The 72,089-nt window shown below is 42.4% G+C and overlaps 1 protein-coding gene across 1 annotated transcript; it reads right to left on the bottom strand.

Moving 5' to 3' along the window:
- Window positions 1–36,063: 36,063 nt before the first annotated feature.
- Window positions 36,064–65,871, bottom strand: cd9a (CD9 molecule a). The gene is made up of 8 exons (XM_052034011.1): window positions 65,492–65,871; window positions 50,443–50,545; window positions 44,000–44,097; window positions 42,489–42,563; window positions 38,455–38,556; window positions 37,530–37,619; window positions 36,753–36,836; window positions 36,064–36,659 (listed from the first exon to the last, which is right to left on the bottom strand). The coding sequence occupies exons 1-8, from the start codon at window positions 65,552–65,554 to the stop codon at window positions 36,594–36,596; spliced, it is 681 nt and encodes a 226-aa protein (XP_051889971.1). The 5' UTR covers window positions 65,555–65,871; the 3' UTR covers window positions 36,064–36,593.
- Window positions 65,872–72,089: the final 6,218 nt, after the last annotated feature.

Here is a 72,089-nt window from a genome sequence, read left to right as displayed (position 1 = left end):
CCAATTTTACCCTTACTCACAACTATCTTAAAACATAATGAGTTGTGATCATTATTCCCAAAATGTTCACCCACTATCAGGTCTGCAACCTGGCCTGGCTCATTTCCCAAAACTAGGTCCAGTATGTTTGATGAAGGGTCTCAACCCAAACCGTTGACTGTTCATTTCCCTCCATGGATGCTGACTGACCTGCTGAGTTCCTCCAGCATTTTGTGTGTATTGCTTCAGATTCCAGCATCTCCAGAAACTCTTGTGTCTCCAGCATGTTCTCTCTTCTAGCTGGACTCTCCACATACCGTTTCAAGAACCTCTCTTGGATGCACTGAAGAAATCCTGCCCGATTTCACTGAAGAAATCCCGTCAACAGTGTCTGGGAGACTCCTCATTATGGGGAAGGTCATTTGCTTTTATTCCATCTAAAAACAACAATGCAACCCTCAATATTACCTAAACAAGTTCTGCAAACAATTTAGGATCCCATGACAATGTCCTATTGGCTGTTGTCACTTTCTATCCCATTCAATGTGAAAATCTCACTTTCCAGTCAGTGGCCAAATGAGAAAGATGGGAGAGAGATGCTTAAGGATTGTGCTTATGTTCTTCAGTTGTTCAACAGGCTGTTCAGTCTGTGGTGTCCTTTTGCAGACAGTGAATGAAGATGCTTCTGAATGGGAGGAATTTCATGAGTTCACTCATGGATGGAGAACATTTCTTGAGTGATGACTATTGAGGTTAGCCTGCAAAAAAAACACAATGGCAACTATAAATGGGTGGATGGAGGTGGTGTGGGGAAGAGGGGAAGGAATGGGTGTAATGCATGTGGAGTAGGTTTGAAAAGTCAGAGGGAGTCAGTTGCGGTGACACACACAGCAGGATGTAGGGCCACATCCCAATCCATTCATCCTTTCATCCCCTGCTTAGGTCATGAAACTACTTCCAGCATTTATTCTCGGAGTGTGCACAGCATGTTCCTGCTCCAGGACACCAACACTACTTCCACAACCCTTTAGAACAGCGCAATTCATTCTTGCTCTGGTTACTGGGGAACAGGATCTCTCTCTCTCTCTCTCTCTCTCTCTCCCCTTCTCATTACTACCATCGTGGAGTAGGAACAGGAGCCTGAAGGCCCAAGCTCAACAATTCAGAAACAGCTTCTTGGTATTGGTATTGGTTTATTATTGTCACTTGTACCGAGGTACAGTGAAAAACTTATCTTACAAACCGATCGTACAGGTCAATTCATTACACAGTGCGGTTACATTGAGTTAGTGCAAAGTGCATTGATGTAGTACAGGTAAAAACAATAACAGTACAGAATAAAGTGTCACAGCTACAGAGAAAGTGCAGTGCAATAAGATGCAAGGTTACAACAGGGTAGATCGTGAGGTCATAGTCCATCTCATTGTGTAAGGGAACTGTTCAATAGTCTTATCACAGTGGGATAGAAGCTGTCCTTAAGTCTGGTGGTACGTTCCCTCAGGCTCCTGTATCTTCTACCCGATGGAAGAGGAGAGACGAGAGAATGTCCCGGGTGGGTGGGGTCTTTGATTATGCTGGCTGCTTCACCAAGACAATGAGAGGTAAAGACAGAGTCCAAGGAGGGAAGGCTGGTGTCCATGATGCACTGGGCTGTGTCCACAACTCTCTGCAGCTTCTTGCCATCCTGGGCAGAGCAGTTGCCGTACCAAGCCATGATACATCCTGATAGGATGCTTTCTATGGGGCATTAGTAAAAGTTGGTGAGAGTCAAAGGGGACAAACCAAATTTCTTTAGCGTCCTGAGGAAGTAGAGGCACTGGTGAGCTTTCTTGGCTGTGGCATCTACGTGATTTGACCAGGACAGGCTGTTGGTGATGTTCACACCCAGGAACTTCAAGCTCTCAACCCTTTTGACCTCAGCACCATTGATGTAGACAGGTGCATGTACACCGCCTCCTTTCCTGAAGTCAATGACCAGCTCTTTTGTTTTGTTGACATTGAGGGAAAGGTTGTTATCATGACACCATTCCACTAAGCTCTCTATCTCCTTCCGGTACTCCGACTCATCGCTGTGGGAGATACGGCCTACAATGGTGGTATCATCTGCAAACTTGTAGATGGAGTTAGAGCAGAATCTGGCCACACAGTCGTGAGTGTATAGGGATTAGAGTAGAGGGCTGAGGACGCAGCCTTGTGGGGCACCAGTGTTGAGAATAATCGTGCCAGAGGTATTGCTGCTTATCCTCACTGATTGCTGTCTGTTTGTTAGAAAGTCAAGGATCCAGTTACAGAGGGAGGTGTTGAGTCCTAGGTCTCGGAGTTTGGTGACAAGCTTGCTTGGAATTATTGTATTGAAGGCAGAGCTGTAGTCAATAAACAATAGTCTAACGTATGTGTCTTTACTGTCCAGATGCTCCAGAGCTGAGTGAAGGGCCAGGGAGATGGCATCCGCTGTTGACCTGTTTCACCAGTAGGCGAATTGCAATGGGTCCAGGTTGTCTGGTAGGCTGGAGTTGATGTGTGCCATGACCAACCTCTCAAAGTACTTCATGATGGTGGATGTCAGAGCCACTGGTCGGTAGTCATTGAGGCATGTTACCTTGCTTTTCTTTGGTACCGGGATGATAGTGGTCTTCTTAAAACAGGAGGGAACCTGAGATTGAAGCAGGGAGAGGTTGAACATGTCCGCAAATACTTCTGCCATCTGGTCAGCACAAGGTCTGAGCACGTGGCCCGGGACACCATCCCTCTGCCATTCTTCCCCTCTGTCATCAGATTTCTGAATGGTCCATGAACCCATGAACACTGCCTTGTTATTCCTTTTATTTGCACTATTTATTTATTTTGTAATTTATAGTAATTTTATGTCTTTGCACTGTACTGCTGCTGCAAAACAACAAATTTCATGTCATAACAGACAGTGATAATAAACCTGATTCTGATTCTGTTTCTCTCTCTCTCTCTCCCTTTGGGTTCTAACAGCTCTCAACAGCACATTCAGGGAGGTGTCAATGAAGCAGGGTGCAGTTCTTATCATCCTTTCTCACACCCCCTCTTGTTTTCTCTGTCCCAAATCCAGCTGCACAAGCTACACATTTTTTTGGGTGTCCTTATATCTTGGAGCTGCCATTGTGACAATGTTGGCTGATGCTAATCACACAGAGAACAATAGAAGTGGCTACATACTATCAAGCTCTCAACTAATCCACAATTCCAACATGTTGTAACTTCAAATTCAGCCAATGATGTAAATTAGATTGAATCTGTGTTGCTATAAATTAACAACAGTGGATGTCGTATCAACATTTAATTGGAACTTGGCAACAACTGTGAAGAATGGAAGCTGTCTGCATAATTAACAGTTGAAATACAGAATTAAAGTTGAATAGAAATATGCAAACTTATTTGTTGGAGAGTCAAAGAACTTCAATGTGTGAAAACAGGTTCCTGGGCTTGCTCCATACATAAAAGCTAATCCCTCTGCTCACCACCACTCCTTTTTATCAATTTAGCACCAATGTCTATGACTGTCAGCCTCAAGGAATTAAAGTGAGAAATATTCCTAACCTTGGACACAGTGACCCAACAACTGAATGTCCAATCTAAGTTCATTGGTGGTGGTCAGCTTTATTGTAACCCAACCGATTCTCACATTTCTTTAGCCAATGTTAGACGGGTCAATAGTGTGATGGTTCCTTTTGCAAGTGATCCCCTCAATCACAAACACATCTAGCAATGTGGTTCATAGACAAAGGAAGAGCAAACAATCAATGAGACTTTGTCTGTTAAAATGGAAACTGATTACAACCGATGTGCTCTGCGGATTGTATTCTGAGCTAGACTTGCCTCCACCAATGCCAAAAATCAAGTTGCAAACATTGTGAACATAAGTACATGTCGTCATTTGTGACTGAGCAATATACACAAAACATAGGACAAAAAATGCTCACCGGACAGAGCAGAGGCCATGGCCCCATGGAAGGAAATGTCACAGTATAGAAATTTACACTTTAAGGGAGCCATCTATAACACAGTCTTGGAAGCACAGGTTGGAAAAATCCACTCCCAAGTGTCTGGTCTGACTGGAATGGATGGCTGGGAATGCAAATGACCATATGAAATTTTCCATCCAATTCATCGTTGACAGATGATGTCTTGGTCCCTCCTAACACAAATGGAATCTTATTGGTAATTGTTTTCATTGTACTTTGAATGGCACAGTAAGGTGAAGTGTATCTTATGGGATTTGACAGAGGGGATGCAGGAATGATGTTTCCCTTGGCACTAGAACCAGGGATCACAATCTCAAATCAAATGGTCAGCCATTCAGGACTTAGATCCAGCAGGAGCGAATCTTAAGTAATGTCTAAACCAAGAAGGCTATGGAGGCTCAATCAATGAGTATATTCAATACAGAGAATGATAGGTGTTTAGATATTAAAGGAATTATGGAAATCAGGATTAGTGCTGGAAATGGACCTGAGATACAAAAACAGCCACGATCTTGTTGAATTGAGCAGCAGACTCAAGAGACCGAAAGGCCTACTCCTGATTTATTTTTATTTTGTTTCTGTCATAAAGTGATATGACATATGAATCCATTTTGCAAGTCTTATACATTTTTCAGTCAACATTCCACTGTAAAATATTGGGTTTTCACACAACTGATATCAAATGAAATTTGGCAAAATAACTGCTTTGCTAAACTTGAAAGGAAGCAGATGGATTGCTATCTCTGCACAGTTGACTGTTTAGATCATGAAGTAATGGAAATTTTGATGAATCATTGACATAACTACTGCTCTGACATTGCGGACAGACGTCTGTGATGACAAAAACATGATTATGTAGCGGCCTGTACTCACGGAACTCGAACTGCCATCGGCGGCCGTGGGCAGACACGCGGGATCGCGTCGTGGACTAACCGCGGGGCGGGCCTTCCAGCAGGAACCTTACGTCACGTCCGCCGGAGAGGCTCTTGGGTACTTTCGCGCTCACGTTTCGCTTGTCTCAGTAAAATGTGCTCTGGTTCAGCCTCCACGTCTCTGAGTTTTTCTTTCAGCAACGCGTTGCGTTCGGCTACATTTGGTGACCCCGATGCTTCCAGGCAGCATCTGGAACCCGCGACATGAATTCCAACGACTCGCACAACGCAGTCTCGCTCAAGCTCCTGACTTTCTGGGTCTCTCAGCCCCATGTTTGGCTCGAGCAGGCTGAGGCCCAGTTCAGTATCAGAGGCATTACAGCCGACGCCACATGGTACTACTATGTGGTCAGTGCGCTCGACCAGGACACGGTAGGCTGGATCATCAACTTCCTGCACCATCCACCAACGGAGGACAGGTATGCTAAGATCAAGGCGCTCCTCATCCGCACTTTCGGACTCTCCCGCCGCGAACGAGCCACGCTGCTCCTGCACATGGACGGCTTGGGCGACCACAAGTCATCTGAGCTGATGGACGACATGCTGGCGCTCATGGATGGCCATAAGCTCTGCCTTTCATTTGAGCAGTTGTTCCTCGAGCAACTGCCGGAGGACATTCGCCTCCTCCTCGCGGGTGAAGATTTCAGTGACCAGCGCAGCATTGTGGCCAGGGCGGACATTTTGTGGCAGAGTAAGCAGCGGGGAGCGGCTTCCATCTGCCTAACCACGTTGGCTAAGGCCAAGACCCCACAACTGAAGCCACTGAGACCCACGGGGGACAAGGATGGGGGTTCGGATCAATGGTGCTTTAACCATCAGAGGTGGGGGTCAAACACATGCTGCTGCCGTCCACCGTGTGCCTTTCCGGGAAATGCTGAGGCTGGCCGTCACTAGTGGCTCCGATGGCTGGCCATTGCTACAGCCTCCTGTTCCTTTGGGACCGACGCTCCGGGCGACGTTTCTTGGTGGACATCGGGCCGAAACAGTGTCCTTCCCCCTTCAAACATGGACGCCCGTAACGTGGCCCCAGGACCCGACCTCACCTCTGTGAACGGCACCACTATCCAGATGTATGGCTCGCGTACCATCCCACTGCGTTTCGGGCGCAGCTGTTTTACCTGGACCTTCACGGTAGCAGCGGTGTCCCCACACAAGGACCACCGCTGCACGCCCGTGTCCGTAGGCTCCCACCCGACAAGCTCCACCTTGCCAAGGAGGAGTTCCGGAAGATGGAGGAGATGGGGATCATCTGCCGCTTGGTCAGCCCTTAGGCATCTCTGCTGCACATGGTGCCCAAGTCTGCAGGAGGTTGGAGGCCCTGCGGGGACTACAGGAGATTCAACGACGCCACAACCGCTGACCGATACCCGGTGACCCACACTCAGGATTTCACGGCGAACCTCCACGGGGCGACCACCTTTTCAAAAATCGATCTGGTCTGGGGGTACCATCAGATCCCTGTGCATCCCGACGATGTGCCCAAGACAGCCCTCATCACCCCCTTCAGGTTGTTCGAATTCCTAAGGATGCCTTTCGGCCTCAAGAACGCTGCCCAGACTTTCCAGAGGCTTACGGACTCAGTGGGGCAAGGCCTGGATTTCGTCTTCATCTACCGGGACGATATCCTGGTGGCCAGCAAGTCACGCAAAGAGCACGTGGCACATTTGCGCCAACTCTGCCAGCACCTGAGCGACCACAGACTGGCAATCAACCCGGCGAAGTGCCAGTTCGGGCTGACGGAGATCGACTTCTTGGGCCACAGGGTCAACCAGCATGGAGCTGCCCCTCTGCCGGACAAGGTCCAGGCCATCCGCCAGTTCCCCAAACCCAGCACGGTCAAGGGCCTGCAAGAGTTCGTGGGGACGATGAATTTCTACCATCATTTCATGCCGGCGGTGGTGCGCATCATGAGACCCTTGTTTGGTCTGGTGGCCGGCAAGGCCAAAGAGATGGCATGGGACGCGGAGTCCACGGAGGCTTACGAGCGGGCCAAAGAGGCGTTGGCGAAGGCGGCCCTCCTAGTACACCCGAGAGTCGATGTACCCACGGCGCTCACAGTCGACGCTTCCGATGCGGCGGTTGGCAGAGTCCTGGAGCAGCTCATCGAGGGCCAGTGGCAACTGCTTGCCTTTTTCAGCTGACACCTGCGACCGCCGGAGGTGAAGTATGGCGCTTTCGACAGGGAGTTGCTAGCGCTCTACCTAGCCATCCGGCACTTCCAGTATTTCCTCGAAGGAAGGGATTTCACCGTGTACAGACCACAAGCCCCTCACCCTCAACCTTGCAAAGGTATCGGACCCATGGTCGGCTCTGCAGCAGAGGCACCTCTCCTTTATTTCGGAGTTCACCACAGATGTCCGCCACATCGCAGGGAAGAACAACATGGTCGCCGACACGCTGTCCCGCCCCCACATCCACTCAGTGACCACCTCAGCCCCAGGGATCGACTACACAGTGCTGGCGCAGGCGCAACAGGTGGACACCGAGATCCCGGCCTACCGCACTGCCATTTCGGGACTCCAGTTGGAGAACGTCCCCATCGGCCCAACAGTGGTTCGGCTCCTGTGCGACACGTCTACTGGCGGACCTCAGCCTGTGGTACCAGCAGCATGGAGGCGACAGGTGTTCGACACGTTACATGGCCTGGCCTAACCATCCATCCAGGCGTCTATCAAATTGGCAGTGGACAAATTCGTTTGGCACGGTTTGCGCAAGCAGGTCGGACACTGGGCCAGGACCTGCGTACACTGCCAGACCGCCAAAGTCCAGCGGCATGTGAAGGCTCCCCTCCAGCAGTTCCAATCGACGCTCAGGAGGTTTCAGCACATCCACGTGGACATTGTCAGCCTCCTGCCCTTCTCCCGAGGTGCCAGGTATATCTTTACCATGGTCGACAGGTTCACCAGATGGCCGGAGGCCGTGCCACTAGCGGACACGTCCACCGAATCCCGCGCCAGGACACTCATTGCAAACTGCATCGCCAGGTTCGGACTCCCAGCGGACATCACCTCCAATAGAGGGGCACAGTTCACGTCAGGTTTGTGGACAGCACTGGCGCAGCTCCTGGGCACCCGGTTACATCACACCACGGCGTACCACCCACAGTCCAATGGTTTGGTTGAGCAGTTCCACAGGCAGCTCAAGTCAGCCCTGATGGCATGCCTCAGAGGGCCCAACTGGACAGATGAGCTCCCCTGGGTTTTACTGGGCATCCGCACGGCCCCCAAGGAGGACCTGGGCACCTCCTCGGCAGAGTTGGTTTATGGCACTCCCCTGACGGTTCCAGGCGAGTTCGTGCCAAGAGGCCCAAGGTCCAGCAGGGATGCCGGCAGAAGTGCTGACGAGGCTGCGGGACAAGGTAGGGACCCTGGCACCGATTCCGACCTCCAGACATGGCACTACACCGTCCTTTATCCCTAAGGACCTCCGGGACCGTGAGTACGTTTTCATTCGCAGGGGCATGCACAAGTCACCTCTACAGAGGCTGTACGAAGGACCCTTCAAGGTGATCTGGCACAACGGATCTACGTGTGTTGTGGAGGTGGGTGGCCGCGAGGAGACTTTCACAGTGGACCGCCTCCAACCGGAGCATTTGGACATTGAGCAGCCGGTGAAGGTACCCTCACCGCACCGGCGGGGCAGGCCACCCAAGACAGACACACAGACTGGGGGTCTCACGCCCCTGATGGACGTTTCTAGCGGGGGGGGGGGGGGGATGGTGTAGTGGCCCGTACTCACGGAACTCAAACCACCATCGGTGGCCGTGGGCGGACACGCAGGAGCGCATCGTAGTCTAACCGTGGGGCGGGCCTTCCGGCAGGAACCTTACATCTCATCCGCCGGAGGGGTTCTTGGGTACTTTTGCATGCACACGCGTTTTGCTTGTCTCAGTAAAGTGTGCTCCAGTTCAGCCTTCATGTCTCTGAGTTTTCCTTTGAGCAACGCGCCGCGTTCGGCTACAATTAAATGTTATGGAGAGAGATTATTTCAAAAGAAGGCAGTATTTAGTTTGGTTTTTAAGTTTGGTTCTACTTACTGGAGGTGTGTAGAGGAATGTGTGACCACTCAGTTGTTCATGGTCTTTGAATACAAATTATTTGTCAATCATTGCAACACAAACCTGTTTCACCAGTACAAGCTTCTCTGTTCACAAGAAGCTCATTTTTCTCCCACACAATGCGTGTGCTATATTATTACAGATGTCAAAATGTCTCTATTATTCATAATGTTGCTTTAAAACTGCTGCCTGCTATTAATTGATTGTCTTTGATTCAGCAGTCAAAAAGTAAACTTTCTCCTGGAATTCTGCTGGCCAAGACAAAAGCCCATGTGTGGTATAAATGCATTGAATTTATATTTTCATCCTTCATTATTAACTGCAATAATTTAATGCAGGGAGATTGCAGTATATTCAACATTGGTTATATAAGAGTAATTGTTGATTTATGATTGTTATCTTCATAAGTACAACGTAAGGTGGTTGACTGCTCTCTGGGTTGCAACATTGGGTCGGATTATTTGACCCCTTCACCTGTAAGGCAGGAAGCTGGAATTCCTCCATTCTTGTGTCAGCTGCCAGCTTCCACTTCCAATGCTCCTGGCTCTGGCAAGAACTTCCTGTGCACCTGGACTACTAACTGAATAAAACCACAGGAAGGAACAGGGGTCTCTAGCTCCATCTGAAACTCAAGGCCATGGGGGAAGGTGGTAGGAGTGCAAGTCACCACATAGTGGTATTGGTATTGGTTTATTATTGTCACTTGTACCGATGTACAGTGAAAAACTTGTCTTACAAATCGATCTTACATTCATTACACAGTGCAGTTACATTAAGTTAGTACAGAGTGCATTGATGTAGTACAGGTAAAAAAAACAATAACAGTACAGAGTAAAGTGTCACAGCTACAGAGAAAGTGCAGTGCAATAAGGTGCAAGGTCACAACGAGGTAGATTGTGAGGTCAGAGTCCATCTCATTGAATAAGGGAACTGTTCAATAGTCTTATCACTGTGGGGTAGAAGCTGTCCTTAAGTCTGGTGGTACGTTCCCTCAGGCTCCTGTATCTTCTACCCGATGGAAGAGAAGAGAGAATGTGCCGGGTGGGTGGGGTCTTTGATTATGCTGGCTTTGATTATGGGTCTTTGATTATAAACAATAGTCTAACGTATGTGTCTTTACTGTCCAGATGCTCCAGAGGTGGGTGAAGGGCCAGGGAGATGGCATCCGCTGTAGACCTGTTTCACCAATAGGCGAATTGCAATGGGTCCAGGTTGTCTGGTAGGCTGGTGTTGATGTGTGCCATGACCAACCTCTCAAAGTACTTCATGATGGTGGATGTCAGAGCCACTGGTTGGTAGTCATTGAGGCATGTTACCTTGCTTTTCTTTGGTACCGGGATGATAGTGGTCTTCTTAAAACAGGAGGGAACCTGAGATTGAAGCAGGGAGAGGTTGAATATGTCCGCAAATACTTCTGCCAGCTGATCAGCACAAGATCTGAGCAAGTGGCCCGGGACACCATCTGGACCAGGTGCTTTCCTTGTGTTCACTCTTCGGAAGACTGATCTTACATCCTCCACTGTGATCACAGGTTCAGCTGCGTTGGTGGCTGTCAGAGTGCTTGTCATATTCTAGGTTTACTTTTGCCCAATTTAGCAATGAGATTTTTGCAAAAGATTCACTTTCATTTTCTTTTAAATGAAACTAACTTCAGAGTAGTTGGGTGTTGGTGTTTAGGATACCAGTAATGATGTTGTTTCTTCAAATCATATAAAAATGGGCAGTTCTTTGTTTGTCTCAGCATTTGGAAAATCACCTCATCCTGCTTTGTGAGGCAAGGGAGGAGATTGCTGAACCGTTGGTTAGGATCTTTGAGTCCTCGTTGTCCACGGGGATGGTACCGGAGGATTGGAGGGTGGTGAATGTTGTCCCCTTATTCAAGAAAGGTAGTAGGGATAGTCCAAGGAATTACAGGCCGGTGAGCCTTACGTTTGTGGCTGGTAAGCTGTTAGAAAGGATTCTAAGAGATAGGATCTATGAATATTTAGAGAATCATTGACTGATTAGGGACAGCCAGCATGGCTTTATGAAGGGAAGATCTTGCCTCACAAGCCTGATAGGGTTCTTTGAGGAGGTGACCAGGAAGATTGATGAGGGTAGTGCAGTGGATGTGGTCTACATGGATTTTAGTGAGGCGTTTGACAAGGTTCCGCATGGTAGACTTCTTCAGAAGGTCAGAGGCCAAGGGATCCAGAGAGGCTTGGCCGTGTGGATTCAGAGTTGGCTAGCCTGTAGAAAGCAGAGGGTTGTGGTGGAGGGGGTGCATTCAGATTGGAGGGCTGTGACTAGTGGTGTCCCATAGGGATCGGTTCTGGATCCTCTTTGTGATATTTATTAACAACTTAGATGATGGGGTGTAAGGCTGGGTTAGCAAGTTTGCAAATGACACAAAGATTGGTGGTGTTGTGGATAGTGTGGAGGGCTGTAGAAGCTTGCAGAGGGATATTGATAGGATGCAGAGCTGGGCTGAGAAGTGGCAGATGGAGTTCAATCCGGAGAAGTGTGAGGTGGTACACTTTGGAAGGACAAACTCCAATGCGGAGTACAAGGTAAATGGCAGGATTCTGGGCAGTGTGGAGGAACAGAGGGATCTGGGGGTCCATATCCACAGATCACTGAAAGTTGCCTCACAGGTGGATAGGGTAGTTAAGAAAGCTTATGGGACGTTAGCTTTCATAAGTCGGGGGATCGAGTTTAAGAGCTGTGAAGTGATGATGCAGCTTTACAAAACTCTGGTTAGGCAACACTTGGAGTTCTGGTCCAGTTCTGGTCATCTCATTATAGGAAGGATGTGGAGGCATTGGAAAGGGTGCAGAGGAGATTTACCAGGATGCTGCCTGGATTAGAGAGTATGGATTATGAGGAGAGGCTAAAGGAGCTAGGGCTGTTCTCATTGGAGAGGAGGATGATGAGGGGAGACATGATAGAGGTATACAAAATATTGAGAGGAATAGATAGAGTGGACAGCCAGCGCCTCTTTCCCAGGGCACCAATGCTCAAAACAAGAGGACGTGGCTTTAAGGTAATGGGTGGGAAGTTCAAGGGAGATGTCAGAGGGAGGTTTTGCACCCAGAGAGTGGTTGGTGCATGGAATGCGCTGCCTGGGGTGGTGGTGGACGCTGATACATTGGACAAGTTCAAGAAATTGTTAGATAAGCATATAGAGGAATTTAAGATAGAGGGATATGTGGGAGGAAGGGGTTAGATAGTCTCAGGTGTGGTTTGAAGGGTGGCACAACATGGTGGGCCGAAGGGCCTGTATTGTGCTGTATTGTTCTATGGTTCTATGGTCCACTCTATGTTGTGGCAGGAAATGGGGGTTGGTATGTTGCAGGGCCCTGGTTTAGATAACTGTAGTACAAGGCCTGTAATAAATGTCATATCATAGAGTCACAGTGACTGTCATTGAGTCATACAGCACAGAAACAGGCCTTTTAGACCACTGAGTCAGTGTTCACCATTAAGCACCAATTTACACTAATCCTACGTTCATCCAATTTGATTCTCCCTACATTCTTATCAACTCCCCCCAGATCCTACCACTCAGCTACACACTAAGGGCAATTTACTGTAGCCGTTTAACTTGCCAACCTTCACATCTTTGGGACAGGGGAGCACCCAGAGGAAACCTGCGCAGTTACAGAGAGAATGTGCAAACTCCACACAGACAGCACCAGAGGTTGGGATTGAACACAGATCGCTGAAGCTGTGATCAGCAGTTCAACAAGCAGCTGTGCCACTATGCACATGCCAGCTTGACCATTCTTTATCAATCTATATAAAATCCTTAATAAAAATCTACATAACATAGATTTATTGCAGTTATGTGCTCTCATGGATAAATCCTATTTAAGACTATTGTACTTCTGCATATTTAAGTCATATGAAATAATGAAAAACATGATAATGCTGGAAGAACTCAGCAAGCCAGGCAGCATCCGTGGAGAGAAGCAGGCGGTCAATGTTTCGGGTCAGGACCCTTCTTCAGGACTAAAGATAGGAAAAGGGGAAGCCCAATATGTAGGAGAGAAAAGCAGAGCAGTGATAGGTGGACAAAAGAGGGGAGGCGGGGTGGGCACAAGATGAGATAGGTAGGTGCAGGTAAGAGATAGTGATCGGCAGGTGCGGGGCAGGAAGGGAGATCAGATCCACCGGGGGATGGGTCAAAGGTAAGGAGAGATAAAGAAAGGGCAGCATAGAAAAAAGTGAGATAGGCTAGGAAAAGTAAGAAGAGGCATGGTTTGGGGCAATGTGGGGGGGAGGGGGAAGGGGTGTGGGGATTACTTAAAGTGGGAGAATTCAATATTCATGCCATTAGGCTGCAAGGTTCCAAGATGGAAAGTGAAGTGCTGTTCCTCCAGTTTGTGCTTGGAATTAACCTGGCAGTGGAGGAGGCTAAGGACCGACATATCTGTATAGTGTGGGGGAGGGAGTTGAAGTGACTGGCAATGGGGAGATACAGATCGCGGTTACGGACAGAGCGCAGGTGTTGCACCTATGGTGGGGAATTCTTTGCCACTTCCACCATCTCCAATGGGACCCCACTACCAAGCATATATTCCCCTCCCCACTCCCTTCTGCCTTTTGCAGGGACTGCTCTCTCCTCGACTCCCTAGTTCACTGCCCCCCCCCACAACCCATCCGGCTCTCTCCCCACCCATCCCACTCCCACCCCGGGAACTTTCCACTGCCCCTGCCATAGGTGCAACACCTGCCCCTACACCACCTCCATCCAGGGATCCAAACAGTCCTTTCAGGTGAGACAGAGATTCACCTGCACCTCCCTTAATATCATCTACTGCATTTGGTGCTCCAAGTGTGGCCTCCACTACATTAGTGAGACCAAACGCAGACTAGGTGACCGTTTTGCAGAACATCTACGTTCTGTCCATAACCGCGACCTGCATCTTCCCGTTGCCAGTCACTTCAACTCCCCTCCCACACTATCAGCGATATGTCAATCCTTGGCGTCCTCCACTGCCAGGAGAATTCCAAGCACAAACTGGAGGAACAGCACCTCACTTTCTGTCTTGGAACTTTGCAGCCTAATGGCATGAATATTGAATTCTCCCACTTTAGGTAATCCCCACCACTTTTCCCCCCAAAACCCCCCTCCCCTCCCCCCCCACCATGCTCCTGTATCTTCTCCCAGTAGGTAGAAGAGAGAAAAGGGAATGGCCGAGGTGGCAGGCATTCTTGATGACACGACTAGCCTTCCTGAAGCAACGCACCACGAAGATTGGCTGGATGGAGGGAAGTGGTGAGCCCATGATGGACTCAGCAGTGTTTACCACTCTTTGCAGGTTCCATCGGACCAGAACAGAGCAGTTGCCATACAAGACTGAGATGCAACCTGTCAGGATACTTGTTATAGCACATCTGTAGAAGTTTGAGAGAATTTTCGTGGACAATCCAAATCTTCTCAGATGCCTCAGAAAGTACATATGCTGATGTGCTTTCTTGACCTCTGCTTTGGAGGAATCAGGTTTTTGGGGATATGGATGCCTCAGAACTTGCAGCTTTTGACCATCTCTACAGCAGCTCCATTGATTGGGGTTGGGGGAGAGGGACTTCCCCGCCCCCCAATCCCCCACCTCCACTCTTGCTTTCTTAGGTCAACAACCAGTTCTTTCATCTTGCTGATGTAAGGGCTAGGTTGTTGTTCTGACACCATGATACAACCTCCAGTTTGGGGTGAAGCTGAAAGAATGGGTTTAGTTGTCTTGTTGTCTACATATCCAACTCCTTCAGGATTTGCCATTGCAGTACTCCGTTTTGTTGGCTATTCAGCTCTTCCTTGAACACTATATCTAGTTGGAGGAATGCATTAAAACTTTGAGAGTGAGGCAACTCAGAGGTGAACACTGGAACATGGCTGAACATTTGCTTGAATTCACTTGCCTTTCTTTATATAACAAGAAATCAACTCTCAGATAAGATAAGGTATCTTTATTAGTCACATGTACATTGAAACACACAGTGAAATACATCCTTTTGTGTAGTGTTCTGGGGGCAGCCCGCAAGCGTCACCACACTTCTGGCACCAACATAGCATGCCCGCAACTTCCTAACCTGTACATCTTTGGAATGTGGGAGGAAACCAGAGCACCCGGACGAAACCCATGCAGACACGGGGAGAACATACAAACTCCTCACAGACAGCGGCCGGATTTGCACCCGGGTCGCTGGCGCTGTAAAGTGTTATGCTAACTGCTACACTACTGTGCCTGCCGGCTTCTGAGATATTGGAGCAAACACTTGGGGAACAACAAACCTCACATGGAGGTGAGCTTTTTGGTAAATATACTAAGCAAATGATATTCCCAACATCTCTGCAGATTCGACCTGGTGTCTTTGGAAAGCAACCAAGGTTCTAGGGATTTGAGAGGAAACTCTGGATCATTGTCAGCCCCCAGACCATTTGGATACACCCTGTATCAGGACTCTGCAGTTCCAAGGGAAAGGTTTTAATATTTGGGGAAGCATTCCAATGCTTGTCAGGCTTTCAATTCCCAGTTAAACCTTCCTAAGAATTTTTTTAAATTTGGAAACTTACAAGCAACTATGAATAGGAATGGACACTTTTTCATAATTCCCATTGTAAGCATATTTTTCTACAACTTTTGCCTTGATAATATTTAAATTGGCATTTCAAAACAACTTCCCAAAATATTTTGAGTAATTTTTTGGCTTCATATGTCCTTTTCTCATCTCCAAAGATCTATCTGTACACGAGTTTCCCTTTTGGCAGCTTCCTTGATCCATTTTCCTTACATTTGATCTGTGCATTCCCACCTCCTTATTTGTTGGTGAATTACAAACACACATTTGAGTCAAAGTTTCATGAATCTCCTGTTGAGCTAAGTATGTGATAAGTTAGAGGATATGGTATTTTATAATGGTAAAAAACCTGCCTGAAACTTCAGCGACTTCAGAGTGAATTCCAGTCCACAGAGGCTAAAATGTGCTTCTACCAACCTCCATGTACCAGAGCTGTATATCTGCATTGGATGTTCAACCTGTGGCCTGAAAGATGGCTGGATCAGTTCCCTGATATCATTACCAGTCTTGAACAACTCAAGTATCTCTGTTCTGGCGGAATCATTTACAGTTTTCATGAAACTGGCTTTAAAAAAAAATCATGCATGAATCCAGAATGTGAAATAAAGTTGGAAAAGAACTTAAAACGGGGAGTTGTCTACCTCCCAGTTGGTTTCTCTTCAGAGAATTACCAGATTGCTTCTGCTGCTTACAATTTTACAAGCTGAAATGGAATTTAATTATATCAGCATAAGTGATGTCTTTGCAATATCACATAGAATTTATACTTCAGAGTAAGAGGACTTATACCAATTAGACACTGCTCGTCTTTGCATTCTGTGTGAGCATCTTGCCAGCCCAGCCCTCATCTCTTAATTCCATCAGTACATTTTACATTGTTCCTGACATTGCTCAGTAATTACATGAAAGCTTAATCCTTAACTGGTTTTTAAATAATTCCACGGATTTCCTCTGTGCCTCCATGTAAATGCCTTCCGAAGACCAACAATCAGTCCTGTTTTCTTGCCACACACAGATCCCCTCAGGAATTGTCCCTCCTTCTATCACCACTTCTTCCCTCAAAAAACATCCCTTTTCCAATTCTCCCCAAGACCACTGCCTCACGTCTCTTCCTCTCCAAAGTCTATGAATGTATCATTGTCTCGCAAATATGAGTGTGTCTCTCTGATAGTTCCAGGTCTGATTTTCTCCAGTCCAGTGACTACTCCTGTCATCAAAGTCACAGAGTCATGGAGTCATAGCATTGTAGAGCACAGAAACACACCCTTCATGCCAAACATTTTGCTCATCTACACTAATCCCATTTGCCAACACTAGATCTGTATCCTTCTGTGCCTTGCCTATTTAAGTGCCTACATGCCTCTGATATGTGGTAATTGTATCTGATGCCACCATCTCCTCTGGTGGCGAGTTCCAGATATCAACCATTCTCTGCATAAATGAACTTACTCCTCTGATCCCCTTTAAAACCGCTTCCTCGTACCTTAAACCAATGCCCTCTTGTTTAGACACCCTACCAAATAACACCCTAAGCAACTGATATCTTGATAATATATCCCTTCTCGACACTTGCGGGCTAACCCCAGAAAACTCTACGCAAAAGATGCATTTCACTGTGTGTTTCGATGTACATGTGACTAATAAAAGGTATCTTATTTTATCTTATCTGACCCAAATCCCACCCAGTTATGGTCATTCCAAACCCGGCCTGGGCATGGGGAACATAATCCTTTTCTTACTCAGCCTGGTCCAAACATAACACGTGGAGTTTGGTCCCATGCGGATTAGGTCAGCTAACCAAGTACTAAATAAACTATTTATAAAGAGCCAGCCCAGCCAATCTAACATAAGCCTGACGACTATGAATTTTTTGATACTCAATCTGACCCAAACAAGACCATTGGGATCCTTTGGGCTCAAGCCAGGTAGCCAAGGTCTTTCTACTCCTCATCTGCAGGCTTTCCCCAGCTCCTCTCCTCCATCATCATTCTTGGTGGGCCTACGCCTGCCTGGTTCCATTTTTAGCTATCCAACCCCAGAGAGAAAGGGCCATTTTGCCCATTCCTGCACCATTCTTATTAATTTTTTGTGTGAACGATCTTATTGAAACATACAAGAATCTAAGGGAGCATGACAAGTAGATGTTGCGATGTTTTCACTAGTGAGAGTGTCTCTGTTACATTAATAGCCAAACGATCCATTTTGCTTAAATGGAAGGATCCAATACCCCCTACTACTTGTCAATGGTTCTCTCAAACTATATCATGTTTAAACTTGGAAAAAATTAGGTGTGGTACTATTGATCCTTTGCTTAAATTTGAGGAAGTTTGGAGTCCATTTATTTAATATTTTCACATGCTACAGATCCCCTTATAATAACCTTTCAATTTAGAGGAACGGAGTTGACGACTTAATATTGCTCTGTTTCTATTGAGAAATTTTAGTCCAGTTTTTTTTTCTGTTTGTTTTTTTTTTGGTTTTTATTGATTTTTTTTTCTTTAGCTTAGTTTGGTTTGATATATTGTTTATAATTTTCCTCATTGTTTTGGGGATATTTTTTTCTTTCTTTTATATTTTATAATAAATCTTTTTCTTTTATATTCATTCACTAACAGATTGTTGGATCTACAGATTTTTTTATACTTTATTGTTCTTTATGATTATCCATGTCATGATTGTTCTCCTGTATAAACATTGATATATTAAGCTGTATTAATTTGAAAACTAATAAAAAGATTGAAGAAAGAAAGAAAGAGAGTGTCTCAAACAAGGCACAAGGTAAGGGGGCAGTCATTAAAAACTGAGATGCGTGACAGATTGGTGAATCTCTGGAATACTCGGTCCCGGAGGGTATGGAGGATAGATTCCTGGAAATACTCAAAAAGGAAGTAGGTACATTTTTAAAAACAGCCTATTAAAGGCTGTGGGGAAGCAGCACAGAAGAATTGATCATGTTGAATGGCAGGGTAGGCCTGAGGGCGCTAATTGGTATACTCCTGCTCCTATCTTCTGATGTATTTTTGTGTGCTTTCTGTGGTTCATCAGACTTATCTGCAGCTTTGTGCAACTTTTTGGTTTGTGGAGCTACTCTTTGAGAAATCAACATGCAGTTTCCTTCTGAAAAATTCCCCATTATATTCCTATAATTCTGTTGCTTAATTAGCTGGATCTCTATTTTTTCCTCTGGAGTCCTCCAAGGAGACATCCTATTCCCCTGTTCTTTCTTATCAAATTACTGCCCCTCATCAACAGCATCAGAAAACAGGCCCCATATTCACACTGACACACTTGGCTCTAGCTCACCACCTTCCTTGATCTCTCCACGTTCTCTGATTTGCCATGATGCTTGCTTAGAATCCAGCACAGGATGAACATAAATTCTTTCAACTAGATACTGGGATGCTCGAAACTATCATCTGCCCCGGCCCAATCTCTGGTCACTGATACATCCTCCTCTGGTGACTAAGGCTGCAGCACACCATTTGCAGCCTCTATATCATCAATACAAGCTTCTAGCACATAACCACCTCTTCTCCAAGACAGGCTCTGATGAAAAGCCATTGACTTCAAACCTTATCTGTTTTCTCTCTCCATAGATACTGTTTGAACTGCTGAGATTTTATAGTATTTTCTATTTTTATTTTAGATTCCCAGCATAAAAGTATGAATGATAAGGGTAGAATATGTGGTCCCTACAACTGTTTCACCACTCAGTAGCTGATCTTTTACATCAGAATCTGTAGTATTTTGACTTTGGAGCCCTTGAATAACATTGGCTTCCTGCCATCCTGTTCTCACAAGCCACGCCTTGGTCAAGGCACTGAGGGAACAGATTCATGTCATTTATACATAGTGACAATGGCAAATCAAACAAAGCTAGCTATTCCACCAAATTAAGCAATTGGAACATTTACAAAAACAGAGGTCTGAAAATTAGAAATAAGAATTAAATGTGAAATGCTTTACTCTCATGAGAGAATGTTTTAAAGAGTCTGTTGTAAAGAAAACTAGTTAGAAGGACTGACTGGGGAGGCAAAAAATGAGTGACCTATTAAACAGAGGAGATAAAGGAAGTAAATGACTGTCCTCAATTTTAAATGTTTGACTTAAACTCACTGCAACTAAGTTCGAGAGGGATTATATTTCCAGCTCACAACAAAATGGATTACTTTGTGTTGTATCCATTTCATAGAAATAATGGCCTTTAATATAAACATTGTGCAGTTGAGAATTGTGTCCTGATTAAGTCCCATGACTTCTACAACAAATTGAGCTTCCTCGTGACATACTGCAATTTTCACTAAAGGCAGATTTCTAACCTTGCCTCTTACGAATCTCAATTTGATTACTCATGAAGTAGATTGGGCACCATTTGCTACTGTGGTTTTTGAGAGAAAGTGGTGACAGATTTCAGAAAATATCCTGCAAATGCATCATATGTGTCAGGCTGATGTACAGATTGCGCTTCACAATTTTATGAAATGAACAGGAATAATTCAGTAGAATCATGACATATTTACACCCTAAACCACATCCTGAGGATTAGCTTTTAGACAATATGGCATTTATCTCTACCATTTTGATGTCAACATCCATCTTGTTAGAAATAGCTGTTTCCAAATCTCTCTCTCTCTAAATTGATCTTACAGGAATAGAGTTTATAAAGCAGATCAGTTATAAAAGTCTATTGAATGGGATGCGAGTTCTCAATTCCCTTCAATTACAAGAAAAAAGCATGAATTAAATTGTGCTGAATTGAGAAACAATGTTTTAAGAATGCTGTGCTTGTTCCAAGATTCATGTGACTGCAACATTTCATGATTGAATCAAGACACGTCTCTAAGTACAGAACCCTGATTCTAATATAAATATGTAGTTAGAAATGCTTTCAGCTATAAATGACTTGGGTTCCACAGAGCATATTTCTACAGATTATAGAAAGGGGGATAACACTGTCACATCAATTATCACTAAACATTGCTACCTGCTAGAAAATGGGATTGGTAAATCTAGCCTTTCATATTAGAACAGCAGCTGCATATTTTGTGCTATGCTGGTAATTGTACACATTCTATGTCCTATGTAGTACCATGTTTTTGAGATAGTCTACAAATAAGCAAACTTTTTATTTTCATTTCTCAGGATCAGGGCTTCGCTGGAAAGGTCAGAATTTATTGCCCATCCAGAAGGTGTTGGTGAGCCAACCACAACTGAGTGGCTTGCTGAGTCAATTCTGAGGGCACTTCAGAATCAAACACAAGAGGTAAGTCTGGAGTCACATTTGGGCCAGACCTTGTAGGGACTAATTCTGATCCCATGGTTCATCCTTTCCTGGATGTTAATATGGTTGGTAAGAACCTTGTCTAATACTACAGCATGTCCAGTTATGGAATCAAAAAGTCACACACGCCCTTTGTCCCGCCACACCCATGTTAACCATCAAGTTTCTATCCATATCATTCCCATTTACCAGCACTTGGTCCATGGTGTTCTATGTCTTGGTGGTTTTGAAACCTTCTCCAGTCTTTGGGCTTTGAGCACTGCTGTCATCTTCTCCATGATAAACCACAGTCCTTAGCGGGCCTAAATAAATAACCTCCCTGTGGGGTAAAACACACTTTCTTTGTTTTAATTTCATGTTGTCTTTTCAAAACTCCTCACACACATTAAAGCTCTCTTTCTTGTCCATGTGTCACAGGTCATATATATTGACTGACCATAGAGACAAGGATGAATGCCGCATTGGTTAATTGGTTTATTATTGTCTCATGTACCGAAGTACAGTGAAAAACTTTGTTTTGCATGCCATCCAGACAGATCATTCCAAACACAAGTACATTGAGGTAGTACAAAGGGAAAAGCAATAACAGAATGCAGATTATAATGTTCCAGTTATAATGTTAATGTTATAATGTTACCTTGACCCACTGCAATTTGCCTACCGCCAAAACAGGTCTACAGTAGACGCCATCTCCCTGGCCCTACGCTCATCTCTGGAGCATCTGTACATAAAGACACGTATGCAAGACTATTGTTTATTGACTACAGCTCCGCCTTCAATAATATAATTCCAAGCAAACTCATCACCAGACTCTTAGACCTGGGACTCAACACCTCCCTTTGCAACTGGATCCTTGACTTTCTGACCAACAGATTGCAATCAGTGAGGATAGGCAGCAATACCTCCAGCACTATTATTCTCAACACTGGTGCCCCACAAGGTTGTGCCGTCAGCCCTCTACTCTACTCCCTACACACTCATGACTGCGTGGCCAGATTCTGTTCTAACTCCATCTACAAGTTTGCAGACGATACCACGATAGTAGGCTGTATCTCAAATAATGATGAGTCAGAGTACAGGAAGGAGATAGAGAGCTTAGTAACATGGTATCATGATAACCTTTCCCTCAATGTCAGCAAAACTAAAGAGCTGGTCATTGACTTCAGAAAAGGGGGCGGTGTACGTGCACCTGTCTACATCAATGGTGCTGAGGTCAAGAGGGTTGAGAGCTTCAAGTTCCTAGGAGTGAACATCACCAATAGCCTGTCCTGGTTCAACCACGAAGATGCCATGGCCAAGAAAGCTCACCGGTGCCTCTACTTCCTCAGGAGGCAGAAGAAATTTAGCACATCCCCATTGACACTCACCAACTTTTATCGATGCACCATGGAAAGCATCCTATCTGGATGCATCACGGCTTGGTATGGCAGCTACTCTGGACCGCAAGAAACTGCAGAGAGTTGTGGACACAGCCCAGTACATCACCGAAACCAGCCTCCCCTCCATGGACTCTGTCTATACCTCTTGCTGCCTTGGTGAAGCAGCCAGTATAATCAAAGACCCCACCCACCCAGGTCATTCTCTCTTCTCTCCTCCCCCATCAGGTAGAAGATACTGGAGCCTGAGGGCACATACCACCAGGCTTAAGGACAGCTTCCATCCCACTGTGATAAGACTATTCAACGGTTCCCTTATGTGATGAGATGGACTCTTGACCTCACAATTTACCTTGTTTGACCTTGCACCTTATTGTCTAACTGCAATGCACTTCCCTGTAGCTATGACACTTTACTCTGTATTCTATTATTGTTTTTACCCTGTACTACTTCAATGCACTGTGTAATGAATTGATCTGTACAAACAGTATGCAAGACAAGTTTTTCACTGTAACTCGGTACAAGTGACAATAATGAACCAATACAGTTACAGGGAAAGTGCAGTACAGGGAGACAAATAAGGTGCAAGGGCCATGATGAGGTAGATTGAGGGACCAAGAGTTCATCTTTATTGTACAACAGGTCTATTCAAAAGTCTTATAATAGCAGGATAGAAGCTGTCCTTGAGTCTGGTGGTGCATGTTTTCAAGATTTTGTATCTTATGCCCGATGGGAGGGGGAAGAAGAGAGAATGACCAGTGCGGGAGGGGTCTTTGGTTACATTGGCTGTTTTACCAAGGCAGCGGGATGTGTTAAACAGAGTCAATAGAGGGGAGGCTGGTTTTCGTGATAGACTGAGCTGTGTTCAGAATGACTTTAAATTATTTTGGTGACCATTTCAGCTCATTTGGAAGTTTTGTGTAAGTAGTGAAGTGTTTATGAAACACCATCAAATAGAGCTGGCTCACAGAGTTTACAATGAGCTCAACATATGCATGGGATAGGGAAAGTTATTGCAGATTGTTGCACCTGCCAACTCTGCAATGTCTTGGGATGCAAGCAGGAGTGGCACTGCTTTTCATCTACTGCTTTCTTCAAGGTCATCTTGCAATCACCACTGAGGTGGAATCCTTGTCTGAGCTGGGGACCATCATGCTAGACATCACCCAGTCACACTGCAATACTTTCACTGGCACACTGTGATGTTCCATTTTCTTCAGCTCTTCTTCCACCTTGAAGGGACAAGGAATAGGTCTAACCCTAAAGCGTTTTGACCTTTTATTTTGCTGAATACGAATTTAAGTCCTTTAATACCACTAAGGAGAAATTCATTTATCACATTAGAACTTAATCAGACCTGTATATGCTGGGTTAAGACTTTTTTCTAATTGAGCTAATCAACCAATCTCAACCCAATGAGATACATTTTCATTCAGTCATATTAATCAGTTGTTTAACTTCTTGGCCATAGTAGAGACTTGCACATCCAACCTGTCTCAGTGCCTTGAGTTTTTCACTTATACTTATGTTTCTGCTCCTTAAAGGGATCCTGCTCAACTTCTGACTGTAAATCTCTTTTCCCATAATGGAGCAATCTGCTGCAGTGTCTTTGCTAACTTCAAGGTTTTGATCATTCACCATTATAGTTGACTTGAAATCACTGCAGTTTTTTTGTCACTGTCTGTTGGGCATATGGTATTTAAAGGACATTCTTCGTGGTCTTCATTTACCTCAAGCATGTGTAGAGTGCTGGCTTGTGATTGCTTACTGATTTGCTGCCTGGGACAAACCCACAGCCATTATAGTTTGTCTGTCTTTGTAGGTCAATGCTCCAAGTCCCATCTTTTTGCAGTTAAAACAATGAGCTGTCCAATATGAATACAGTTGAGATGAATAATTGGCCTGATAACAGAGGTAGAATTTTCTAATTAAGTTATCTTATCCACTTATGTAATCTGGGTCCAATGAAGCAGTAGCTGCTGTTACTGTAGGTTGATATACTTCATGTGCATTTACATCCTGTATTAGTGTCTCTTGTTGCCATGGCAGCAGTGTATTTACATGGCTCATCAAAGGTGAAATCCTGCACAATGAAAAGTTTTCCCTCAATATGCTCATTTGCATGTCCACACATACATCCATCCTTCAACACCTGGTCTAAGCACATTTCAGAATGACAGGATTGTGCCAAATTCAACTACACTGTTGCTGATTAGGCTTTAGGCTGCGAGTGCCAAATTCACAGTGCTTAAAGATTTCTGAAGGCACTGGATTGAAACAACTGCAGTACTTCAACCACCTCATTGAAAGGGTTGAATAGTAAAGAATTAGTTTGCTAGTCCCTTGCAGGACAAGGTTGAGTAAGTATCCAACCCTAGCTGTAGGAAGGCCATTCTTCATTCCCTTACAGCTTTGTTTTATGTATTATAGTTCTCGCTTGCTACTTCTGTAATACCAGCACTGGAAAACATTTCAAACACATGTTGAACAAAACTGCTGTTTTATCATAGTTGTTGATATGCCCAGCCTGAATCTGGCTTGCTGTTTCTCTTCTCACTTGCTGCCAAACCAGTACCCGCAACTGGGTGAAATGCAGCAGGAAATCAAAGTTGTCATGGTTACAGTGACTAACGTCTTCAAAACACTCACAACTTTATAGTTCTGGCCCATCTCAGATGAAACTTCACACAACACCAACAAGATGTCTGCCTCTTAAGTTTGCATGAATTTTTTTTAAGAGGTTAGTTTTTTGGCTCCTTGCCAATCACATTTAGCCCAGAGAGTGCCTTTGTTAAACAAGATCATGTGATACCTTTCACGACCTTTTTCTTTGGCAAGGACTATTCCTGTGTAATGTTTTGTGTACTTCAGAAAATTAAGTCACTTCATATCAGTCTAAAGATCAAACCATATTTTAAGAAAATAGCTTCTGGCTTTGGAAAATAACAGGTTTAAACATCAACATCACTGTGCAACAACTTTTATCTATTATTTGCAGAGAAAGTTGCTCCCACATGCTTTATAGATTCCTGTTTGAACTTCCTTCCCATTTTGAATGTCCCAGTCCTGTTGTGACTGCATGGAAAATCTGGGTGTGGTGGCTGTGAAGAAAATTCAATGTCTGCTGTTTACTACACAGAGATGCCACAGGTTTTTCATTATTGTCGCCTTCATCTGCTGGCTCAAATGCAGGTGCTTGCTGCTCTGTACTCATTCTGATCTACATTCTGCCAGAGGTTATTACGATAGGCAATCACTTAAAAAAACACTAGAAAGGAAATAGGAACATATTGGGAATTACCCCGAGCTGTGTGTAACGAGCTGCATTAGGAGAACAATTTTTATTCAACTGTTCCGGAAATGTGCCTTCCCCTCTACCATAGTTGATGGAGCCCTTGCGTGTATTTCCTCCATTTTCTGCAAGCTTTCTCCCTCCCCTTCCCCAGATAGAACATACATACCGTCCCCTCTGACCTCACCTTTCACCCCACCAGCCTCTGCATTCAACATATCATCCTTCGCCACTTCCGGCACCTCCAACAAGACCCACCACCAGCCACCTCTTCCCCTCTCCCCCACTTTCTGCTTTCCACAGGGAAGCCTCTCTCTGTGACTCCCTGGTCCCCCCCCATCCCGTCCCACCTCCCCATCCCCTGGCAACTGTAGGAGGTGCAACACTTGTCCCTTCATCACCTAGGGACCTAAACAGCTCTTCAAGGTGAAACAGATTTACATGCCCATCCTCCAAACTGGTCTGTTGCATTCGGTACTCGTGACGTGGCCTCTGCTACACTGGCGAGACTAAGATACCATTTTACAGAGCTGTCTGTAACAGCCATCTTGAGCCTCCAGTTGCATGTCATTTCAACTCCCCTCCCCATTCCCACGTTGACCTGTGCATCCTTGGCCTTCTTCACTGCCATGGCAAGGCTAAGCGCAAACTAGAAGAACAGCACCTCATATTCCACTTGGGTAGCGGACAATCCAGTGACATGAACGGTGAATTGTCCAACTTGAGGTAACCCAGTCCTTGTGTTCCTTTCCCATTCCCACCAGTTCACCCAGGGTCTCTCTCCCTTTGTTCACCTCTTCTATCCCTCCTCCACCCCCTGTTACCGAGACCCATCACTCTCCCTACCTGCCCATCACCCATATACTCGGGTTTCTACAGCCTTGCTTCACCTTTCTTATACCCATTCTTCCCACCTATCAATCTGTCTCCACACTTCCCCTCCCCGACCTGGCTCCATCTGCCCATCATCCCTCCTTCATATTCCATTTATCACCCTCTGTCTCACCCTTTCCTCTCACTTCTATATACTGGCTATCTTTCCTCTATGCTCTCAGCCCTGATGCAGGGTCTTGACCTGAAGCCTCAATCATCCCTTTGCTCCACAGGTGCTGCATGACCTGCGGAGTTCTTCCAGCAGTTTATTTTTTGCAGCTAATTGTGTTTGCTTCAACATCTGATACAAAAGATGGCACCTGCCACAATGCAGCACTCCTGTCCTCCGAATATGTCAGCCTGGATTATTGTGCTCAAATCTCTGATGTGGAAATTAAATCCACAACCTTCTGTAGCAGAGATATAAATGTGACCCCAAACCAAGGCTAAAAACTTCTTGATTACATATCTAGAACAATAAACTCCATTGAAAATACTGGATGCCAATCAGGTCGGTTAGTTATTATTAACTGTTAACAGCTTGTTTATTTCACAAATCTGAGTTTGCCCTAAATACCTTCTCAGGTTTGGCTGCACAAAGCAAGCCGAGTATCTTGTTTTTAAACGCAAGTTGACTCAGACTACACCGACAAACACAATACCATATCTCGAGGGTGAAACAACAGTATTCCCTTGAGACCCGAGTATTTGCATCATTTGCAAATGCACTTCTTTACTCTCCAAGGGAAAGAACATGTCGAGGCAAAGCTTGGTGTGAATAATTAAGCCATGAACATACAGAGACAGAGTAAAGATCAGATTCAAGCAGATTAGTAACTACCCAGCTGGAAATAATCCAAATGTTAGGAACCCTCTATGCTTCTGAGTGTTACCGTACTCGACTTAAATTCATAGCTAACTCTACTTCGACACACCTCTCCCTCAGGATTTTCTGACTTGCGTTGCTTTAGAGCATTTTAATGCATGTTTCTTCCTTGTTGCTACCAGCCAGAAGAAGGGGATGTCCTATCCTGTTAAGTAGTCAGGAGTTGCAGGCTCCCACTGTATTCTTGGGAACACTATCAAAAGCGGCTCTTATGTGCATTATTTATTTGCGTCTTTCAAAAAAAAACTTGCAGGAGCACATTCTCCATTAAAACTGAGTACTTAATGTTATCTTTTTCTAAATCTCTTTAATACAAAAAATGCAAGCAAAACATGGCTCAAGTTTAACACATTCCTTGACTGGCCTGCAAACATGTTACCATTCAGAAATTACAAAAGCACCTTAAAAACTTATTCACTGCAGCAAAAGTTCTTACAGGCACAGACAAGGTCAACATTCCCAGCAGCAAAAAGATAAATAGAGGCCCTCTAAGAGTGAAATGGTTGAGTCAGTTTAGGAAAGCACCAAGATTCCTTTAATGTTAATGACGTGTTGTTTTAATGTATTACATTGCCAATTGGTTGACATCAAGGTGAATCTGGCTTTTGTGAACATTGTGATTCAGATACTTTATTATAAATAATTTATTGCCGATCACACAAGTTCTACGTATATTAAGAAAACGTAAAACTTACATTTACACTTAGTTTTTACTGTAGCAGTAACATCTGAGTTCTTCACAATTTCACTTGGATTCAAGTAAGTGGGCCCATGGAGTCTATTAAAAGCAAATAACTCCTACAGAAAATGCAAGTGGAAGGGTTGAACCAAGAGAAACGTTTCCATTAAGTGGATAATAAGGCTGCGTCCTCAGCCCCCTACTTTACTCCCTATACACTCACAACTGTGTGGCCAGATTCTGCTCTAACTCCATTTACAAGATTGCAGGTGACACCACAGGAGTGGGCCAGATCTCAGACAACAGGACAGAGTACAGCAGGAGATAGAGAGCCTAGTGGCATGGTATCAGGACAACAACCTCTCCCTCAATGTCAGCAAAACAAGAAAGCTGGTCATCAATTTCAGGAAGCAGGGCAGAGCACATGCCCCTGCATATATCAAGGGTGCTGAGGTAGAGATGGTTGAGAGCTTCAAGTTCCTAGCTGTAAACATCATGAATAGCTTGTTCTGGTCAATCACGTAGATGCTATGGCCAAGAAAGCACACCAGCACCTCTACTTCCTCAGAAGGCTAAGGAAATTCAGCATATCCCCATTGACCTTCAACAGTCTTTATAGATGCACCATTGAAAGCATCCTATCTGGATGCATCATGACTTGGTATGGCAACTGCTCTGCCTGTGACTGCAAGAGTTTTGGACACAGCTCAGCCCATCACGAAAACCAATCTCCCCTCCATTGACTCTGTCTATACTTCTCACTGCCTCAGAAAAGCAGCCAGCATAATCAAAGACCCCTCCCACCCTGGACATTCTCTCTTCTCTCCCCATCAGGCAGAAGAGATAAAAGCTTGAAAACATGCACCATGAGACCCAAGGACAGCTTCCATCCCACTGTTATAAGCCTTGAGCGAACCTCTTGTGCATTGAAGATAAACTCTTGACCTCAATCTACCATATCATTTACCTTGCACCTTATTGTCTATCTGCATTGCACTTTCTCTGTAAGTGTAAGACTATATTCTGCATTCTGTTATTGCTTTTCCCTTGTACTACCTCAAAGTACCTGTGTTTTTAAATGATATTATTACAAGCCAGGTTGCTACTTGGTGAGTGTCCCTTTAAGGCACCTGAACGGTAGTGCGGTAGCGTGTGTGGCTTTATTTGACTGCTACGAGTGGGAGCAAAAAAGCATCTACAACTGGAATGATGTAAGTCTGAAGGCGGATTTACTGAAGTGCTGGCAACTGCAGAGACAGAGAGACAGAGACAGAGAGATAGAGACACGTAAAAGTTGGTAGCACTGACTGCCAGTCTCTGTATCTACGAGTGCAGCACAATCGTTGTGACTGTCATTTTACAATCCATGTATGGATTTGTGGAGCAATCTGTGGAGTCCACTTTGTTGTTAACCTGTACCAGGAATCAGGTATATCTGTGGGCGGTCACGTATCGAGTGCCCTCGAAGTGGCAGATATCTCTGACTAAAAGCAACAGAGTTCTCTGGCGATTGAGGTGTCGTATTGGTTCCATTGTGGAACTTGTGGAATTCGTAAACACTTTCTCTCCACATTCTAATGTGGTTTTTAGAAGCCTTTGCTCATTGTTTTGCTTCATGACTGAAGGAACTGAACTTTGAGAACTGTTCCTAGACTTGGGGTTTGGGAACTTGCCACACACACCAGTTTATTTAGGGGTCAATGTCTGATATTTAACATTTTTATTTCTCTTATTATTACAAGTAGTTATTAATAAATAGATTCTAACATTTAAACATGGCTTGTTGTGTTTCTATTGTTGCTGGTACGTAACAATATGTATGGATGGTTTGCAAGACTAAGTTTATCCACTGTATCTCAGTACATGTGACAATAAAGCAATGCCAGGTGGGAGGTTTTCAGGACTTAGAGATGAGTAATTAATTTTAAGTTGAACAGCGAGGAGAAGAGAGCTCATGTTAGTAGGATGGGACTTCAGGTGAATAAATATACATATAGAGCATCATATGTAATTACAGAAATACTATGACTCTCCAGTAGTCAGAATCTAGTAAGGTGGGCTTTCAATATTCAGGCTGTTGACAAGTACTTTTAATGCATGTTACTCCAGTTAATTTAATGGAAGGAAACTAAAACAAATACAATATTGTGTCTTAAACTAACACACATATCAATCATTCCTGGATGATTAGTTATTTGGTACTTGAACTCCCCAACATACTTCAACCATTGTTGAGCTCAAATGTGAATTAGTCATAGAATCATAGAGCAATACAGCACTGGCCCTTTGGCCCAACCAGTCCATGCTAGCCACAATTTCCTGTGTTCGGCCCATATCCCTCTGAGCCTTGCCTTTCTATGTATCTATCCAAGTGCTTTTAAAGGATACTGTTGTACCTGCCTCAACCACTTCCTCTGGCAGCTCGTTCCACATACTCACCACCCTCTGCATGAAAAATTTGCCCCTCAAGTCCCTTTTAAATTTTTCCCCTCTTACCCTAAACCTATACCACCCAGTTTTGGACTCCCCTACCCTGGGAAAGATTGCTACTATTCACCTTACCTATTTCTCTTGTGATTTTATAAACTTCTAAGATGACCCCTCATTTTCCTATGCTCCAAGGAACAAAGACCTAGCCTGGCCAACCTCTCCCTGTAACTCAGGCCCTCTGGTCCTGGCAACACCCTCATAAATCTTTTCTGCACTCTTTCGAGTTTAATCACATCTTTCCTATAACAGGGTGACCAAAACAGTACACAATACTCCAAGTGCGGCCTCACCAACGACTTATACAACTGCAACATAATGTCCCAACTCCTATCCTCATTGCCCTGACTGATGAAGGCCAGCATGCTAAATGCCTTTTTCACGATCCTGTTCACCTGTGAAGCCACTTTCAAACTATGCACTCGTACTCCTAGGTTCCTCTGTTCCATTACTTTCCCTAGTGCCCTACTATTCATTGTATGAGTCCTACGTTAGTTTGACTTTCCAAAATGCATCACCTCACATTGAAATCCATTTTCCACTCCTCAGCCTATTTCCCCAAGTGATCACGATCCCCCCGTAATCTACAATAACCTTCTTCACTATCAACACCATCTCCTAATTTCGTGTCATCCACAAACTTACTGATCAAGCCTTATGCATTTGCATCCAAATCATTTATATAAAAAATGAATAACAAGGGTCCCAACATCGAACCCTGCAGCACGCCACTTGTCACCAGCCTCCATTCCGAGAAACAACGTTCAACCACCACCCTCTGCTTCCTACTTTTGAGCCAACTTTGAATCCACCTAACTAGCTCTTCCTGGATTCCATGGGAACTAACCTTCTGGACCAGCTTACCATGCAGGACCTTGTCGAAGGCCTTGCTCAAGTCCAAATAGACAACATCCACTGCCCTGTGTGAATTGTGTGACTATGATGGTATACAGTTAGATTAAATCGTAAATCAGCAAGTTGCAAATTTAAGAAATGCTTCAAATTTTGAAATTTAGCTGCATTTCAAAATGCGGAGTTTTACTTGGCATGCCCATAATGTATGCATGATTGCCAGAAAAAAGAACATTGCTACATTCAAATGGTTGTTTATTTACAAATTTACTCTGGATAAAGTTCATTTGTTATAATTGTTTTGATATGATATCTTAACTTCTAAATGGCTTTCCTGGAAAAAATTCTGTCCTTGTGTATAGCTGGAAGGGAGTGGCTGAGTGCTGGGGGATGGCACAATTCTGACCCTGCTGTCAATCAAAAATAAATTCTGCAAGTTGTAGTTAGAATGGTTACACAGGCTGAAGTGTCATGGATGTTTTTGTCTCAATTTCCTTGTTTAGTTGGGAAGCTCCACAAATTGTAGGCTCTGACATCTCAGAAGCATACACTGTCTGGGAAAGATTAGATGAGATGCTTCATATCTAAACATACAGATGCAAACAATTACTTAAAACTTCAATTTTCAGCATTATAAATACATCTCCCATGCTACTAAGAAATTAATTTGACAGATGGTAATATATTTGGAACAATTTGTTTTTTTGTTGATGTCAGCAGCTAGTTGAATTCTATTGATTTGAGAGTTCTTACACATTCACAGCAACTAATGTGTTCCCTGCCCTCGTAATATTTTGCCGGTTTATGAAAGAATATTTGATCCAAATCAGACAACAGAAATTGCTCCTCTCAAAAAATAAAACTGATACATGTTATCAAGCCTTTTACTGGAATATAAGACAACCATGCAGAAGCCAAGATTGAACAGAAAAAGATTTCTAACCAAGATCTGTTGTTAAACTGCTAATTGCATAAATTATTGCAGTTCCTCAATTTGCAAAGTTATGCTATAAAGCCATTGACTTGTTGGGGTATATGTCTCTCATTTATAAATGTATGTTATGCAATCATGAAGAGTGCTTCACTCTCCACACATAGGAATATGCATAATAGGTTTCACCTATTTGAGCTTTTTCAATTTATTAAATTTCACTTAATATTGTCCAGGATGGAGAATATTATAAATGGAAGAAAGACTATAATCCAGAGAGTTACTACTAATGATCAGAAAATAGATAGGGAATTTACATTTAGTTAAGTATCTTTTATTAAAAAGCTAATATCAGTAACAGTGACCCTGCAGTCAGCTACTGGATTGCATAAATCCCATTTACATCATTAATATCCTTTAGGGATGGTAATCTGCCACCCTCGTCTTTTCTGGCCTGTATGTGGCTTCAAAAATAAGCAATGTGGCCCACTCTTAGCCATCTTCTGAAATGTTGTATCAAAACGTTACACTTACCACCTAGCACCTCAAGCACACTTTCCAGGTAGCAATTTATTTGACTCAAATATCCTTTCCATAAGACTGCAGGAAATCACAGGAGGGAAAGGAACACCCCAGTTAGGGCTTAGTGCATGATGATCTCATTAAGCAGCTGGGAATATGCAAGAACTGTCAAACTAACTTTAAAATTCAACCAAAAGCCACAGATGCCGAAAGCAAACTGTTCCAAATATATTACCAAGAGCCAAGTTAATTTCTTAGTAACATAGGAAATGTTGTATTCACCTTAATATACTGAATCCATGCCCCACCATTTAACTTCCTCTGCAGAGAGTAGACTGAATGCAGATTGGGTGACTGGTCTATAGAACCTCTCTAGTCACCAAGGATGATTCTTACCTTTCAGTCCCGTCACCTTAAGCCTGCATCTCACTTCTTCTCCGTCTTCAGTCCCCACTGTTCCAACAAAGCTCAATGTAAGCTCAAGGAACTCATCGATGCCCAATTTGGATTTAGTCAGAATCATGTAGCTTCAGACCTCATTTCAACCCTGGTCCAGATATGGACCAAAGTGCAGAGTTTCAGAGGTGAAGAGATTGTGACTACTCTTGACATCAAGGCAATGTTTGACAGAGTGTGGCATCAAGGTGCTGGCGTAAAAGTGAAGGCAAATAGTCAAAGGGGAAAACATTAAATTGTGGTTCTCAGAGGTCCAATATCCCAGCCCCAAGACATCACCAGAGTTTCTCAGGGGAGTGTTCTAGGCCCAGCCATCTTCAGTCATGTCAATGACCTTCCTTCGATCATAAGTTGGGATACTTGCATTTAACTGCACAATGTTCAATTCTGTTCATGACTCAGCAAATGAAGCAAGTCCTGCCTGCATGCAGACAAGGCTGGACAGCACTCAGGCACAGGTTGATAATTGGCAAGGAAATTGACAAAGAACCTGTCCCTATTCTAGGCAACACCTTGAGTAACAGCAGCATCACCTAATAGCCATCACCAAGAGGGTAAGCACTATTGCTTGAGATTCAAGGGAATTAATGTCTATAACTCTCTGCAGCCTCTTGTGATCTTGTGCATTGGAGGTTCCATACCAGGCTGTGATGCAACCAGACAGGATGCTCTCCATCACACATCTATAGAAATTTGGAAGAGTCTGACATAGCAAGTCTCCTCAAACTCCTAATGAAGCAGAGCTGCTGGCATGCCTTCTTTGTGATTGCATAAATGTGTTGGGCCCAGGATAGATCCTCCGAGATGTTGACTCCCAGGAACTTAAAGCTACTCACCCTTTCCACCGCTGACCCTCAGTGAGGACTGGTGTGTTCTCTCCTGACTTCCCCCTCCTGAAGTCCACAATCAGTTCCTTGATCTTGCTGATGTTGAGTCCAAGGTTGTTGTTGTAGCACCACTCAACCAGCAGATCTCACTCCTGTATGCCTCCTCCTCTCCATCTGAGATTCTGCAAACAATAGTGGTGTCATCGGCAAATTTATAGATGGTGTTTGAGCTGTGCTTAATCACAGTCACAAGTGTAGAGAGAATAGAGCTGTAGGCTAATCACACATCCTTGAGGTTCACCTGTTCTGATAATTAGCGAGGAAGAGATATTATTGCCAATCTGCACTGACTGTGGTCTCATGATGAGGAAGTCAAGGATCCAGTTGCAGCGGGAGATACAGCAGCTCAGATTTTGAAGCTTGGTTATTAGTATTGAAGGAAGGATGACTTTGAATACAGAGCTGTAATCGACAAACAGTAGCCGGATATGTGTCTTGCTGTTGTCTAGGTGCTCCAAAGCAGAGTGGAGAGTCTGAGAGATTGTGCCCGCTGTAGCCCTGTTGTGATGGTAGGCAAATTGCAGCAGGTCCATGTCCTTGCTCAGGCAGGGGTTAATTCTAGCCATAACCAACTTCTCGAAGCACTTCATCACAGTAGATGTGAGTGATCCTGGGCAACAGTCATTTGGGCAGCTCACCCTGCTCTTCTTGGGCACTAGAATGATTGCTGCACTTTTGAAGCAGGTGGGAACCTCAGACTGCAGCACAGAGGTTGAAGATATCCTCGAATACTCCAGCCAGTTGGTCAGTGTTTCAGGTCGACAATTCCTTTCCTCCTGCAGATGCTGCTTGACCTGCTGATTTCTTTCAGCAGATTCTTTGTTGCATACGATTATTGGAGTTCTGTGCATACCAAGTAAAACTCCAATAATCCACTGTGTGATTATTCAGCATTACCAATGGCTTGCATTCTGGCTTGCTAAGCCTGTGTTTCTTGTGGCATCTTGAAGCCCTTTGGGTTCACTGGAAAGTTTATTACACTGTTGTGCAGCTTTAAGAAAGAAAATGAATTTAAAGTGCATTGGGAATAACATCCAACAGTCCAGAAAAGTTACTGATCCAACACCACAAAACCCAAGCATTCTGGATTAACAGAGTTTTACTGTATTTGTGAATGCGTTAATTTGGTTTCATTCCACCATGCGTCTAGCTGTGGTTTTCCACCCTGGCCTGCAGCCATTCTGTGCACTTCTCCCTCTGTTGTATCAGTCCCAAAGATTACTATTTTCATTCTGCAGTATTTCCAAATGTTCTGCATCTAGTTTGAACTGTTAATAGTCTCACAGTAACTGTTAACACTTTAAGCCACAAATTGCAATATTGGACAATTAACTTCAATTATTTCAGTAATTTTGTGACTTTGATTATAGAGCAGTGGCAGAGAGCAGCAATCATACTTTATTTCCCATTTCATGAAAACTTCAGTATTGAATAACAAATTGGAACACTTAATTGGGATAGGCCAAAAGTGGCTATGTTTTATTGTTCCTTTGCCAGATGTGGGTGATGCTGACATTTATTGCTCACTCCTACTTGCTCTTGTGGGGAATAGAGGACTACCCTCTTAAACTCCTGCAGTTTGTCTGAACGTACTCCCACAATGAAGTTGAAAGAGTTTGATTAAGCAATGTTGAAAGAACACTGATTTATTCCCAAATTTGGAGAGTTTGTGATTTGGAGGGAAACAAAGTTGATGCTGTTCTCTGCACCCCTTCTAGCTGATAAAAATCTTGGGTTTTGGATAAAAGTCAGATGAAGTCACTTTATATGGATTTAAAACAAATCAAATAATGAGGCATGCGATGTTGCCTATGCTGCCAGAGGTTGATTACATTGATCAATATTCTAGATATTGCTTGATTATCTTTGGAGCTCAAGGGATATTTATACAAAAGACTCCCAAGTAATTGAATAGCACAGAGGAACAAAAGCATTTATAGAATGACCATGCTTAATAGGCCAAGTAATGTTCCTCTCTACCATTAGAGCTATAATGTACATTCAAAAAAATCCATGCATATTCTGGAAGTTCAAATTTAAACTTTATTTTCTCAAAGGAGCAAGTAAATTTTGCTATCTAAATGTTGCATCTCATTTCTTAAATTCCACAAACAAAATATTTTAAAGGGTTTATTAAATTCCGGTAAGGCCAACATTCAACATAAGCATTTTGCTCTTCTGAGCCATAGATTAACACTCCTGACAGCTATGTAACTATGTTGGCACTTCAAATTCAGAAGCCAAAGCCTCCTAGAACTTTCAATTTAAGCCAATACGACAAATACATTTAAAATTATTGAAAACCTTGAAGAAAACTTCAGATTAGAGCTTGCAGTTCTTTTCACTCAACTTATACAAAATGTTAAACAAAACATGAACTTATTAAACAGATGAAGTTTTATTTAAGGTTAAGTTATACAGATATTTTAAACTGAATATAAAATGTGAAAAAATTATATGTTTATTAAAGTTAAGCTGTTAACAAATAGAAGCAAGTGTGGTTGAAAAATCCATTCCATTGCTGAAAGGCATAGTTGATTGAAACATTCCTTAAATCATCTCTCTGCTATTACGGATGGCACAGCACAACACCATGCTGAAAATCATGCCAAAAATCTAAGGAAGGAAGACAAAAAGTTACTAATTTAAATGTATAAATTAAAACTTATCTTCTTAAATTCCCTATTTCAGAGCCTGGAGTCTACTTACCATTATGATTCCAATTCCAATCCCAACTGCCCCAATGATGTAAAGCTTTTTGTTGAACATATCATCAATTGCCTGTAGACATCCCTGCAAAAACCAAGAAAATACTTAGTATAATCATTTGAAGTTTAAATTTAGGTAACTGTTGCTCAGCCACAAAAATGGAAACTAAACAGATGAGCAAAAGCTTAGTAACAATGGAGGTTTTAACCATCACAATGGGGGAAAGAAAAGGCGTGAGAGCAAGAGTGATTCAGAAATGAAATTACAGGGCTAATGCCTTAGCTCTTAATTGAGGAAAGAGATCAGATGAGCAAGAGGCTAGAATTAGTTAAGCACAGAATTCTTGGGTGGGTTATAGGACTGGAGGTGATTCAAGCTAGGGGAAGGACAAAGCTATGCAGAGATTCGAAAACCAAGATGATGATTTTATAATCAATGCATTATTTGACCAGTAACAATTGTAAGTCAGTGTAATACAAATAGGACATGGGCAGAATTATGAATGATCTCAAGTTTAACGAGGATGACCAGGAGTCTAGGAGGTAACAAAAGCATGAATGAGGTTTTCAGCAGATGAGATTAAGCAGGGGCAAAGCACGGTGATGTTATACGGAGAGTGATGACATGGAAGTCTGAAATGCTGCTTGTGGTCCAATCCAGCAAGGCTAAGAGTCTGTATTAGTTTCAGTTTGTTGGAAGGGCAACTGAAGAAATCAATGGCTAGGAAAGTGTCAGGTGTTAGATCAAATCAAAACGAGGGATAGGTAATTACAATACCTGTCTGGTAAACTCTTCCAAAAATTCTTTTTTGGGGCAAGTGTCACGGATAAGTGGTTCCACTGCCCCTCCTATTCCACAGCAGTCCAGCTGAAATAAAATAATTTTCTCAAACATTGGTTCATTACAAAAGAAAACACAACTCCGGTGTTGAAAACTAGTACAAGTAGAACAAGTTAAATATTTTCAGTTGCATGCAAACAGTTAAATAGTATATTAGTTTCACATCAGAAAAAACATTACAGCAAAGGATTTGCAGTCGACTTCCATCTAAGCACAGCATTCTCACATTTAAAAGTCAACAGTGTACCTTATTGCTGGGTAGTAGGCCAAGTGATTTAGAACCAATAGCATCCATGTACTTCCTTATATGACCTCCACTGCTGGTTCAAATGTCATATTACCCAACAATTACAGCCAAAACCCCAGGAAAGCCATTAATTGACATTCTTAATGTTGTTTGGGGGAGGTGAAGTATTGAATGGTTTAAAAAAAATTGTTAATCATATTCAAATATACATTTTGAAATTTGTGAAAACTGGCAGTCTGGGCTGAACTATATGGGCTCAAACCTCAAGTTGCAGAGAAAACCCAGTTATACTGACCAAATAAATGCCAACACACAGTCATAAGCTTGAAGTGATACCAACTGTTGTGCCATTTGGCCCCATGCAGAGGTAAAGAATTCACAATTCTGCTCTGGAATTGGTGCCAAGTTAGTTTCTCCCACTTCATCTCAAAGCTAGCTCAAGTCCAGTTCGAGCCTCACTGATGGGCATTAAACCTGTACAATGTCCAAGGCTAAAAAGTTTGCAGACACTGATAGTTATGATATCATGCAACTTCAAATATATTTAAGCAGCTTTCTCAATAGAACTGGTGACCACATTTATAAAAAACTGATTTAAACAAGTTAATAACTTACACCTTTCTGAATTGCAATTAGAGCTGCTTTCTTGCTTTCATCTTTTCCGACAACATATTCGGTATACAGGGATCTATATACATCCTGCACTTCCTCAGTAACCTGTGGGATACAATTAGAAAATATGATTTATTTACTTACACTGAGAGATTTAAGCATAACAGGTCTCACAACTAATATGTTACTAGTAGAATCATAGCTTCAGGAATAAAAACAGAATAGGCCACTTTCTATATCCCAAACGCATTACATGCAGTCTTGAAGTCTGATCATTGTTGAAATGCACTATTACTAATTTGCGCATTTAGCAGATGGGAAATGTACTGCAATCCTGAAGATAAAGCATATTGGCAGAAAGCAGGCCAAAGGGTAACTTCTGGACCAGGGTGCATGTTTATTCTGTCTGGAACACAGGATGTGCTGCAAAAGGCACCAGTTCTTGTCATTTTGCTGTTGGGTTTTCAGCAAGCCAGGCTCAATCCTGACTTCCAGTGCTGTCCACGTGGAGCCTACATGTTCTGTGGCCTGTTTTTTGCTCTGGATGCTCCTACATCCCCGAGGTGTGTGATTTGGTAAGTCAACTGGCGTGCAGGTGAGTAGTAAAATCTGGGTGGAGTTGATGGGAATGTGAAGACAATAAAATGGGATTCAAGTAAATGGTGTTTGATGGTCAGCATGGAATCAGTGAGCTGGCCAGCCTGTTTCCGTGCTGCATGACTAATGTTTCTAGCACCTAGGATAAGTGTCTTCATTTACCTCGAGATCCTATGGAAGCTGGGATGGTTTTCCAAGCTGCGAGGCAAAGCCAATGTTGATTAGAGGCATTCAAAACCAAGGAGGATTTTGACAGGAAATCAAAATAAACCATTGCCACTGACAAAAAGAATTTAAGGTTCTTGGCAGAAGAATCATTGGTGGGGGGGGGGGGGGGGCGTGGCCAAGGAGAGGGAAAGGCAGGAAAATATTTTACACAGCAAATTGTTATAATCTGCAGTGCACTATCTGAAAGGATGATTGATGATTCTGTAGCAATTTTCAAAGAGGATAATTACAAAACACATTTTTTGGACTATGAAGGGCAGAGAAGCTGGAATAATTGGAAACTCTTTCAAAGAGTTGGATCAGACATCTCTTTTGTAACACTGCAAATCTGGCTGTATTATCACAAGGCAATTTCACTGCAATAAAAGAAAAATCTGTATCAAACACTTTCAATTTAAACCAATAAAACACTTGTGTGCATTTCAGAAACTGCAATATTGGAAACATATCCAGCATTTTCCATTTTTTGTCTTATTTCCAGTATCTGCAGTATTTTGTTTAGAAAGAATCAGTTAAGAGTAATTATAAGATTTCTTTGTTAGTCACATGTACACCAAAACACAGTGAAGTGCATCTTTTTGTGTAGAGTGTTTTGGGGGCAGCCTGCAAGTGTCACCGCGCTTCTGATGCCAACATAGCAATGCCAACAATTTCCTACCCAGTACATCTTTGGAATGTGGGAGGAAACCGGAGCACCCAGAGGAAACCCACGCAGTCAGTAGAATGTACAAACTCCTTACAGACAGTGACTGGAATTGAACCTGGGTCACTGGCGCTGCAATAGTGTTATGCAAACTGCTACACAAAATGATTTTGATTATGAATTACTTACAGCCAAGAAAATACAAGTGTCAAGTAAAACAAAGCAAAAAAAAAATCATTTCCTCAGCTTGAGGAAAAATCTTGAGGAAGTAGTGCTCATTAAAATAGAAAACCTGCATAAGCAGTTAATCTCCTTAGGCAGTCCTTCAGAACAGAGGAAGATTTGCTTCCACTCCAGTTCCAAGGTGGTTAAAGACACCATTGTGTGAAGTTCCACAAATGGGCAGGAAGTGCCTGACAAGTCAGACAACTGGCAGTCTGCATGATCATCTGTTCCTTCTGCAATTTACACAAAGCATCTGTGCGCTCCTGATGTGTGGACCTGAACTTCTTAATCCCACCCGAATGCACTTTCTTCATTTCAAGTGGCCATGGGCTAAGGTTCGCAGGAGTCAGTGGAGATGCTGCATTTCCTCAGAGTCTTGAGCACATCTTTGAATCTTTTCCTTGGTAACATCATACCAACAGGAGGTGTCTATTGTGGAAGGCTGGTGTCAGGAATACGAACGACGTAGCCTACCCAACAAAGCCCACAGCACGTTACTGGTTGTTGGCCTGGGAGAGGATAATAATGTTGGTTCACTTATCCTTCCAGTGAATTTGGAAGATTTTACAAATACAGCATCAATGATATCTTCCCAGTGCACTGAGATGCCTGCTACGGGTCACCCACAAAGGATAATGTAGGGGTGCAGGGATTATTGCTGCTCAGTCGATCGTGAGTTTTGTGTCAGGTGTTCCACAGTCCTACCTGACTGATGAAGTCAAAGATTTGTGAGACTGAAAGAGACTACATATTGTAGCTGGTGCAGCTCCCTGCTTCTTCCATTGAGTGGTCTCACAGTAAAGGTCATGTCCCATGTCTCTGGAAGAACGAAATCCATACTGTAACTAGAGGAGTGGTCCTTGGCCACTAGGAGGAAATTGATCAGAAGGACTCCAGCCACAATGCACAGTCAGACCCATCTCTCTTTTTGAAGATAATCACAATTAAGGTATCTGAGAATCCCTGGTTTATCCTTCTCCAAAGCATGGATGATGATATTCACAGGCATCAGTGTTTCAGTCAAGAATCTTGCCACGAGTTCATGTGCTTGCCCCTCTGATGAAACAATGTCCAATATGACAAGACCATGCTCCAAGTATATTGTCAAGAGAAAAACCTGTTAGTCTCTCTTACTCCTTCCTCCTGATCATGCCTTGCCAGAGGGTTGCGTTCCTTCTCAACCTAGTGCTGTATTTGCTCAGGAGGATCAGTTTGTCTTCCTTTGAGTTGAGAACCAATTTTCTCCCTTCCTCCTGCCTACTCTCCACCCTTGGAGAAAGTAGGTCCTTCTCGACTCCACGGAAGCTTTCAGAGTTGGACTGTAGCCACTAATGGCCATGTTGGTTCTGTACTAGCGAGCTGAAAGGTCAAAATGTATGCACTTCCTCTACAAGAGGTTAAAAAAGGCATTCCTCTTTTAGTTCACTCAAGGTGATGTACTCTTTTTGTCTTTAAACTCGCTATCTCCTGTCCAAATTGCCCTACTCAATTGGGTGATAACAAAGCATTTGAGATTCTGAGCTCATGCTGTGGAATAGTGTTCAGGTCCATCACTGTAAGAATTGCCCATGTTGGTCCTGGTATTCCAGATCCTGAACTTCATAATCACAGAGTGGAAATTGCCTGTACATTTTTTTTCTTATAATGTAGAATAGCTTTTTCACACCAGAGCAAGGTGTTGATCCAATAGCCAGGAAGATGAGGCTCTGCTTCATGGATATTAAAATAGTGCCAGCTGGCACGTGCACACTCTCGAGAACATTGGTGGAGGGAGGCTGAGTGCTGCGGCCAGGGCTGCTGACAAGGAATGTAGGGAGGATTCGAGCCAGAGCCAAGGAACAAGAATATGGGGAGAAGGAGTCAGGGAGCCAATGCCCTTGGCAAACAGAACATTTAAAAACCAACAGGGGAACCTAATAGTTTTAAAATGTAATGAACTTTCTCATTGGGTCAAAAGACGACAGATAAAGAATCAGCAAGGGGATCTGAAAGTCATTAATGATAACTGACACTTGGATCCAAATTCAGTTCAGACCAATAGTCTACTGTCCACACAAACCCCAACTCAGGAGAACTTTGATTGCCTCTGTTTAGCTCACAGAAGTTAGACTTTTCTAATCTCACCAATTTCAGCTGGAGGCACAGCAGCTTGATTGGGGGGTTGAAAGCAGATATTAGTACATGCCTCAAACAGATACAAGCCACATTGTGGTGGTACAGTAGAGGAAGCAAAAAACATTTAACCTGGAAATGTCAATGGCCAAGAAAGCTTAAACCTCAATTCATTAGCGCCAACATCCTTTAAGTAGCAATGAGCTATCAAGTGATAATCTTTCAACCCTACCTTATCTTTATTCAAAAAGCCCCATATTCCAGCTGCAATTTCAACTGCAAATATGATGAGGAGAAAAACGAAGAACTGAAAAAGAAGATTGTAACATATGAACTATATCAATACAAAAATCAGTTCAATAGAAAAAGTCACTTCATTATTTTCAAGCATGAATTTATCTAAAACAATGGTTTAGTGGGAAACCTCTGTACCAATCCAGAGTCAGGTCTTGTTGTGACAGTAATGGACTAACTCTTTGGAGGACATTCTCTCACCCTGCTTCACCTCACAACTGTATTATGTTGAATCACCTAATGGATATCCCAGAAGTTTCATATTGGTGAAGTGAAACCATACAAACTAAATTTAAAGAATAAATTCACAATTTTTTCTTGACTTGCATCTCTAATTAAAGATAATGCTGGTGAGAAATTTCTAAAATGAGAAATTAAATTACAATAAAATGCAATATGATTACTAACTGAAAAATCAAGATTTAACAAGATCAACTTTGAGTATTAAGATGCTCATTAATAACAAAGTATCCTGCGGTTGCTCAACCCCTCCTTATCCATGTCCCCACCTACCTTCCCAGATTTTACTCATTGGGAGCCTGGTGCAAAGCAATGAAGCTGATTTCTTAATGAACGTTCAAAGAGTTTCTCACAGTAACAAAACTTCTGCACATACCTTTTTGGCTAAGATAAGCTCCGAGGAATCACAATGCAGAATCAGATAGTCAAGCTACTAGGGACTTAGGTGCAAGGAAGGAAATGTGTTTGTAAAGGAGCCACCTCCTGCTCAGATTCTTCTTGAGCTTTCAATTACGAGTAGAAAACTACCTAAACCCTCGAGGCATACTTTATAATTCCCCATGAGTCAGTTCTCAAACTTCAGAATAAATAATTTACTTTCTCCTGTTGAAACTACATTTATTTTTAACAAGGTACTTTCACCATGAGCTGTCCACAAGTGACAGACCAAATACACCTTCAATCGTCTAACAGGCATCTAAAGGATTATCTTGGCTGCACGTTAATACTCAAATAAACTCTACATGACTTGCTAAATTTGGTAATTTAATAACTGAACCAGAAAGGCCAACATTACCCAGGGAGCTGTTGATAAGTTAATCTGACTCCCAAAAGAATGCACCAATTGCCAATATTAGTGATTAATTCCCACCAGGCTAATTCCTTAATAGGTAGTGAGTTTTGGACACACAGTGGAAAGTTCACCAGCAAATGGTTACTGGATTAGGGTTTTGATTAGAAAATCACAAAGCACATTTAGACATTCCTAAGCCTTGATCTTGTCACCCTTTATGTATACAAGTGGAACGATAAATAGAACTTCAACCTGTGGATTCATCAGTACAATGGTTTTGACACACCAAATGAAGCTTTAAAAAGAGAAAACTTTAAAAACTAACTTCTAATGATACATCTTTAAGATAATCCATACAAGAATGTTTCTGCTCATGGGACACAAGTAGAAATGTGCAATGTAAATGTTCTACTCACGCATCCAAGCATGCAGGTAGATTCTTGAATTGCACCGCAGCACCCTAGGAACCCAACAATCATCATCAATGCACCAGCTCCAATCAAAATATAGACACCTGTAAAAAAAAATGCAGAAGTATTTGAGTCACAGGAGCAGCATGGGAGCACTACCTCCAAGTGACACTATTGTTCTTTTGTTGTCATTAGACCTATAATCGGACTCCTATTTATTGTCAATAGCTCTGCCTCCAATACCATAATCCCAAACAAACTCATCTCCAAACTCCTTGACCTAGGACTCTGCACTACCCCCTCTGCAACTGGATCCTTGACCTCCTGACCAACAGATCGCAATTAGTAAAGAAAGGCAACACCAGTGCCCCACGAGGCTAAGTCCTCAGCCTTTTATTATTCTTCCTGTACACTTACAACTGTGTGGCCAAATTCTGCTTCAATTCTATTTATAAGTTTGCAGATCACACCACTGTAGTGGGCTGGATCTCAAACAATGATGAAATGGAGTACAGGAAGGAGATGGTCTAGTGGCAAGGTGACAAGACAGCAACTTCTCCCTGAATGTCAGCAATATGAAGGAGTTAGTCATTGACTTGAGGAAGCAGGGTGGAGTACACGCCCATCTGTATCAATGGTGCTGAGGTGAAGATGTTGGAGAGTTTCAAGTTCCTAGGTGTAAATATCACCAACAATGTGTCCTGGTCCAGCCACATGAATGCTATGGCCAAGAAAGCACACCACAGAAGGCCAAGCATTCCCCCATGAATCTTACCAATTTTTATAGAAGCACCATGGCAAGCATCCTATCGAATGCATCACAGCTTGAAATAGGAGCTGCTCAGCCTAAGACTGCAAGAAATTGCAGAGATGGGAATGCAGCCCAGACTATCGCACAAACCAACCTCCCCTCCATCTACACCCCCAATTGGTAAGTGGCTAACATAATTGAAGACCCCTCCCATCCCAGTCATTCTCTTTTCCCACCCCCTCCCTAAATTGGGCAGAAGACACAAAAGCTTGAGAGCACATTCCACCAGGCTCAAGGATAGCTTCTATCCTACTGTTATCAAACTCTTGAATGGACTCTTGGCATTGGAGGCAGACCTCTCATACACCAAAAGATGAACTCTTGCTCTCTCAATCTACCTCATATTGGCCCTTGCACCTTATTTGTCTACCTGCACTTTCCTCTAACTGCAACATTATATTCTACATTGTTTTCTTTTTACTACCTTGATTTAATTATGTATGGCATGATCTGTCTGCTTTTCACTGCATCTTAGTGCACGTGACAATAATAGACCCATAACAGACAATACATCAAAATCCTGGAACTTCATACTAAACAGCACTATAGAATCAGAATTAGGTTTATTATCACTGTCTTACATGATGTGAAATTTGTTGTTTTGCAACAGCAGTAGGGCAAAGACATAACATTACTATAAATTACAAGATAAATACATAGTGCACAAAAAAGGAATAATGAGGTAGTGTTTATGGACTGTTCGGAAATCCGATAACAGAGGGGAAGAAGCTGTTCCTGAATAGTTGAGTGTGGGTCTTCAGGCTCCTGCACTTCCTTCCTGATGGTAGGAACTAGCAGAGGGCATGTCCTGGATGGTGACATGACAGATGTCACCTTCTTGAGGCACTGCCTCTTGAAGATGCCCTCGATGGTAGGGAGGGTTGTGTCTGTGATGGAGCTGGCTGAGTCTACAATCATCTGCAGTCTCTTGCGTTCCTGTGCATTGGAGCCTCCATACCAGCCTGTGATGCACCCAGTCAGAATGCTCTCCACCATACATCTATAGAAATTTTCAAGCACCTTTGGTGACATACCAAATCTCCTAAAGCCTTAATGAAGTAGAGCCACTGGCTTGCCTTCTTCGTGATTGTATCAATGTGAACGTTAGACACCACATAAACTACCTCAGTTCAAAAAAAGCGGGTTAATACCAATGTCTAAAATGTGAAAAAGAAATAGACATTAAATGCTGGCTATGCTCGCAACGTCTGCTTTCAGGGTTTATTTTGAACTGTGAACTTAAGCCACACAGCACCTGCAATCTGAGTTTGGCTTGTTTAAAAATCTCCATTTAAATTAACCAGGCAGCTAACTGGAAAGTTCAGGCACCCATTTCTACTTTACATTAACATGAATTTGCCACTTACAAGTAGAGGTGTACAGACTTGATTTGCAGCTGGATTCTGTACAAACCGTGTTTACACGGAGTTGGGAGATAACAGTTCCACAGAGACAATGGCTTTGAAAGCGGTAACTGCAGCTTAATTTTGCAATTTTGTACTATACTTATGGCTATCCAAACAAATAGTGTCTTCCATAAAATAACATTATGTAGAAAGCAAACAACTTAATCAACCAATTTGTTGTTGGAAATTAATCTGACCTCAGCTTTTTCACCAAAAAAACCCTAAAGTTACAACATTTGAAACTAAACAATGTACTACTTTCAGAATGTACATCTGTGTTAGAAATACAATTTACTATTGTATGCTGCTAATAAATGATTAACATTTTCCATAAAGCCATCCTTCAATTACAAGGAACAGGAAGTGCTAATGTACAAGGCTGCTCTTTATTTAACAATTGCATGTGTTCTATCATTACTATTAAAGTCAACAAGCCATCAAAATGTCATCAGGAATAAGTCTCACCATGCAAAGAAAAAATACGATTTCAACCTTGTACAAAACTTAAAAAATAAAGACCACTGGTTTAGTGTATTAAAAAGGATCTCGATAGTGGTTTGTGTTCTGCCATACCCTCTGTGGTGGAGCACCTAGAACATGCTTTTGGTGTACAGTTGTTTTCCATCCATTAACTAATTTCCTTCTTGACATAATGCCTGACCTACTAAAAATTGAGCATTACAAACAAAAAATACTAATTGCTCCACTGATGTAATTTATCCCTGGTACAATGAGTAAATCTACTCTATTTATATTACCTTGTCATACTTCCCAGAGTGATTCAGTTCGTACATCTCCACATTAATTTATCTGCCACAGCAAATCATTTCACCAATCTGCATCCTCCCTACATCTATTACTATCCTCCATTATTGAATTGCATCATCTGCAATCATTCATATACTGTAAAACTGGACTTGGGTATATCAAGCAGAGCAGTGGTCCCAAATCAATTGCTTGGGTATGCCACACACATCCCCTTCTTGTCTGAAAACAAAATATTCACTCACTAATACTCTGATCACTCCCAACATTTTGTTTCAGTCTCTTCAGCCAACATCATAGCCACCCAACCACAGAATTGAAACCCGAGATCAAAGAACCATCAACTATAGAGTATTTTAGCATCTGCATGATTCACTCCACATCCTCTTGTTTACCTCAAGAGATCATAGTGGTCATAGACTTTTGTTCCAATTGTGTTCCTTCTTGTATAATTTTTGTATAATGTCTTAACTTGTTTTACTTTTGAATGTCGTGTCTTTAATGCTATGTGCCTGTGATGCTGCTGCAAGTAAGTTTGTCGTTGCACCTGTGTACTTGTGCACATAATAAACTCTACGACTTGACGTGTATCATCAGCTGCCCTTTCAGTCTGATTTTAATTTATATAGCTGTAATCATCCAGGAAGCTCTTGCTGTCTCCAAACTAAATGTTCTTCTAAAGCCTCCCTTCTGCTCATTTACTATTTTACCTGCCAGATTTTAAATTCCAAACCACCAGGATCAGAACTGAGTTGTTCTCCCATTCACTTTAGATTTTTTTGTCCTTTAACATTAAAGATAGTGATAGTGAAACAGGAAGTTGAGTAATTAGAAGCAGCTCAAGTGACAGCTGAGAATTAGTAGGTAATGGGAGCATGAAGTGGATGGGAGATGCAGAAACTTGATTAGGCAAAGGGCAGGCTTGAGCTGTGGACAGATATTTGTTGATTGTAAAACCATGTAGATATGTGCTGAGTAGTGCTCTTCTTGCTTGTGATTGGCAAAGCAAGTTTTTCCATTGTACCTGAGAACAAGTGACAATAACAAACCAATAAAGAGATTGTAAAAGATGTTATCATAAGAATCAGTGAAAGATACAAATCATCCAGTTTAAAAATATGCAGAAGTATTAGAAGATGTACAAACAGAATTGCCAAAGAGCACTGAAGAAGACAAACCTACAACCTGACGACTTGAATCGGGGTGGATAGTATGGGTCAATATTGGTTTAATTAGTGGCAGGGGCAGTCAAGAGTTAAGACAACCTTGCACATACACTGCTGCTCTCTGCCAAAGTTGGTCGGACAAGGCTGTGCAGGCTAGTACCAGAAGGACAGCTGCACGAGATAAGAAACAATACGTCCCCTGTGCTATCTGTCCATTGGTTCTCCATTGAGCCCGAAGTTTCAGCAGCAACAATAAATTGGGAGTTTGCAGAATTAATCAACACTGGGGTGGAATCAAACTGTCAGGAGAAAAAAGACAATGGCAGATATCTCCAACAGCACCCTGGCTTTCCCAGGAGGCATTACAGCTGCCGTTGACATAGTAACAGGAATGGTGCTAGTTAGCCTCCCTGCAAGATTATAGCTCTGAGATATAATATCCCCATCACACACGTCCCTCCCAGTCTGAAGAACACCATCCTACACCAATTCCTCACAGCTAGCTCTCTGCTCCTGCACTCAAATCAGATGTGATGGTGGCAACAGCTAAGAGATTACCAACATTGAATTATGGCTTTTCATCTTCCTTGGGTCTAAGACCTCATTCGTATCTCTCCCAGTTATCGTTTTTTGTTGGTGCTCCAGAGCAAATACAAGTACATACCTTGTCTTTAAAAAGGACATCTGCTGGAGTTGCAAACAGTGGTGCTGGGTCCTTCCCTCTGCTGGCTCTTTTGCTGCAATGATTCACCCACAGCTCAGTGTGGAATGACTGCCTGTAGGGGCTGGTGTTGATAGGGTTGGGGGCAAATGGTGCAGCCACTCAGCACCAAGATGTGGAGCCTGGGACTGCATCCTAGGTGGCATGTTGTGTGCAGACCACTGCTAGAGACTGGCAGCACTGGTCCATGTGCTGAGAGGCCACGTAGATCCCATCACCTCCACACTGGATGCAATGGGAAGCTGCCATCTCCCTTCTGCTTGGCTGCAAACAGCTCTCCCCAGCCCAGAGATTTATTTATTGGAACAAACCAATGACCACTGTTGAGCTTATCACCATGGAAAAATCTCCAAGCTAGGGAGAGCTGTGCAGAAAAACAAGGGGAAGGGAAGACTGTTTCCATCTGTCCAACAGGAAGTGATGAGAGACACGATAAGATCTGGCCAGACACTGTGCCAGCCATCGTTCAGCTTCAAGCACAACATTTCAGCATTGAGGCCGCACTGGCCATCCCCACACCAGCCCTCACAGGCAGTCCCTCCATACCGAGGAAGTGCCAGAAGGTAGAAGGTGACATCAGGCTCCTGGTACAGCTGTGCTGTCAGTAACACTTCACTATGCTAAAACGACTTCTTTTAGCACTAATTCCATTAGGAGTCTTGTTCTTAGGAATGTATCCTGAGCGAGGCACCAATGTACAACAGCTTCTGACTGTCCTTGCACTATCACCATCTCCCAAACATAAATAACCTGAAGTACGATTCCAATAAATCATTCTGCATGAAAGGAACAGGTTATATAAGCTCTACTAATGCAGAAGAATGTGCTTTAAATGGAAGGTGCTAAAGTCCTGCTTAAATGCATGTCAGCAAGTCAATTGCAAAAGGCCACTTCAAGTGAATAAGTCCTCTTGATTTTGGAAAACCCTGAAGGAAAATGCCAAGTAGCAGGAACTTTATTTTAAATCTGTGCCAAAGTTGGTAGAAAGGGGTCACCATCATTTTTTGTGATTAACCTTTTTTTCAAATGTCGTTTTTCCCAACATAAACTCCTAAAACAGATTATAAACTTCAATGGCAGAGCATCAAGGGGAAGTACAAGCTATACAAAGCATTAGAAAACTTAAAACCTAAATCATACTTCTTATAGGAGATGATGCACGTTATATCTTCTAGTTTGAGTAAACTTCAAATGAGAGAATTACTGTCAAGAGTGCAATCATTTTTTGTGTACTATTCCAACAATTCACTTTAATATTTTAGAACATAGAACAGTACAGGACCTTCAGGCCCATGATCTTGTTCCAAACTAATTAAACTAGTAATTAAACACCTAACTAAACTAGTCCCCTCTGCCTACACAAGGTGCATATCCCTACAGTCTTTCTATATTCATGTGCCTATCCAGGAGTCTCAAACACCTTTTAGATAGGACTCTCCAAATAGCAACTTAATTTGTTACTTCCTAACCACTGGAAGATCAGGTTTTTTTGTGTTTTTTTTAAAAACACACACACACACCAGGCATCAATGTGGACAAACTCTCCCCTAACCTCATTGCCCCAAGCTTCTCCATCTCACCAGTGTAGAACGTAGAAGGCTGGTTTTCAAATTCAAATATGTCCTTCGTTGATGCATCAAAACGAAGCCATAATCCAACTGCCAAGACTGCAGTCCCTGCAAGCTGAGGGAGAAAAGAGAAGGAATATTAAATGAATCATACATCCAAAAAGAAATTTAAGCACTGAACTTGCCAGCCTGTAGTAGTTCATCCTTTCAATTTAGTGGAGGAGAAACACAAAGTTGGTGAGCAGGGCAGTAGAAAACTCTTGCCTTGTGTTTGATTTTGAACCAGGAATAGCAAATTAAACAAATTACAAGATAATAGATTTCCATGGGGTGTCTGTTTAAATACATTGCAAATGCTTATACAATATTTGTATATAATGTTTAAAGAGAGTGGTATATAAATCAGAGGAATTCCCATACAGCACAAAGGGGTTAGTCAGCTAAGAATTGACTGCAAATCATCTTGTTATCTGTGGCTCACTGATATAAAACAGTCTTGTGCATGGTCTACCTACTGGATGTAATCTTCTCATGGTGAACCCTCTTGCTTGCCCAAGTTTCTCCCTCCTCCCTCCAAGCTACATACCCCCAAACAAAACCGAGTACCTTACATTGCATTTTATATATATATATAAAAAAAATCCCAATTTCACCTCATTTCACATGTAAAGTGAACATCTCAGTTTTTGGGCCATCTTCCTTTACAAGTATAAAGAAAATTAATGAATTAAACTGGAATTAAACAAAAATAAAAAGACAAAAAGTTGGACCGTGCCATTCAGCTCCCCATAGCTGCACCATTATTCAATAAATTCAGCTGCTCTCTTAAGCCCAGCTTCACTTTGTTGCACTAACCCAATAATATCTAAACATCTATCCACCCATCTCAAAAATACTCAGTGATTAAGCCTCTAGTGTCCATCTAAACACAGGAATTCCAAAAGACTCATGACTACTGCTTAAAGAAATTTCTTCCCATCTCAAACCTACATCAACTCAACCTGTATTCAATGAGATCACCACTCATACTTCCAAACTTGAGAATTTAGACTCAATCTAATTTATCCACATACAATAAACCCACTATCTCAGGGTTTAATATGGTGAACCTTCCGATCACAAGATATTTTTCTTCAGTTAGTAAGGTCACTCCAATGTTGCTTCATCAAAGATCTAAAATCTCCATTCTTATACACAAATCCTTTTGCAATATTGGCCAAAATACTATTTGCCTTCCTAATTGTCTGTGGTCTCCACATATTAACTTTCAAAGATGTACAAGAACACCCAGATTCCCCAGAGCATCAGCACTTATCATAAGCCTCACTTTTTGTTTTGGACCACTTGTGGATGATCAGCTAAAATGTGTTCCAAAATATTACATTGTTATACCAATGAGTTTAAAAAGAAAAATAAAGAATACAAATGGAATAATTAATTTCAAAAGAACACTAGAACTTGTTTAAAAACACCAGAACTGCAAAACTGAATTTCTGTGGTTTTCATTTGACAGTTTGTTTTCATTAATATAATCTCTTCAATAGATTCCCATGTTAAAATAGAAATAGCATTCACCAAAAGCAAAATATTGATTATATTAAAATATAGTTCAAAGCTTGCTTACAATGTGTCATCAATTATAGGAATCTATAGTTCATATAACTGATTACACATGGTCATTTACTGCAGACCCCAACACACAAGTATAACAAATTGATTTAACTATTAAAAAATTTCTAAATGGTCAACAGGAATGTATTTTAGAAAGAAAATTACTCACAGTTCTGGATAGCAGACCGTTTACAAAATCAAATTAATAATTAATTGATAAAGGGTTACATTGGAAAACATTGGAAATTTTCCTGCCAAAACCAGAAATACACCAGACTCAAGTAGTTACTGACAAAGCCTACTTTCTGCTGGGTGAATACTCAACATCTCATACTAGATTTTAATCTGCAATGTGGGTTTGGGTGCTGGTGGGGATGCACAGATCTGCCGCTGTGACATTGCCTGCATGCAATCTGGGATTCCAATTGGTTAGTGTTCATTGCATCTTTCAACAGTCTAATCCTGAGTGATCTTTCTAAATTCCTATCAGGAACTTGGAGATAACAATGATAAAGTGATATTAAATTCCATTTTATTTTCCTCAAAACAAATGAGTAAAATAAAACAGGCACACTGAAAATAAATCTGGTATAACTGAAAAGCAGCAAGTGCTACTCTCTGGTCACTATTCAACAATGATTCTTAATACAATGGCTAAAGAATTAAAATGGAAAACAAAGAGATTCTATCCTCTTCCCCACTCGAGTTAACCAAACAGCTTGCATTTGTACAATTACTAAAAAGATTTGGTGTAAACATCTTAAGTTTCATTAATCACATGTCTCTTTAATTTCTCTCCCAAGATTCAATTATTTAGATTATCTTTATTTTCTTTCTAGTGGGTTTGCTGTTGGTCCCGAAGTTAGCCAGCAGACACTTGCAAGGTTCCACATGAACTGAAATGGGAAAACCAACTGCTTGCTCGGAATGCCAGAAGAGTCATCCTGACAACAAAACATTTCTTTTATGTACTGCCTCTAGCACCCCACCTCTCAACTGATGCTGAGAACATCCTAGGTTTATTTTATGTTGTCAAATCCTCCCTCTATTTCACATTGGAAGTCCAGGATTATTTCACCTTGTGTTGCTGCATTCTGCCAAAATCTCTAGTTCATGATGTTGTCAGATTATAGGACCCCACTACTCAGTGACGCAAGAGAGCTCCACTCCGCTGCCCTAAACTCCCCCACCCCAATTTCTGGGTATCTCAATGTTCCCAAATCTTGGAATCCTCTTCCCCCTTGTAACCCCGAAATTGCAGAGTCCTTTTGCTCACCTTCTATCTACACACCTGGTTCAATTTCAACCATGTGGCAAAGAACTCTGCATAGAACATACAAGTATAATTCAATGATTACTCATATGGTTAAGAACTATTCCACACTTGACTTTAAGAAGTCAAAAATCATAGATGTGTGCTCCAGAGTGTATGCTATTCCAAAACACACCAGTTCGAGTGCCAAAAGGTGGCCAGAGCAACACTTTTCAGGCCAAAGGTTACACCAGTATGGTGGCAATAGGGTTGAACCCAATGGCTTTAAAGGAGTCATTTGAAGGTCATACCAATTTGCATTGTTAATCTACTTCATGGAAATAAATTTGCTAATCCTCCGTGGGGGAAACTGCACACATTTCCAGTTATATACTGTGCAGTGGATTCTTAATATTGTTCAAATTGGCCTCTCAGCCATAAAGTTTATCAAAACTCTGAGCCAAGATAGCAAGATTGCCCACCACCTGATCATCCCAGAGATGCAGTAGTCAAAGTGATACAACATGAAAACAGGCCACTTGGCCCACTGATCAACCACCTATTTACATTGTTGCTAGATTAATTTTATTTTTATTCTGTCCCACGTTCTCATTAACTACCCCAGATTCTATCACCGTCTACGGACTAAGAGTAATTTATAGTGGCCAATTGACCTACCAATCTGCATGTTTTTAGGATGTAGATGGAAAACAGAACATCCACAGGAACCCGCGTGGTTACAAGGAGTACATGCAAACTCCACACAGATAGCACCTGAAGTCAGGATTAAATCTGGGTCACTGGAGCTGTGAGGCAGCAGCTCTACTAGCTGCGCCACTGTGTCACCCCTAGCTTTGTTCAAGTTGCCCAGTAAGAGGTGCACTATTTCAACAGCCAAAGCACCGTATCAATCTTCTCCTCAAGATTGGATCAACCCCTCAGTCTAGAAACTCCAAAAAAAAAGACTATGGAGTAAAGAGTCGATAGCTCCCTGAAAGTAGCAACACAAGGGTAGAATAGAAGTCTGAAGGCATGCTTGCCTTCATCAGTCTGGGAATGGAGAATATAAATTTGGAAGGCTTGCGGTAGCTGTATAAAACTTTGATTAGGCCACATTTGGAGTATTGTGTGCAGTTCAGCTCACCACACTAGAGAAAGGATGTGCATAAGAGGTTCACTAGAATGTTGCCTGGATTGGAGTGCATTACTTCTAAGGAGAGATTGAACAAACATGTATTAAGCATATTGAAGTCCCTTATGCAAGAAACCTACCCGTAACTTCCCAAACCTCACTCTACTTAACCGCAAATCTACCTCTACCCAATTACCAACTTCTGTGTAATGTATGTCTTTCCTAACACAGCTAAGCTTCAAAACAAAATTCCATAAATAACCATGTATAAAAACTGAGATCTGCTTGCATATACAAATTCCAAAGCAATTGAGTAACATATAGAGTTATAGAGTAATACAGCATGGAAACAGGCCCATGCCGACTGTGTTACTATTATAACTACATAATAACACAAAGAACTACAGTTCCCAGTAGGCAATGCAAGGGGTCATATGTGGGAACAGGAAGTGGCTGTAAAAAGAGAGGAAAAACAAGCCAGGCTGTTGTTAGTTAATAAAACGTTCAGATGTTAAACCCACGCAATGTTCGTCTCTTGAAGAACAACAAACATAACACCGACCACAGCATCCTCCCTGCTAGTCCCAGTTGACCACATTTGGCCCATAACCCTCCAAGCCCCACGCCCATTACAATTTCACCTTGGAAAGATAGTGTGACCACCTGGTGAAGGTACTCTCAGTGTTGTTGGATAGGGACAATAAATGCATTGTGTTGCTGATAAACTCATTGTATTGTCTGTGTACGATTTACAATCTGCCAGATCCTATGTCTCAAAATCTAAATGATCAACTTTAGGTAAACTTAAAATTAATAGAAACAGCAAGATTTTACAAAGCAATAAGAAGGTATTAAAAGGTTCTCCACAGTGACACTTTAGCACTTCCATTTCAAAACTTAGGTTTCCAAGAAACATCAAGTTTGATGAAACAGTCATTAGTCATCAAGGAAACAGTAATTAATGCAGGAACCAAGTTGCATTGTACTCTATGTTGCTATCAAATAAAACAAATAATTTCAGTAAGATTCAAAAGCAACAGATCCTCCTCCCAGAAATTGTTTTTCAACTATGTATCCCTTCAAGTTCAAAATCATCATACAATTCTGCCTCCTCATAGCCATCAGTAGACTTGCAATTACCACTCATTAAAGCTAAAGAACATCAAAATTATAGTATTTAAATAATTATCAATAAACAAATAAATTTTACACAAAATATTGCAAAACAAGTATTAAAAATTCTCTCATATCTGTCATCAAGATTGACTAGAACAGCACAGTGCTACAGCTAAAAAATCTACAAACAATCTGCTAGAGGAACTCAGCTGGTCAAGCAGCATCTGTGGAGGAAAGGAACTGTCAACTTCTCAGGTTGAAATCTTGCATCAGACAACTAAAAGAGCTGCTGCCTCATAGCTACAGTGATCAGTGTTCACCTGCTACTATGTGGGTTTCCACCAGGTTCTCGACTTTCCTTCCGCATCCCAAAGAGATGCAGGTTGGTGGGTTAATTGGCAGTAAATTGCCCGTGTAGCTGAATGGTACAATTTGGGGGTGGGGAGGGGGAAAGAAGAGGGGAAATGACAGTAATGTGGGGAGAATAAAATGAGATTAGCACAAATGGGTGCTTGGTCAGTGCAGAACCAGTGGCCTGAAGGACTCATTTCCATGCTGTGTGATTAAGATGTGTCCAAAATTTAGTCAATCCTATAGCTGTTAAATTTACACCATTACAACTAGGACCTGTAATATGTGTTGTCCAACCATTTACGCATATAAAAGTATAAAAACAAATCATTTTTAATTTCCACTCATGATTTTCAGTTTTTTTTTAAAAAAGTGAAACAAGAAAGTCTACCAAAGAATGCTCATTCAATCCCTCTAAAACAAATCTCACAAATACACACAAAAAGCAAACACAGTTCAGATTTCCTCTCTTGACCTATTCCCCATGTTTGTGGCTGGCCTACAGTCAAGTGAATTGTGAACCCACGTCTCCATGCATATTCTTGATGTCTTCAGTCAGAACATTCAGAACATTAAAGTGAGCATCAAATTTATACTCATTGAAGATTATGGGATGCCTCTCCATCTCAGTTGATAAGGAGTGTCATGCAATGAGATCAATGTGAACTTTGTTAACTTAAGTCACATCAAATTACAAATTAAGTGATTTGCAGAAGAAAAAAAACCAAAAGGGTCTAATCTCTTGATTAAAAAAATTTGAGGCAACACTGGAAATACTTGATGTACTGGCCATCCATGGTTACTCTGCAGGGATGTGAGCTATCTTTGCCAAGTTTAAAAAGGGTGGTGTAGGCTGAAGGACCTGTTTCTGTGTGCATCTCTCCAACTCCAGGATGATGGAAAGGGCATTAAATCAACAATGCAGTGCAGAGCTTTGTTGACCAGTCCAGGTTGGAGTGGCATGCATTTTCACTCCACCCCCACCCATCTGAGGAAATCAGTTGATTTAAAAAACAATCTTACAGCTTTTACTGGAGACACAAAGGACTGAAGATGCTAGAATGCTGAGCAAAAAAAAACTGCAAGAAGAATTCAGCAGGTCAAGTAGCATCTGTGGAGGCAAGGGGATAGTTGACATTTCAGAGCAAGATGCTGCATCAGGACTGAGAGCATAGAGGGAAGATGACTAGTACATAGAAGTAATAGGGAGAAATGAGACAGAGGCTGGTAGGTGATAGGTGGAGCCAGACAAGGGAGGAATGGAACCAAATGGGGGATGGGATAGGAAAGGTGAACCAAGGGAGAGGAAATTCAGGTAGATAGGGATGTGGGCGATGGGCAGATGGAACCAGGTCAAGGAGAGAGATGTCAAGGTAATTGGTGGGGGGTGAGATGGTGCGGGGATGGAAAAGATGAACAAAAGGAAAGACACCCTGGGCAGACTGGTAGGAGGTGCAACACTTGTCCCTACACCTCCTTCCTCACCACCATACAGGGATCTAAACAGCCCTTCCAGGTGAGGCAGATGTACATATCCCTCCTGCAATCAGGTCCATTGAATTCAGCGCTCATGGTTTGCCTCCTCTACATTGAGGAGACCAAGTGTAGACTTGGCAACTGTTTTGCAGAACACCTGCACTCTGAGCCATCTTGAACTTCCAGTTGCATGTCATTTCAACTCCACTTCCCATACTCACACTGACCTGTGCATCCTTGGCCTTCTTCATTGTCACGGTGAGGCCAAGTGCAAACTAGAAGGGCAGCACTCATATTCTGCTTGGGTTTGAACAATGAATATTCCGATCTCACATAACCCACTTCCCCAGTGTTCCTTTCCCACCCCCAACTAGTCCACCCAGTGTCTCCTCCCTTTGTCACCTTTCCTATCCCTACCCCCTTCATTACCAAGACACATCACCCACCCCCACTTCGTTCCATCTGCCCATCACTGGGTTTCTCCTCCCTTGGTTCACCTTTCCGATCCCTTCCCCCCCCACGCTCCGCCCCCGCGCCCCCCCCACAACCTGATTCCATCTGCTCATCATCGCCCACTTCTCTGGTTCCACCTATCACCTGCCAACCTCTGTTTCACCCCTCCCTCTCCCTTCTATATACTGACCATCTTCCCTCTACACTTACAGTCCTAATGCGTGGTCTCAACCGAAATTTTGACCATCCCTTTGCCTCCACAGATGCTGCTTGACCTGCTGAGTTCTTCCAGCAGTTTTTTTTTGTTGCAGCTTTCATAGTTAGTTTTCTACCACTGACAATCTATTTAATTGTTTCAACTTTACCATACCCATTACAGTTTGTGGGCAGGAAACACAGGTTCAAGGCCATGATAAGCCTGTTAGTAAGTTTGTACAAATACATATACCAATACAGTAAAAAAAAATTGATAACACTGGATCCAACCATTCAGAAATCCTGAAGGATTAGCATCTCACTCACCAGGGTCACCATCATGTTTGCCATGTTTACTTTCCACTCACCACGGTCATGTTTCCCACAATCCCTTTAAACTTACTTGGCTCAAGTGTATAATACCATGTAATACTCAAGGAAAATGAATTAAAAGTATGTTGGGGAATTAATAGAAATAACATCCAAAGGTCGAGAATATCTACCAAACCCACACCAAAGTTTGAGCATGCTGCATTATTGAAGTTTTATTGCATGTAATTCAAGTCATATTTTGCTTCTAAATCACCACATCAATCCAGGTTTAGTAGAATTCTTTTTTCCATATTTTGTTGCATTTCATCTTCAATTTGTTTAAAAACAAAATCTTCTTAGAATGACTCATTTAATAATGCTTAAGGTTCTGAACTGGGAATTTCTTAGATGTAGCAAGCTGTGGCGTTTCCTACCTAGTGGGAAATCGGAAAATAAAAGCAAGTGATGAAATTTGATATTTTCCAAGTTATTTCCAATACAAACAAGGTAAAAAAAAAAGCTGATTTTTTCAGCTTCAAGAGAAAAGTAGGACAAGGGATATAGATCTTTATATATTGACACAGGACTGGACATTTTCTGGTCCATTAATCAGTAACAGTTTGAATGAAAGTTCACTGATCCAAAACACTGGAGCAGATCTTGTGCTGCAGATTTAGCTGGCTGCCTGTGTTCTGGCCACCAGTTCTGCCAGCATGGAGCCAGTGTTCTTGGTGCCCAGCTTCCAGCACATCAGAGGGGGACAGGCCAAAGCAGGCTCCCTTCTGATACCATGACAAGAATAGTGCCGACTGGTGTGATTCTCCACCTTCTCCCACCCAACCCCCTAGCTGTCAAACCTGCCATTTAAATACATGAAAATGTCTTTGGCTGGTCCTGGATGATTGTGAATGTTAAAAAATATATATACAAATTTAAAACAGTAAGAGAAAACACAAAACAGGACAGTACAGTGCTGCAGCTGGTAGAGTTGCTGCCTCACAGCTCCGGTGACCCAGGTTTGATCCTGATCTCTGCTGCTTTCTGCACAGAATTTGCATATTCAACTTGTAAGTGCATGGGCTCAGCCCCAGGTCTAGTTTCTTCCCAAATATAAATGATGTGGGCGTTTACAGATGAATTAATGACTAAATCTCCTCTGGTTTCTAGACAAGAGGTACAAAATGGGAGTTGAGAGAAATGTGGAGAGAATGAAATGAGATTCCTGTAAATAGGCACTGTTGTTGGTAAGGATGCAATGCATAAACAGCCTGCTCCCGTGCTGAATGACTATGACTGACTATTTAAACTAACCTAATTGAAATTAAAAAAACATCGAAGAAACTGCAGACACTAGAAACCTGAAATACTCACTAAATCGGGCAGCATCTCTGGAGGTCAATGACTAGTGAAGAAGTGAGAGACTGTGCTTTAAGTTGCAGAGGGGGTAGGGAGGCAGTGGGAGAGGAAAGAACTAAAGGGTATCTGTGATAGGGTGGAGACTAAGATTTTCCAAGTGACAAAATTGTTGAAGCCATCAATAATTAATCAACTAATCATGGCTGAATGAGGGCATTTAGAGTGAATAACAAACATGGCTGAACCGTGAGAGGCAGAACACAGCAGCAAATGGAAATCTAAAACAAAACACTCAGCCGGTCAGGCAGCAACCAGGAGGGAGAAAAACTGTGTTCAGTACAACTGAATGACTTTACATCTGAACTGGCTAGTTCTAACACAAACAGGAAAAACTGGTCATCTGAAAATGTTGTATTCAGCAAAGTCAAGAGCAGCAATGTGCTGAAAGAGGAGGTGCTGAAGATCAAATAAACTGCAGACACTGAAAAAAATGAAATAGAAAACAAAAATGCTGGAAACAGTGAGATCACGCAACATCAATGGAAAAAGAAACAAGAGTTAACATTTCAGGTTGAAGGCTCCTCATCAGAAGTAGAAAAAACTAGTTTTACGTTGAAGGTAGAGCAGGGGAAGGACTCTGATAGGGCAACCAAGGGTGCTATGGTGAGCTACCATTTATAAAACGTTATCTGGTTGGTAAATTAATGAGAGTAGTTAGCAAGAGAAAAAGGTGTGAAACACAAATGGGAGCTGGTGCAGAGCATAGAAACCGGAAGTATAAGGTGCCATTCCTTAGGCTTACATTGGGTTGAAACAGTCTAGGTTACAGGAGTTTAGAGTGAGAGTGGAATGAGGAATTGAAACAGTAGGCAACTCGAACAGCAGGATTATACCAGCAGACTGATCAGAATTGTTCTGCATAGCAGTTACCCAATCTGTCACCATTCTGATGTAGGGTCTCCAACCTGAAATTTTGACCGTTTCTCTCCCCATAGATGCATCCTGATTTGCTGAATATTTCTGGCATTTTGTTTTTCAATTTTCACCCAAGGTGTTTATTTTCTGATACTGAGGAGATATCTTGAGCACCAAATGCAATACACTAATTTGGGAGGGGAACTGCATTGCTGCTTTACCTAGAAAGACCACTAGATTTCTGGATGGAGGGGATGAGATAAAAGGGCAGGTGTTGCATCTCCTGCCATTGCAGGGGAAAGTGACGTACAAAGGGGAGTGATTGGTGGAGATGGAAAAGTGAACCAAGCTGCTGAGGAAGGGTATATGCGTCCAGTGGTAGAATCACAATGAACAGGGTGGAATTTAGAGGACGATCCATTCAACGTGGAGACTGGTAGGATGGAAGGCGAGGAGAAGGGGAAGCCTATCTTTGCCCTGGCTTGGTGGACAGGATGAGAACAGCTGTGCAGGAAAGAGGAAGCAATGTTGAGAAATTGATCAACAAAAGCACAGTGGAAGTCACAGTTAATGCAAAATTTAACCAGGCAGCACCCAGCTTACATCTCCTGTTACTTTAATTCTTTTTCCCACTCTGGCTTCTGCTTTTGTTCTACACTGTTTCAACAAAAACCACACAAATTTGAGGGCAAGCACCTCCATCTTCTGTGTGGGGATTCAATATTGAATTCCACATTTTCAAATAACCAGCTTGTGCTTCAGAACCAACCAATTCTGATAAACTGAATTAAGGTGAGAGTCCTTTTATTTCTCCCAGAAGTTCCCTGAACCGTTGGGTATTTCCAGCATTGCCTTTTGTTTCAGTTTTCCAGGAACAGCTGTGCCTTTCAGTTTCAACATGGTCTAACCGTTCTCATTCTTCTGTAAACTAAACAGCTCCAAGAGCAAAGTCTCACCCTATCTCCACCTTAAAAGTACACTCTGTTCTCTCCAACTAAAAAACCTTTTCCCTCCCCAGTCCTGATGAAGCATCATTGACCTTGAAACATTAACCATTTCATTCTCCACAGATCTGCTGAGCACTTCCAGTACTTTGTTTTGATTTTATTGGAATTTTTTTTTTAAAACCTTTCTTGCAGCATTCAATTTCTCCCATTGATTTCAATGTCCTTCTATACTTGTGCCAGGTTTACCTGGCACAAAGGACAGTAGGTGAATTTCCTAGCCCTCAGTTTGGGAAACCAGAGGAAGTTTGCCTTGCCCAGCTGGACCCCTGAGGCAATGCAAAAATCATGCAGCCAAAGCTCTGCTGAGAGGAATAGTGAGCACATCTGCTGGCACTACCTGATGCCATTAAATAATGGGAAAACAACTGCAGCATGCAGCAGAACAGGTTCAGTTTCTATACTGGTTCTCCCAAGTATAAAATGGAAACCAAACATAAATGCAAGTGTACAGCACAGAAAATGGCACGAGAACAAGCCCACCACACCCACACAAATCATGAAACTGATCTAAACTAATCCCATATGCCTACACATGGAGCGTATTTCTATTACTTGCTTGTAAAGGATTTACAACACTGCCTGTAAACAACACACAAAGTAGTTTCAAGGAAATATTTTGCCAAAGATTGAAGCAAATCACTTCAAGGAGCTAAAGGAGGCACCTTTTTTTGAGATTCAAGACCAGATATGCAATCCTCCCTTTCCTTCTCAAGGAATTAACAAATATACACTGCTATAGTTATGCAGCTCCTTTAAGACAGAAACATGCCCAAAGCACCTCACAAAAAGCTAAATCAGACAAAGATTAATATTAAGCTATGGATATATCAGTACACGTAACACAATATTTTGGTAGGTAACACTGAAATAAGTTTTTCCATCTGATTACTGTTTTGTTACGTTGTGTGGTCAGAACTAAGCAGGTTGTCTTTGCCGAGAAAGATGCACAAGAATAGTGTTGATACCACAAGCTTTACTTTCACTTAATAAGAAACCCTTGTTGTTCGTCTGAATTACCTACCTAAACAGCAAGACAGACAAAATAGCAGTCCAGTTGTACAAGACAAAAGTTGTGCAAACTACCACAATTAAAATCAAGTCAGCAGGCATGTTCACTGTGTGGATTGGGATGAACTCTTGCACTTTATATACTTATTTTAAAACAAAAGTCTGCAGTGGAGTATATTACTCAGTAACCTTCCCCACCTAAAAAATCCCCTGGTGCACTGAGGCTCATCCTACAACTGGGAGATATTTCTGGCTTGGTTTGCAGGATCTGCTGCTGAAACAAGTGAGATCGGAGGCTGGGATTGGCTTGGCAGACAGCTGGCTCTGGGAATAGCTGATAAGACCCAGAGCTGGAACACTTTAGTCACATTGTCGTATGCAGTACAAGCAGTGAGGAAACCACAATATTGAAATTTAGGTAAGGCCTTAATTACCAACTATTTTCCGGTGCTTTACAGAGAGATCCCAAGACAGGAAGGGTGACTAGAGGCTTAGCTGAAGCATCTTAAAGGAGTGCTAAAGAGATTTAAGGAAGGAATTCCTGAGAAGACATAAAGGAGTGGAAGGCACCGATGCCACTGGGGGACAAAGGACGTGGAGGATGCACAAAAGTCCGACAGAACAGAATTCTTGGCAGTTGTAAAATTGCAAGAGGCATTTTGAACACACATGAAAAAAAAAATCAGAAGTCAAGGTATGGATGGATCTGGAACTAATGAATCAGTAAACATAGGTGAGACTTGGATGGAATTTGGTGTGGGTTACAGTGAGTTCAAGTTCAAGAAAGACAGAAGGAGATAAGCTTGTTAGGATGACATTGGACAATGTAGTCTGTTATTAAAAAAGCATGAACGAGGGTTTTATAGTTCAGCACAGGCAAGTCAGAGACTTGCAGCACTGAAACTGGCTCTTTACCCCATCAAGTCCACGTGGACCATTGAGCACCCATTCACACTTATCTCATTTTATTCCCCCACCCCAACCCCCCAAATTCCCCTCAACTGCTCCCAAATTCTACCACTCACCTACACACCAGAAGCAAATTACAGTGGCAATTAATGACCAACTCACATGGCAGAGGAGGTCAAATGTGCCAGCCAGCAGTGGAACATGCCCAAGTTCCATGCTGCATTGTACATTGCATCATCTGCACGCTGCAGCTAGCTCTGTAATCCAGACCAAGACAGAAATAGATCTCGAGTATTCTGGAGGAAGAAAGAGGCATCACAAGGGAGATAAAATTCCAAGGCTGTTATGTGCATCCAAGAAAGTTTGAGACAACATGTAGAGAGCCCTACTAGAAACAGAGCAATACTCAACTTTATCATAGGAAATTAAACTGGTGGTGCAAGCGTTGGTGGGGAGAACGCCTTGGGAGTCAGTTTCAAGGTAATTGTGGAAAGGGTAAAGGTTGATTCTCAGGTTAAAAAGTCTTTAATTGGGGGAAGGCTGAGTTCAACAGCATAAGAGGGGACCTGCCAAAAGTAGATGGGGAGCAAATGCTCGTAATTAAAATGACAGTTGACAAGTGGGAGCCTTTTAAAAGATAGTAAGAGTTCAGGGCTAACATGTTCCAGTAAGGGTGTAAGGCAAAAAGTGCAAGAATGGGGAACCTTGGATGATAAAGGATATCGATGACTTGATCGGGGGAAAAAAAGAGGATGGAAGATATAGGCAACTGGGATCGAGGGAGTCTCAAGGAATATGGAGCACATAGGAGAGAGAGAACTTGAAGAAATTAGGAGGACAAAAGGGGGTCATGAAGTACATGGTGAAGACATTTAGATAGGCACCTAAATAGGCAAGGTGTAAAAAGATATAGGTCTAGTGTAGGCAAATGGGGTTCATGTATATGGGCAAAAATGTCAGAAATGACACAATGGGCAGAAGGGCCCACTTCCACATTGAACAAAACTGACTCTTGAACTCACTACATTACACGTCCTTCCCCATGGTGAATACTAATGAGAAGTATTCATTTAGGACCTCATCCACATCTCCTAACAAGTTTACTACTCTAAAGGGTAATAAACTTAAATGGGATAGGAATAGAATCTGCCGCAGAACCCAAACCCAAAGGTTTACATCATAACAGAGTTTCAGTTTCCTCCCATGGATGAGGGAAATTGGATTACAGAAGCAGATATTCAGAATTAACAATTAAACAAGATGTTTTGCTTAAATATTACATTGGTAGAAACTTGTAAGCATACCAGTTAATATCTAGACAACATAAGTTATTACTTCATACCAGCACAGCACTTCTATACAAATACAACATGACAATTTTTACAACAATTTAAGAATTATAGCTAGGCTTAGTTAAGAACTTGCAAACCAAAAGGACCAATAAACATTTTGTAGAACATTCCTACATCTCAATCAACCAGAATCTTTCGTCTAAAAAACATTCAAACTGTGGGGGACAGCTATTTTTTTCCTTTAATACTCACGCACCTGGGAGATTCCAAATGGATACCTTAAGATCACAGGTTACCCAGTAAAAATCCCCACCCTACAAGCAGAGAGCCACGAGGCAGAACTGCTTTAGATACTTCTCCGAAGGATACTTTTTAAAGGGGAGGGGAGAAACTTAATGAAAATGTTACATCTGACTGCATGTCTGGAAGGATTACAAATCCAGTTTACTGGGGTGGGGGGAGTAGGAATCTTTCCAATTTCAAATTCCAGAGGTTTAAATTCAACAGCTTTGAATAACTCCAGCATAAAATGCCTTTGAAGACGGCAACCTTTTAACGATTGAACTTTAAATCCAAGACAAACAACTCTTTTGTTTTCCTGAGCAGTCACTACGAAAAATTTCTTACGTTTAATACAAACATACATATGTAACATATATGTGAATCCAACACTTACCCAGAACAAGAAATTAAACCCAAACAGCAGGTACTTAACGCACTTCATTCCGCCTTGCACCATTTTGACGTTAGAAAATAGGCAGTTTTTTGGAGATTTTTCGACTCCCTGCTGAAATGTTGTTTGCGCCGCACTCCGACGATTGGACGAGTGGAGGAATATGCGCAAGCGCGGAATGCGACCTCGCCCTTGTCGAGATTACTTACAGGTGCAGCAAGGGCCAGCCGAGGCGAGCTGAGTTGGGTTGGGTTGTCACAGCGCAATGGGCTAGAGCCAGTGTGCAGCAGGTAGCGACGTGCTGCGATGTGGGTTGGCTTGTTGTGCGTTTCTCTGTGAAATGGGGTGAGGGCCCTGTGGCTGACGTCTCGGTCGGCGAGTCAGAGATTAGTTTCCATGGAGATGCAGTTCTTATTTTGGTTCTCAGACGTTGTTTGCGGCAGGCTGACTGGGGGCAAGCTGCAAGGGTTGCCATGTTATGGTTCCAGTGTGTGGTGGTGACAGTAAGTGAAGCTATGCAGAGTGACGGAGGGAAAGAATCGTCATATATATACTGTGTAGCAACTATGTATCCACGCAATAAAACCGAAGATACACACACACTTCCCAATCACAACCCCCCATCTCTCTCCCGTAGATAGGTGAGCGAATACGTTTATATACTTTAACCACTTACTGTAAATACAGGGCATTGCGCGAGGCGGCGATAAACTCGATTTTTCATGTCGTAATACACCCTCTAGTCCAATTCACCTTGGCTCTTCCAGATTAAATGCACGATATGTAAATATTTGTTTATGCTGATCAAGCCAAACAGATGGACACAAGTAATTTTTTCCCCTAATCTTGAATACGTATCTTAAATGAACATGTTCAGGCTAATCAAACATGACTCCAAATGTAACTTTTGCCCCAAAATATACTTTGTTTATAAATATACATTCAATTGAGTACATTCACTCGTAATATGCCAACATCATCGGTGTCTGATCTCTAAGAACGCCATCAGTGAATCATCTGAGAGAGATACACAGGGTCCGATCGGTATTCGGTAGTGATAGAACCCATTGATTTGATCTTTGCATGAACACTGACAAAAACCACTAAATCTGTTTCTATCCCTTTTTGGTAAACACACAGCCCGCAAAGAGGTGGATAACCATCCCATCCATACCCAGACACCTTGAGGACAGCCTGCAATGTCCCACAGGACCCACTGTCTCCTCCACAGGGCCTACAAGGTATTCCATGCAGACCACTGCCTGACTGAGACTTTTTTTTCTGCAGAATGTTATTATTTTTCAGACAGGTCACTTTCCTGTTACAATTGGGCACTGGAATTTTACAGAGTTACTGGATTCCCCAAAATACCAGTACTTGCACATTCCATTCTCATGGCAATTCATGTTGCCTTTATCAATTCCATCACCACATATCAAATGGAAAGGATGCCACTTATTTTCATGTGAGGAAGACTTTATCTGAATTTCTGACATCCATATACATATTAGGGTAACAAATACTTTTTGCCCCTCTGCCCAACAATGGAAACTGCCTTATACATCTGAGGTTTATAATAGTGCTTTGTCTTACGTTACTCAGTGAAAGATCATTCAAGCATTAATTAGAGTCAATCCTTTCACAGAATTGCAATGCAACACATGAGTGAAATTAGTTAATGATTTTCTGCTGGACATCATCATGCATTTATTAATGTTTCATTTAATAACAAATGTGAGCAAAGTTAATACCATCAAAAGTTTTTTCATTGTTAAATATAATTAAAATACCTTATAGTAAATATTATTTATTGGTAGTAGATCAAAGGACAAATGTGTTTAAAGTATATGATGATTTTGAAGTAGTATGAATTCTTCATGTGCCTTGGCAAGGTTATTTCCCTTCTATCTATAGTTGTAAATCTGCACTCTTCATGTATTCAAGCAGATCTGCCATGACATGAGCACAAACATACATGCATAGACTTCCTGGGGTCCTGCTGTGTCACCATAAGTGCACTGAATGGGAGAAATTCCAGTTGGAATTGATAATTGGTTTATTATTGTCACATGTACCCAGGTACAGTGAAAAACTTTGTTTTGCCTGCCATCCATACAGATCATTTCACCACATAAATACATCGAATTAGTACAACGGAAAAGCAATAACAGAATGCAAAATATAGTGTTACACTTACAGAGAAAGTGCAGTGCAGGCAGACAATAAGATGCAAGGCCATGATGAGATAGATTAATTACAAGAGATTGAACTGTAAACAAAGTTGGTGATTAGTTATCTTACTGACTGTAACAACTAGATTTGGAGAACACAGCACCCCATTAACATTACGTTTTCTCCTGCAGGAGGAACTAGCACACAGCATTAGGAAATATCAGGCTGCTGAAAGGTAATATTTCAGCATAGTTGGTTTCTGCTGCCTCCTGGCAATTAATATGGGGGAGCTGTTGTCTTCAGTGAACCCTTGAGAATGTATTTGAAAATGAGAATGATTCTGTAGACTCTTCAATCTCCTTAACAGCAAACTTTTTCAATTACAAAGTAGTGGATTATGATGAAATGCTGCTTCAGCACACTGAAGCTATCAGTACTTTGTTTTCCTGCTAGGAATCCATGGATATGTTGCCAAAGAGCAAGACCTTGCAGTATCCTCCCCTTCTGGTGACTGCTCATCCATCCCATCATTTATTTACTCCCGTATCAACTCAGAGACACCCTCTCAAGATGGTGCAGATGATGTAGGTAGGATACATAAGGAGGCCAGCTGATACACATGAAGCCATGTGTGGGGCAAGTGTAAGACAGGTTGGATCCTGGTTGTAGAGGAAACAAATGATGATCTTATTGATACTGCATATGGATCAGCTATAGATGAAAATTACAAAGCAAATGCTGGAAATCTGAAATAAAAACAGAAAATGCTGGAAGCAGATCAGGCAGCACATGGCGAAAGAGAAACAGAGGTAATGTTTCCAGTTGAAGATGCTGTTTAGAGTCCAACAGCATGGAGATTAGCCTTCTGGCCCACCGTGAAAACGCCAAGCAATGGACACCTGTCCATATTAATCGCATCTGCTTGACCTGCTGAGCATTTCCAATATTTTCTGTTTTTGGCTCAGCCATAGGTAAGGTGGTAGTTATTTTACCCAGGAGTTGGAAGTTGTGGGTTCAAATCGGACATTTGAGTATATAATCCAGGTTAATAATCCAATATAATTACAGAAAAAGTGCTATGTTATCCTGTCATTCAATGAGAGTTGAAACTAGGACTCACAAGTCCTCTCATGTACACTTTAAAAGTCTCATGGACTATTTGAAAGAAGTAGTTCTCTCCACCCTGCATGTTCTGAAAAATATTTATCTATAACCTATCTTGCTAAAACAGATTGATCAGCACAAATTGCTGATTAATTTCCTGACTTTATAGCGGTCGATATATTTCAAAAGTCTTTCACTGGCTCCAGCTCACTTTGAAAGTTCAATATGAGACTGTGAAAATGCATTTTCAACTGAAGAGAAAGTTACTAGCAGAGAATCAGGCACATACAGGGATTCTGTGGGGAAAGTGCTTGGGCGAGTCGTGGAATTTACTGCACTCTCATGTAAGTAAAGGCCTGTTTTCTCAACAGCTCAAATGTGCTTGCACTAAGATAGTCTACTGTACCTGTGCTCATTCAGAGACAAATGCCTGGGCGAATCTTAAGAGACCGTGACCCTTCTGCAAACTGAGCACACCAGGGTACCAGAATGTGGCCCATTCTGCCATCCATCTTCATCAAGTATGTTATTAGAATTTGAAAGTGTCTTATGTGCTTGGTTAGGATTGAGCATTCTGTGTAATTTAGCTCATTTAGAACTCGAAGATGGTAGTGACATGTTGAACAACTTTATTTGGCAATTACCCAACCTGAAAAGTTATTTTTTTTCTCTTGCCTATTGAGTATTTCCAGATTATTGCGTTTTTATTTTGACCTAACAATGACCTTCATGGAGGTGAGCTTCAAAGCAGGACACCGTAAAAATCCAATAATCCATTATCTGAAATCCCAAAGGTTCGGCACCTGGCCTAACAAGACCCTATTTCCCACACTCCTTTTAAACTCACTGGTTTCCTGTTTCCCATGCTCCTTTTAAAATGACCGGAGCTCTGTTTCCCACACTCCCTTTAAGCTCAATGGGTTAATTGCAAAATTTATCATGTTACTGTGTAACGTCTTCAAAAAGCCAATTAGAAGTGAGTTGGTGTATTACTAGGAATAATATCCAATAGTCCGGGAAATCTACCATTGCAGCACCACCAATGTTTTTCTTAATACACAATATTAAAGTCACTATCGACAACTGGTGAAAGATAAACTTAGCTTTATTTAAACACGTATTAGCAAGAACAAAATACAAGCGCTCACAACTTTGCGCAGTATACTGCCCATCAAGGCATGAGATGATTGTCCTTGGTTCCTTTATTCTCACAGTCGCAGACTCAGAGCTCCTTCTGAGTATTGGTCCGCGCTCTCACGCTGAGTTCCAGGATTCGGTAAGGAGGTAAATCCTGTTTCAAGACCCATCTCCCTCCTATCACTTCTGTTCTCCTCCAATGAGATGATAACACATCAATAGTCCAGACGTGGTCCAACCCATTTCATCCATTGTCGTCCAGTACCACTGGGCTATTGAATGTTACATTGCAATCTCCATCTTCCACTTCACCAACTGTGAACTTGTCAGTAGTGAGCCAATCAAGTACACGGAAGGATAAGATTGGTTTCTACTGACAGCTCGGATAAGGACTTCACATCTCAAACCAGGCTAGATCTTCTTCCTGCTGTTGAAGTTGTGAATGTCATTGCAGTATCCTCCCCTTCTGGTGACTGCTTTGTGTGTTTGTGTTTACATCTTATATGTCCCCTAGTTAGAACATAGAATATAGAACAGTAGAGCACAGAACAGGCCCTTCATTCCACAATGTTATGCCAACCCCTTACGTCTCTTCTGAACCTACCCCCTCTCACCTTGAATGCCTGCCCTCTGGTATTGGATTGCTCAATAATGGGAAAAAGATATTGCTTGTCCACCCTATCTATGCCCCTCATAATTTTATACACTTCCAACAGATCACCCCTCAGCCTCCACTGCTCCAGAGAAAAGAGCCCAAGCTTGTCCAGCCTCTCCTGATAGCACAAGCCCTCTAATCCAGGCGGCATCCTTGTAAACCTCCTCTGCACCCTCTCTATAGTTTCAACATTCTTCCTATAGTGAGGTGACCAGAATTGCACACAATACTCTAAATGTGGTCTAACCAGAGTTCTATAGAGGTGCATCATAACTTATTGAATTCTATACTCAGTACCTTGATTAATGAAAGCAAGCATTCCATCAGCCTTCTTAACCACCCTGTCTACCTGTGTAGCCACTTTCAATGAGCCATAGACTTGCACCCCATGGTCTCTCTGCTCCAACACTGTTAAGGGTCTTGCCCTTAAGAGTGTACTGCCTCTTGACATTAGTCCTACCAAGGTGTAACACCTCACATTTATCCGGGTTAAACTCCATCTGCCAATTCTCTGCCCACATCTGCAACTGATCTATATCATGCTGCATCCGTCACCAGTCCTCTACACTATTCACAACTCCACCAATCTTGGTATCATCTGCAAACTTACTAACCCACCCATCAACATACTCATCCAAGTCATTTATGTACCTCACAAACAGCCCAGTACAGATCCCTGCAGAACACCACTACTCACGGGCCTCCAGCCTGAATAAGTCCCTTCAACCACCGCCTTCTGTCTTCTATAGGCAAGCCAGTTCTGGATCCACACAGCCAATTCTCCACTGACCTCATGCATCCGAACTTTCTTGATTAATCCATTGTGTGGGACCTTGTCAAATGCCTTACTGAAGTCCATATAGATGACATCTACTTTCATCAATCTCTCTCGTCACCTTGTCAAAAAACTCAACCAGGTTAGTAAGACATGACTTGCCCCGCACAAAGCCATGCTGGATTTCCTTAATCCAGCCATTGGAATCCAGATGCTCGTATATCCTATCTCTAAGAATTTTCTAACATGAGACTCACCGGTCTATAGTTCCCCAGATTTTCCCTTGTTCCTTTCTTAAATAGAGGAACAACACTAGCCACTCGCCAGTCCTCCAGGACCTCACCCATGGTCAAAGAGGACACAAAGATACTGGCCAAGGCCCCAGCAATTTCCTCTCTTGCCTCCCTCAGTAACCTGGGGTATATCCCATCAGGCCCTGGAGACTTATCCACCTTAATACAGTTTAGGTGACATAACACTATCTCCTTCTTGACCTCTAAATGCCCTAACATGTTTACGCCCTCAGTTCCAATTTCTGCATCCTGCATGTCCCTTTCCTGGGTAAATACTGAAGAGAAATACTCATTCAGAACCTCAACCACATCCTCTGCCACCAAACATAGATTTTCTTCTTTATCCTTAAGTGGTCCTACCCTTTCCCTCGTTCTCCTCTTATTCCTTACGTAGGCATAGAATGCCTTTGGATTCTCCTTATGCTTCTTGCTATGGACTTTTCATGGCTCATCCTGGCATTCCTG

Source organism: Pristis pectinata, chromosome 19 (assembly GCF_009764475.1).
Source record: "Pristis pectinata isolate sPriPec2 chromosome 19, sPriPec2.1.pri, whole genome shotgun sequence".
Classification (NCBI taxonomy): domain Eukaryota; kingdom Metazoa; phylum Chordata; class Chondrichthyes; order Rhinopristiformes; family Pristidae; genus Pristis; species Pristis pectinata.
This window is presented reverse-complemented; position numbering and strand designations above follow the sequence as displayed.

Coding starts and splice junctions, on each gene's coding strand:
- cd9a (XM_052034011.1), bottom strand. CDS start 65,554: ATGGTGCAAGGCGGAATGAAGTGCGTTAAGTACCTGCTGTTTGGGTTT. Junction 44,098..50,442: donor GCCTTCTACGTTCTACACTG/GTGAGATGGAGA, acceptor TTTTTTTTACAG/GTGTCTATATTTTGATTGGA. Junction 37,620..38,454: donor TAATTGCAATTCAGAAAGGT/GTAAGTTATTAA, acceptor ATTTTATTTCAG/CTGGACTGCTGTGGAATAGG.